Raw genomic sequence first — 72089 nt, forward strand, 5'->3', positions numbered from 1 at the left:
CTGACATGAAAATGATGTTTGGTCTTTGAGTTATGATTAAAATACTACAGGGAGGTCTTTGCAAAATTGTACGGTGACAGCATTCTCTGTTTCATGTTTTTGCGTTTTGTTCATATGTTTCTGTTTTGAATTGATCTTTGTTGTAAACATGAAATTTGTTGATATTTGTGATATCTTTCCAGTAGCTTTTGTTTGACATGAAAATATGTTGTGCATAATTTATTATGTTTTTACAAAGATACATAGTGAATTATTGTTGATGTTTAAATACGATGTTATATGAAGTTGTTTATGATTGATGAATATGATGTTTTAAGATGTTGTTTATTATCATTTGATATTGTTATATTATGATATGACATGAATTATTTATGTGATCCATATGTTGTCAAGATGCTAAGATGTTAAGACGTTAAGATGATAAGAGTTGTTAGGTCGTCGAGTCGTTATGAAGTCATCAAGTTGTTAAGATGTTATATTGTCAAGATGTCAAGATGTTAGGATGTCATAGATGTTCATGAAGTTGTCTAAGTTGTACGAAAGTTATGTCGTTGCATTAAAATTGTGTCGTTGCATAGTCAGAGATGGGGGCTTAATGCCCGACAGGTTCTTTATGACCTTAGCGATGGGGGCTTAATGCCCGACAGGTCCAAATATGACCTTAGCGAAGGGGGCTTAATGCCCTGGTGGTACCACATGCATGTTGAAGTTGTCTAAGTTGTTGTTGAAGTTGTTGTTGCATTGTAGAGTCGTCATAACTTATATTTAATTATGATTTAATGATGATGATGTTTGACGATGATGTTGTTCATGTTTGATGATGATGTTTGATTTTGATGATGATGTTTGACGATGATGTTGTTCATGTTTGACGATGATGTTGTTTAGGATTGATGATGATGTTGATTATGATTTGTTTATGATGGTTGAATATGAAGTTGTTATGATAAGATGCTATGTGATTTATGATATGCTGATATGTGAATATGATAAGATGTTATACATTTACTAATGATGATGTATGATGATTCCTCGTGATTATATTTAAGATGGATTGTTTGTGATTATGTTTATGGTTGATATATAATGTTATGAGATGGTTATGATTAGTACTTGATGTTATATGATGTTGTTTATGTCTATGATTAAGATGCTATGATTAAAATGATATATGATAATGCTTATGACTAATATATGTAGATATGTGATGATATTTATATGATGATATAATATGAAGTATATGACTAATGTAGGAAGAATAATGATACTAGTTAAGGAAGTTTAAGTTGCTAGATATGATTAATGAATTATAGGATGTTTAAGTTGTTGAATGTATTTTACATGATTTATATGCTTTATATTATTGTTTGAGAAATCTCACCCCTCTGCTTGGAAATGTTGCTTTTCGTATGGGTAACTTGCAGGTAACCAGGATTAGTTGCGGTCGTGAGTGGACTCCTCACAAGTGTGTCTTAGGTGCTCTGATACGTAACGGGATGGGATTATGTCTTTACTTTCTATTCCTTACGTATTACTTTATGAATCTTTCAAGAATTGATGTTGAACTAAGTTTTATGAAATTTTATATTGAGGCCCTTGTGCCAAAGATTATTTAAGTTGTCAAACTATTCCGCTGCGAAGATTTAAAGATTATGTTGTTATATTTTTGAAGAATAAATTGTTATTTATTCCGTTTATAAATTTTTAAGAAGTGTAGCATTCCGTTTAAGGTTGAATTACTCTGATTTTTAATTATGAAATTTTTACGTTGGGAAAACGGGGTGTTACAATTGGTATCAGAGCAGGTCGGTCCGTCCGGCCAAGTAGAAGAGTCGTTGTGTAGTGTCGTCATGTTTTCTAGTTAGTAGTTATGTTTTATTATGTGATCATGTTTAACTGACTAACATTGATGTGGTTTTGTGTTTTGTTTGAAGAAACAATAATTAAATTTATTTTCTCTTGTGCTTGAATTTCGAGGACGAAATTCTTTTAAGTTGGGGAGAGTTGTAACGCCCTCCTTTTATTTAATTATTTTAATTAGTTTTAGAATATATTTATATGATTGGTATGATTTACATGATTTATGTGATATTTTGTTATGTTATATGTTGGTATTTACTAGCATAATATAATTGTTATTTGGTGTAGAAATATATTTGTTATTTGTTATAGATATATTAGTTATTTGGTGTAGAAATATATTTGTTATTTGTTAGAGATATATTTGTTATTGGTGTATTATTATTATTAAGTGGGGGAGAGATATATTTAATTTAGAAATAAATAAGATTATGAGGAATAGAGTAGTTTTGAGGTGTAAGAGAAATAAGAAGGGGGTTAGAATAGAAAGAAGAATAAGTTGTTGGGCCAAAATAGATTTAGGAAGAGCGTTTAGTATTATAAATAGAGAAGCTTAGGTTAGAAAGAGTTTACCGAAAACCGCTTTTTTGGAAAAGAGGAGAACAAGAAAGAAGAGAAGAGGAGAAGACCTTAGGAAATAAGAACGCTGCCGCTGATTCAGGAATTAATCTAAGGTGATGGTGAGACTATCTTGCATTAATATTAAGTTGTTAAATCATTAGATTGCATCTAACAAGTTGGGGAAAGTTTGTGGGAATTTGAGAATTAGGGTTTTGAGAGAGATTTGATGATTAGATGATGAAAACTTGTTGAATTGATGTAGAAATTGTATACAGTCCTTAGATAACCCATATGACGATTATTGGATGTAGTTTTGAGGTTAGAACCATGGAATTGGATGAGATGTTGGTGAGTTTAAGAATTAGGGTTTAATAATTGTAATAGGTTGTTAATAGATTTGAGAACCCTTTGAATTTGCATACAGTAAGTTGATGAATAATTAGTGTTCTAATGATAGGGTAATCATAGGGTAATGATTAGGGTCAAGTTTGGAGAGTATTGGATCGAATAAGAAGTGGAAAAGATTTCCCCAAAGCGAAATCGCAGCTGAACTGCGATTTTGCTGTCAATGTGCAAAACGCGTTTTTATTGTCTCAGTTTGACAAGTTTAAGTTCCGAACTGGGTTTAGGTGTAAACTCGAAAGTTGTAGGTATGGATGTTAGCTTTCTAATTTCGTTGGTCTCACGTCAATAGGATTTATAGAACTTGAGTTATGGTCAAATTACTGCACGTAGATCACAGTGAATTTTTATGGACTTTCAGCACAACTTTTCCGAATTTAAAATAAAAACTGGTACTGATCGGTACAGAATTGGTCTTAGGCGTAAACATGAAAGTTTTAGATAATTTTGTTAGCTTTCTAGTGGCTTTGGTCTGACATGAAAATGATGTTTGGTCTTTGAGTTATGATTAAAATACTACAGGGAGGTCTTTGCAAAATTGTACGGTGACAGCATTCTCTGTTTCATGTTTTTGCGTTTTGTTCATATGTTTCTGTTTTGAATTGATCTTTGTTGTAAACATGAAATTTGTTGATATTTGTGATATCTTTCCAGTAGCTTTTGTTTGACATGAAAATATGTTGTGCATAATTTATTATGTTTTTACAAAGATACATAGTGAATTATTGTTGATGTTTAAATACGATGTTATATGAAGTTGTTTATGATTGATGAATATGATGTTTTAAGATGTTGTTTATTATCATTTGATATTGTTATATTATGATATGACATGAATTATTTATGTGATCCATATGTTGTCAAGATGCTAAGATGTTAAGACGTTAAGATGATAAGAGTTGTTAGGTCGTCGAGTCGTTATGAAGTCATCAAGTTGTTAAGATGTTATATTGTCAAGATGTCAAGATGTTAGGATGTCATAGATGTTCATGAAGTTGTCTAAGTTGTACGAAAGTTATGTCGTTGCATTAAAATTGTGTCGTTGCATAGTCAGAGATGGGGGCTTAATGCCCGACAGGTTCTTTATGACCTTAGCGATGGGGGCTTAATGCCCGACAGGTCCAAATATGACCTTAGCGAAGGGGGCTTAATGCCCTGGTGGTACCACATGCATGTTGAAGTTGTCTAAGTTGTTTTTGAAGTTGTCTAAGTTGTTGTTGAAGTTGTTGTTGCATTGTAGAGTCGTCATAACTTATATTTAATTATGATTTAATGATGATGATGTTTGACGATGATGTTGTTCATGTTTGATGATGATGTTTGATTTTGATGATGATGTTTGACGATGATGTTGTTCATGTTTGACGATGATGTTGTTTAGGATTGATGATGATGTTGATTATGATTTGTTTATGATGGTTGAATATGAAGTTGTTATGATAAGATATTATGTGATTTATGATATGCTGATATGTGAATATGATAAGATGTTATACGTTTATTAATGATGATGTATGATGATTCCTCGTGATTATATTTAAGATGGATTGTTTGTGATTATGTTTATGGTTGATATATAATGTTATGAGATGGTTATGATTAGTACTTGATGTTATATGATGTTGTTTATGTCTATGATTAAGATGCTATGATTAAAAGGATATATGATAATGCTTATGACTAATATATGTAGATATGTGATGATATTTATATGATGATATAATATGAAGTATATGACTAATGTAGGAAGAATAATGATACTAGTTAAGGAAGTTTAAGTTGCTAGATATGATTAATGAATTATAGGATGTTTAAGTTGTTGAATGTACTTTACATGATTTATATGCTTTATATTATTGTTTGAGAAATCTCACCCCTCTGCTTGGAAATGTTGCTTTTCGTATGTGTAACTTGCAGGTAACCAGGATTAGTTGCGGTCGTGAGTGGACTCCTCACAAGTGTGTCTTAGGTGCTCTGATACGTAACGGGATGAGATTATGTCTTTACTTTCTGTTCCTTACGTATTACTTTATGAATCTTTCAAGAATTGATGTTGAACTAAGTTTTATGAAATTTTATATTGAGGCCCTTGTGCCAAAGATTATTTAAGTTGTCAAACTATTCCGCTGCGAAGATTTAAAGATTATGTTGTTATATTTTTGAAGAATAAATTGTTATTTATTCCGTTTATAAATTTTTAAGAAGTGTAGCATTCCGTTTAAGGTTGAATTACTCTGATTTTTAATTATGAAATTTTTACGTTGGGAAAACGGGGTGTTACAAAAAACATTTATAATGAACATTGGAAATGAAAGAATATATTCAAGAATAACAATCCATACATATATTCATAAGTAATCACAACACATGCATATTATCATTCCAAGTTCATCTCCACAAGTGTATCATACACGTATCACATATACATAACCCTCCCTCCTAGAACACTAGCATCACATGATCATTATTATCCCCCATCACTTACATTTCAAGCTATCACATTATTACCATATCATAGCATGCATATTCAACCTCTAATCAAGTCATCAACAAAAGCTCATCATTTATCAACATCAATCAATGATCACATCACTTACCTCATTACTCATTTAGCATGCTTATCTCAACAAGTACAATTCATCATTTCAAGTTACAAGCAATCAATCATCATCATCATCAAAGAAATCACCACATCTTATGTATATACATATACAATTCTCACCTCATCGTTATCATCCAATCAATTATCATCAAATAGATTCACCAAGTGTATAAGTACAAACAAATAAGACATGCAATTAGAGCATAAATCAATTATTCACAACCATCCACAAAATCCACCAATGTACATATACACCAATCCACATAATCACAACATTCACCAAAATTCACCAATACACAAATTCACCTAGTCATATATTCAATTATGACACAACTCATCAATTATTCAAATGCATGCAATGTTCTAGACTCTTCTCTAGATGCATGTGGTACCAAAACACCTCAAGGTCGTCACCTTCGATGCAACAAAAACATCGTACTCACCACAATTGGATATAAAATCTGCCACCATCAGTCTTGGATATAAAATCCACCACCATCAGTCTTGGATATAAAATCCACCACCATCAGTCATGAATGCATGAACATATGACTCAACTACAATGCATATGTTCACACAAACAATAATCACCTCATCATCACCAATACATGTATATATGCAACATCAATAATTCACCACCAATTTAACATATATACAATCACCAACAACATTCACAGTACAAACAACATATAGTTGTCACACACATATACATCACCAATCATCTCCACATAAATCAACATATAGTTGCCACATTTCCACATAATTCCTTACAATCCAAATAAAGGAACAAATACAACATATGATCACAAACATCATATTCATCACTCAACAACCATTCATACATCATCTCATAATCATATTAATCTATCCATAAAGGATTAACAAGACAATCAACTCTAAAAATCATTTTCTACCAAGTTCGTCTCCAAAAGTCACAACTTAGAAATACTAGAGGTTATGAACTAAAACCAAGTAAACAAGCTCAATTGCCTATGCCATGTATTCTCACAAGTCACATATATATGCAGTAGAGGTTACATAAGCATTTCATCGGCCAAATGCGACGAATTCAAGAAAACCCAAAGTTCGTCTCACTTTTTCACTTTTCACAAAATTTTCCATTTTCAAAGCAAAACAAGTTCAAACTTGATAGAACCAATCACATCCATTTTTAAAAATCATATAAACAATATACAACTCTAATCCCACTTCAATTTCCGGAGAAAACGAGTTTTTGGAAAAATTGACGTTTGGATCGTTTTCACAAAAGTTAGACGATTTTCATAAATTCAAGTCCAAACCAACTCAAATCTTGTTCCAGTAGGATTAAAGGTGTAAACATGTGTTAATTAAGTTCAAAGAAACATTTTAGAAGTATTAGATTGGTCCCCAAAAGCTCAAACGAACAAAACAGAAAAGCTGTTTTCTGGCAATTTCGCTATTAGCGAAATCTGAGCTATTAGCGAAATTCTTCAGACAATTTCGCTATTAGCGAAATTTTCGCCAACAGCGAAAAATGTCCAGAGAGTTTCGCTATTAGCGAAATTCTGGCGAATTTCTTCAGCTGTTACGGGTTTTCACCCCATTTTCACCCAAAATCCCAATTTTCAAACCCCCAACTCCCAAATCAACTTCCAGAAAGTGTTTATGGGTCAAAACAGGTTCAATACACTTAAACAAACATGATTCAAGCATTAAAAACAACAACATAGCTCATTTCATCAAAATCATGAAATTTTCTCAAAACACCAACATAATCACAAATCTCCTTATGAATCTATAAATAACGATTCCAGTTTCACCAATTCAATTCTAACAGTTCAACATTCATCATCAACAACTAATGAACACAAATTCATGCACAATTCAACATCACAACTTCATTTTTCATCAATTTTGCTCAAGAACACAAAGCACCAACAACTATGCATTTAAACATGTTAATCCACATACTAACATGCAATTATCATACAAATCATGTTCTCAAACATAACAACAACAATCATGCACGAATTTACAACAATTAAATTCAATTCATCAATTTCACAAAATGGGTAAAAAGGAAAAATTATGAATTATGGTTGAATTCTAACCCTCTTACCTCTAACACCAAGAATCTCTAACCAAAGCTTCAATTTAGCTCCTAGATGATGAATCCCCTCTTCAAGCTCTAACCCTTGTTCTTCCCTCTAGCCTCTATCTCTTCTCTTCTCAAATGAAATGAAATAAAAATGTTTGTAAACCTAATTCTCACCAACACTAGAGTTTATATACTAACTCTACTCAATTGGGCTTATTTCTTAAACCTTAATGGGCCTTACCCATTTCTATTCTAACACTCAAAATGTCACTACTCACTTACCGGTAAAATATAACACTAACGGTCACTTAACGGTAAATAAAATAATTACTACACCCTCTAGCAATTAGTAAAATAAAACCCTCACTAAGCACTAAAAATAACTTTCTGCAAAATTACAAAATTGCCACTGCCCTCAAAATGACTAAAATGCCCCTAAGTCCAAAATGACTAAAATACCCTTTTTCACCGAATACTACAATTCCCAACCAAAAATACACACAACATCAAATAATCACATAATAGCACACACAACACACATAAATAATTAATAAAATAAAACTAGCGAAAATCGGACTGTTACAACTCTCCCCCACTAAAAAGAATTTTCGCCCTCGAAAATTACCTGAAGAAAACAACTCTGGATACGCAACCCTCACTCTACTCTCCGATTCCCAAGTGGCACTCTCACCGGTTGGTCCAACCCAAATCACTTTAACCAAAACGACCTCCTTGCCACGCAAACGTTTCACTTCACGATCTTCAATCCTAACCGGCCAAGTCTCAACGGTCAAATTATCCCTTACTTCCAAATCATCCACTTGAATCACATGAGACGCATCATACACATACTTCCTCAACTGAGACACATGAAACACATCATGAAGATTCGACAAAGATGGCGGTAACGCAATCCGATACGCTACAACCCCAACCTTCTCAACAATCTCAAAAGGTCCAACAAAATGAGGAGTCAACTTCCGACACTTCAAAGCACATCCAACACCAGTTACATGATTCACTCTCAAAAACACATGATCACCAACCTGAAACTCGATGTCCTTCCTCCTCTTATCATGATAACTCTTCTGCCTACTCTGAGACGCTCTCATCTTCTCTTGAATCATCTTAACCTTCTTGGTCGTCTCTTGCACAACTTCCGGTCCTAACAAAGCACTCTCTCCTGACTCATACCAACACAAAGGAGTTCTACACCTCCGACCATACAAAGCCTCAAACGGTGCCATTCCGATACTAGAATTAAAACTGTTGTTGTAAGTAAACTCAATCAACGGTAAACATTCAATCCAACTGACACCTTGCTCCAACACACAAGCTCTCAACAGATCTTCCAAACTTTGAATAGTCCTCTCCGTCTGACCATCAGTCTGAGGATGATACGTGTAACAGCCCGGGGCCCACCCGGTCTCACTATTACTCACAAGCTTAATCACTACCCCCCTCTCTAGTAGTGTTTTTGCCTCCCGTGGGAATCGAACCTAGTACCTGGGGATAAGTACTACTTCAATGCATTCCCACTACCAATTGAGCTAACACCCTGCTTTAATTTAGGTTTATTATTATTATTATTATTATGTTAGCTGTAGTGAGTGAGTGGAAAATTGGTTGATAATATTGTTTAATGACGTGTTGTTTATATTGTGAAATTGTGGGAGAAGTGATTAGAGTAATAATGTTGAGTGAGGAGTGGCTTAAGGAGTTAAACGAGGCGAAGGGAGAAACTCCAAACAAAAATAGGTAAAGGGTTGCGAGTGCGTAAAGTAAGATTTAAATAAGTGGGGGAGGGAAAAAGTAAAAGGATAGTAATTAGTGAAGAAGAGTTTAATATGTGTGTTGGCCCGAATATAAATAGAACGTAAGGAAATTAGGTTAGGCAGTTTCCATTTGTTGCTGAACGTGAAAAAGGGAAAAGAGAGAAGTAGAGGAGAAAACAGAACCCTAATTTGCAAACAAGTCAAACCGGAAGTTTCAACCAACGAATTTAAGGTAAGGGGGAGAATCTCTTCATCTCTAGGGTGTAATATTCTATCGTGGGGTTGTAGAGAGGTTACATGTTCATCATAAGCACCGTATGAACAAGGGTAGTAAAGAGTTCTTGTTTTCAATTGTTTTTTTTAGAGATCTTTTAATTAGTTCATAGTCATATTTGCAAGATTAAAACGTGTTTAATCGTATGGCTAAATTGATTCAATTTGTTTTTCTGTATAAGAGAGTTATTTCCAATATTGAATACTAGAGTAGTATTTGACGGTGAATTGTGAATTCAGTAATCATAACCAATCATGTTTGTTTTTGATGAAGTATGTGTTGTGAAAAAGAGTTTTACCTTGTTTATAAATTTGGCTATGTTTTGGCAAGTTGCCTCCTTTTGTTAGAACACGCAGGTACTGATGAGTGTATTTTGTTTGAGTCAAATTACATGTGTGTTGCTTATGTTTGCTTACATTAGTTCAGGTGCTTCACTAATCATTTTCTGAATATGCGGTGCACTATGTAAATGTTTTAGAACAGCCTACTAGTTATGCAATTGTTCCAATTATAGTTAATTTGGTGACTAGAAACTAATTGTATATAATTGTTTCAAATAAGGATTAATTAACAATGACAATCTTCTTGGAGTGATAATAATTTAGGGTCCAAAACTGTTCTTCTCAAACTTTTAGGTAGATTTTCTGCTGCAAATAAATGATGCTAATCTAGTATGAAAATTTTGGGAATAGACATTAATAAAAAGAAGAAAAAAAAAATAGTATATGTTGAGATTTGGACCGTCACAGTATGACCATAAGAACTCTAGAAGCTGAACTTAATAAGTAGAAGATAAGCACATAAGGATAGTGTGATATGATTTATTCATGTGTAAGTACTAAATTAATATATGTAGAAATAAGCTATTGACCTTTTAGTGAACATTAGAATTTAGTTATTAGTATAACGAAGAAAATCTTTTAAGTTAAATTAATAATAGGGCTCTTAGGAATAATAATAAGGCTTTTAGAATTTAGTTATTAGTTTATCTATTGAAGAATAAATTCATTGATGATGTTGATGATTTATTTAATGATGTGTATTGATGTACTATTTAATAATGATGTCTATTATGCTTTGATGATGAGCTTGATGATGTATAATTTATAATGATGATGAGCTTGATGATGCATTTTAGGGGGGGAAGTCTTGCATTAATAAGTGATTTATTTGAATATGTGTATATGTGTATTACTTGCCGAATTTATTTATATGCATTCATATAGAGTCTAAGACTGATGGCGTGCATGACTGATGGAGAAGTCCAGTAACATACCTCTGGCAAATTATGAGAGAAAATCCAGTAACATAACTCTGAAAAATGATGAGATAGGAGTGGTACCACGTTCATATAGGTCTTTAGGGGAGTCCATGTGCATTTATGTGAAGATGTTGTGCTTGGTGTTTCTAAGAGTGGAAAGATGAGATGGTGTGATATGTGAATTGAAGAGAATATATATAGTAACTGTTGAGAGTGAAGTGATGATGGAGATTTTCTTCCTTCGATATTATTTAATGTGTGTGCTTTTCCTTAATACTATGTTATAGCAGGATTTCTCACCCCTTCTTTTGTTGTGTTGTTTTATGTATGGTGGTTGTACTTTGAGTACAGACACTCAGGTTGACGAGGAGTAGCCGTGGGGCGTTTAGAAGGTGGACACGGAAGATGTTTCCTATTAGTCCTTTATTTATTAGCTGAGAATAAAATGTAGTCGCTACGAGCTCTGATTCCTGTAACACTGGGGTTGGGGACGACGATTGAACCTTTATTTCATTCTGAGTTTTACTATGGGAATATTGCTACTTTCTTTTTTATGAATCTTACAAAAACCAACATGGGTTTAATTATTATGACCTTTGAATGTTTTATTTCTCTATGTTACATTACTTAATGATATTGTTTAAGATCTTTGATGAATAAAGTTGAGATATGTAACATCCTTGTTAATTTATATATTATTTTTATTTAAAATTATCGACGGGAAATAGGGTGTTACATAGTTGGTATCAGAGCAGGTCGGTCCATCCAGCCTAGGATTCTTAAGTAATATTTTACCCTGTAGGCGACAAGTGTATATAACACTGTGGATGTCTAAATTTTAATTGTTGCTTATTTTATTTGACGAATGCAGATAAGCAATGGCAGGAAGAAACGATCAAGCGATTGCAAACGCTATGACTGCAGTAGCCCAAGCCTTGAACAATGCTCTACAAGGACAGCAAAACCAGCAGGGGGCAGCTGATGAGCTCCGTCTAGACAGGTTTATGAGGAACCACCCGCCTACCTTTAAGGGAAGGTATGATCCAGATGGTGCACAAAATTGGTTACAAGGGATTGAAAGGATTTTCAGGGCAATGGTAAGTACTAATGAACAAAAAGTCAGACTAGCGACACACATGTTGGCGGAAGAGGCTGAGTTTTGGTGGGGAAATGCCCGTCAAAGGCTCGAAGGGGCAGGTACTGTAGTGACATGGGAAGTGTTTAGAGAAGAATTTTTGGGAAAGTACTTTCCGGCTGATGTGCGTAACAAGAAGGAAATTGAATTCCTTGAGTTGAAGCAAGGGAATATGTCAGTGTCAGAATATGCTGCAAAATTTGAAGAATTGTCCAGGTTTTGTCCCTATATCAATGCAGCGGACGCGGAGGTTTCCAAGTGCTTGAAGTTTGAGAATGGGTTACGTCTCGAGATTAAGCAGTTTATTGGGTATCGGCAGATTCGCCAATTTTCCTCATTGGTAACTGCTTGCAGAATCTATGAGGACGACAGCAATAAAAGGGCTAACCATTACAAGGCGGTTAGTGAGAAGAAAGGAAGAGACCAGAGTCGCGGTAAGCCATATAGTCTTAATACTGATAAAGGAAAGCCGAAGAATGGAAATGGTGTGACAGAATCTAGTGGGGGAGGAGTTCGCCCACCGCCTAGGTGCTATAATTGTGGGGAAGTAGGACATCGTGAAAATGAATGCCAAAGTACCGAGCTAAAGTGTTTCAAGTGTAGAGGGACAGGTCATCGTGCAATAGAATGCAAGAAAGAGGTTGTCTGTTACAAGTGCGGTGAAGCCGGACATATCAGTACATATTGCCAGAATCCAAAACAAGAGCAAGCTAGAGGGAAGGTATTTGCTTTGAGTGGAGAAGATGTTCCAAGCTCTGACAAATTAATACGAGGTACTTGCTTCATTAATAATGTTCCTTTGATTGCCATTATTGATACAGGGGCTACACACTCCTTTATTTCCCTTGAGTGTGCGAAGCGGTTGAGTCTTGAGATGACGACGATGTCAGGTAGGATGATTATAGACACCCCAGCTAGTGGTTCAGTAACCACTGCTTTAGTATGTAGGAATTGCCCTTTAACAATTTTTGGAAAGCATTTTGGGATGGATTTGGTTTGTTTAACCTTAAGTCAGATAGATGTTATTCTGGGAATGAATTGGCTGGAATTTAATCGAGTTTATATTAATTGTTTCACTAAGACCGTACTGTTTCCAGAACCTGAAGAGGAAAGGGATTCTAGATTTGTTACTGCAGTGCAGATGGAAGCAGCTAGGGATGAGGGGGCTCAGGTGTTTATGTTACTTGCTGCATTGAAGTTGGAGAGTGAATCACAAGGTGCTAGTCAACCGGTGGTGTGCGATTTTCCAGAAGTGTTTCCGGACGATATTACTGATCTACCACCAGAAAGGGAAGTTGAATTTGCTATAGAACTAGTACCTGGAACTAGACCGGTGTCGATGGCACCCTATAGAATGTCTGCTTCTGAGTTGGGGGAGTTAAAGAAACAATTAGAGGAATTGCTAGAAAAGAAGTTCATCAGGCCTAGTGTGTCACCATGGGGAGCACCCGTTTTGCTAGTTAAGAAAAAGGATGGCAGCATGAGATTATGTGTGGATTACCGTCAGTTAAACAAAGTCACTATTAAGAATAAGTACCCTTTACCCAGGATTGATGACCTTATGGATCAACTGACTGGTGCTTGTGTGTTCAGCAAAATTGATTTGAGGTCAGGTTACCATCAGATTCGAGTGAAGACAGAAGATATACCCAAGACTGCATTCCGAACCCGTTACGGTCATTATGAATACTCAGTTATGCCTTTTGGAGTATCCAACGCCCCGGGAGTATTCATGGAGTACATGAACAGAATTTTCCAACCTTATTTGGACCATTTTGTAGTAGTGTTTATAGATGATATACTAGTGTACTCGAAGTCGGAAGAAGAACATGCAGAACATTTGAGAGTTATATTGCAGGTTTTGAAGGAAAAGCGACTATATGCTAAAATGTCAAAGTGTGAGTTTTGGCTACGTGAAGTAAGTTTCTTGGGTCACGTAATTTCGAAGGATGGGATATCAGTGGATCCATCCAAAGTAGACGCAGTGTTACAGTGGGAGGCCCCAAAATCTGTTACAGAAATAAGAAGTTTCTTGGGATTAGCCGAGTACTATCGAAGATTTATTGAAGGATTTTCGAGGCTAGCGTTGCCTTTGACACAGTTGACTAGAAAGGGGGCAGCCTTTGTGTGGGATGTTCAGTGTGAGGAGAACTTCCAAGAACTCAAGAAGAGGTTGACGACGGCACCAGTGTTGATTTTGCCAAACCCGAGTAATCCATTTGTATGTTACTGTGACGCTTCTAGTAGAGGGTTAGGGGGTGTACTAATGCAAGGCGGACAGGTTGTGGCTTATGCTTCGAGACAATTGAAAGTTCATGAAAGGAACTATCCAACACATGACTTGGAATTGGCAGCAGTGGTATTTGTACTCAAGGTATGGAGACACTATCTATATGGGTCAAGGTTTGAAGTGTTTAGCGATCATAAGAGCCTGAGATATTTGTTCGACCAAAAAGAATTGAATATGAGGCAACGGAGGTGGTTAGAATTCCTAAAAGATTATGATTTCGAGCTAAATTACCATCCAGGAAGGGCTAATGTAGTAGCAGACGCTTTGAGTAGGAAATCTTTACATATGTCGGCACTCATGGTTAAGGAGATGGATCTAATAGAACAATTCAGAGATATTAGTTTGGTTTGTGAAGTGACACCAAAAAGTGTGAAGTTGGGTATGCTAAAGCTGACGAATCCGGTGTTAGCAGAGATTAAGGAAGGACAAAAGGCAGACTTGAGGCTAGTGGATCAGTTAACTCTAATCAATCAAGGGGAGGAAACAGATTTCAAATTAGATGAGAATGGGGTGTTGAGTTTTAGGGGTAGGATTTGTGTGCCCGATATGCCAGAATTGAAACGGAGCATCCTAGAAGAGGGTCATAAGAGTGGGTTGAGCATTCACCCAGGAGCTACGAAAATGTATCAAGACCTTAAGAAAATATTTTGGTGGCCTGGCATGAAGAGGGATGTAGCCAAGTTTGTGTACGCATGTCTGGTTTGCCAGAAGTCAAAAATTGAGCATCAGAAACCGTCCGGATTGATGCAACCTTTGAGTATTCCAGAATGGAAGTGGGATAGCATATCTATGGACTTTGTGACGAATCTACCAAGGACGGGGAAAGGGAGTGATGCCATTTGGGTGGTAGTGGATCGATTGAGTAAATCAGCTCACTTCATACCAATAAGACTGAATTACCCGTTACAGAAACTTGCTGAGATTTATGTTGAGCAAATAGTGAAACTACATGGTGTGCCCACAAGCATTGTTTCTGACAGAGATCCGCGATTTACCTCAAGATTTTGGGAGAGTCTACAGAAGGCCTTGGGGACTAAGTTGAGGCTAAGTTCAGCATATCACCCGCAGACTGATGGACAAACAGAAAGGACAATCCAGTCTCTAGAAGATTTATTAAGAGCTTGTGTTTTAGACCAAGGAGGAAGTTGGGATACTTGGTTGCCGCTGATTGAGTTCACCTACAATAATAGTTTCCATTCTAGCATTGGAATGGCACCTTTTGAAGCTCTTTATGGGAGGAGGTGTAGAACCCCGTTATGCTGGTATGAATCTGGGGAAAATGCAGTGTTGGGACCAGAAATTGTACATCAGACCACCGAAAAGATTAAAATAATTCAAGAGAGGATGAAGGCATCCCAGAGTAGACAGAAAAGTTACCATGACAAACGGAGGAAACCTTTGGAGTTCCAAGAGGGAGAACATGTATTTTTGAGGGTCACTCCAACGACAGGTGTCGGTCGTGCGTTGAAGTCGAAGAAACTCACGCCTCGATTCATTGGCCCCTATCAGATTACAAAGCGAGTTGGGGAAGTGGCTTATCAAGTGGCCTTACCGCCGTCACTTTCAAACCTTCATAGCGTGTTCCACGTGTCACAACTTCGAAAATATGTTCACGATCCGTCTCACGTGATTCACATGGATGATGTGCAAGTGAGGGAGAACCTAACCGTTGAGGCCTTACCACTAAGGATCGAAGATAGGGAAGTAAAGAACTTGAGGGGCAAGGAGATTTCCCTAGTCAAGGTGACGTGGGGGGGACCTGCTGGAGGTAGTATAACATGGGAGCTGGAGAGTAAGATGAAGGAATCCTATCCAGAGTTATTTCCTTCAGGTAATTTTCGAGGACGAAAATCTTTTAAGTGGGGGAGGGTTGTAACACCCTGCTTTAATTTAGGTTTATTATTATTATTATTATGTTAGCTGTAGTGAGTGAGTGGAAAATTGGTTGATAATATTGTTTAATGACGTGTTGTTTATATTGTGAAATTGTGGGAGAAGTGATTAGAGTAATAATGTTGAGTGAGGAGTGGCTTAAGGAGTTAAACGAGGCGAAGGGAGAAACTCCAAACAAAAATAGGTAAAGGGTTGCGAGTGCGTAAAGTAAGATTTAAATAAGTGGGGGAGGGAAAAAGTAAAAGGATAGTAATTAGTGAAGAAGAGTTTAATATGTGTGTTGGCCCGAATATAAATAGAACGTAAGGAAATTAGGTTAGGCAGTTTTCATTTGTTGCTGAACGTGAAAAAGGGAAAAGAGAGAAGTAGAGGAGAAAACAGAACCCTAATTTGCAAACAAGTCAAACCGGAAGTTTCAACCAACGAATTTAAGGTAAGGGGGAGAATCTCTTCATCTCTAGGGTGTAATATTCTATCGTGGGGTTGTAGAGAGGTTACATGTTCATCATAAGCACCGTATGAACAAGGGTAGTAAAGAGTTCTTGTTTTCAATTGTTTTTTTAGAGATCTTTTAATTAGTTCATAGTCATATTTGCAAGATTAAAACGTGTTTAATCGTATGGCTAAATTGATTCAATTTGTTTTTCTGTATAAGAGAGTTATTTCCAATATTGAATACTAGAGTAGTATTTGACGGTGAATTGTGAATTCAGTAATCATAACCAATCATGTTTGTTTTTGATGAAGTATGTGTTGTGAAAAAGAGTTTTACCTTGTTTATAAATTTGGCTATGTTTTGGCAAGTTGCCTCCTTTTGTTAGAACACGCAGGTACTGATGAGTGTATTTTGTTTGAGTCAAATTACATGTGTGTTGCTTATGTTTGCTTACATTAGTTCAGGTGCTTCACTAATCATTTTCTGAATATGCGGTGCACTATGTAAATGTTTTAGAACAGCCTACTAGTTATGCAATTGTTCCAATTATAGTTAATTTGGTGACTAGAAACTAATTGTATATAATTGTTTCAAATAAGGATTAATTAACAATGACAATCTTCTTGGAGTGATAATAATTTAGGGTCCAAAACTGTTCTTCTCAAACTTTTAGGTAGATTTTCTGCTGCAAATAAATGATGCTAATCTAGTATGAAAATTTTGGGAATAGACATTAATAAAAAGAAGAAAAAAAAATAGTATATGTTGAGATTTGGACCGTCACAGTATGACCATAAGAACTCTAGAAGCTGAACTTAATAAGAAGAAGATAAGCACATAAGGATAGTGTGATATGATTTATTCATGTGTAAGTACTAAATTAATATATGTAGAAATAAGCTATTGACCTTTTAGTGAACATTAGAATTTAGTTATTAGTATAACGAAGAAAATCTTTTAAGTTAAATTAATAATAGGGCTCTTAGGAATAATAATAAGGCTTTTAGAATTTAGTTATTAGTTTATCTATTGAAGAATAAATTCATTGATGATGTTGATGATTTATTTAATGATGTGTATTGATGTACTATTTAATAATGATGTCTATTATGCTTTGATGATGAGCTTGATGATGTATAATTTATAATGATGATGAGCTTGATGATGCATTTTAGGGGGGAAGTCTTGCATTAATAAGTGATTTATTTGAATATGTGTATATGTGTATTACTTGCCGAATTTATTTATATGCATTCATATAGAGTCTAAGACTGATGGAGTGCATGACTGATGGAGAAGTCCAGTAACATACCTCTGGCAAATTATGAGAGAAAATCCAGTAACATAACTCTGGAAAATGATGAGATAGGAGTGGTACCACGTTCATATAGGTCTTTAGGGGAGTCCATGTGCATTTATGTGAAGATGTTGTGCTTGGTGTTTCTAAGAGTGGAAAGATGAGATGGTGTGATATGTGAATTGAAGAGAATATATATAGTAACTGTTGAGAGTGAAGTGATGATGGAGATTTTCTTCCTTCGATATTATTTAATGTGTGTGCTTTTCCTTAATACTATGTTATAGCAGGATTTCTCACCCCTTCTTTTGTTGTGTTGTTTTATGTATGGTGGTTGTACTTTGAGTACAGACACTCAGGTTGACGAGGAGTAGCCGTGGGGCGTTTAGAAGGTGGACACGGAAGATGTTTCCTATTAGTCCTTTATTTATTAGCTGAGAATAAAATGTAGTCGCTACGAGCTCTGATTCCTGTAACACTGGGGTTGGGGACGACGATTGAACCTTTATTTCATTCTGAGTTTTACTATGGGAATATTGCTACTTTCTTTTTTATGAATCTTACAAAAACCAACATGGGTTTAATTATTATGACCTTTGAATGTTTTATTTCTCTATGTTACATTACTTAATGATATTGTTTAAGATCTTTGATGAATAAAGTTGAGATATGTAACATCCTTGTTAATTTATATATTATTTTTATTTAAAATTATCGACGGGAAATAGGGTGTTACAATACGCAGAACTCAACCTCAACTTAGTTCCCAAAGCATCTTGCAAACTCTCCCAAAACTTAGAAGTAAACCTCGGATCCCGATCCGACACAATACTAGAAGGAACACCATGCAATCTAACAACCTGCTCAATGTAGATCTCAGCCAACTTCGCCACAGACATACCGGTCTTAATAGGAACAAAATGTGCCGACTTCGTTAACCGATCAACAATCACCCAAATAGAGTCAAAACCCTTAACAGTCTTTGGCAACGCTCCAACAAAGTCCATCGATATACTATCCCACTTCCATTCTGGCACAAACAACGGCTGCATCAAACCTGACGGTCTCTGATGTTCAATCTTAGACTTCTGACACACCAAACAAGCATACACAAACTCCGCAATATCCTTCTTCATCCCAGACCACCAAAACAACTTCTTCAAATCCTGATACATCTTAGTCGCTCCGGGATGAATACTCAAACTACTTCTGTGACCTTCTTCCAAAATCTGTCTCTTAAGCTCAAGAACACTTGGCACACAAACACGATCATGAAACATCAAAACACCGTTCTCATCCAACCTGAAGTCTCCACCCTTACCTTGATTAACCAACACCACACGATCAACAAGTTCCAAATCTTCCTTCTGACCATTCTTAATCTCCTCTAGAATATTACTTGTCAGCTTCAACATTCCCAACCTCACACCATCTGGCGTCAACTCACTAACCAAACTCAAGTCTCTAAACTGCTCAATCAACTCCAACTCTTTCACCATTAAAGCAGACATATGCAACGACTTTCTACTCAAAGCATCAGCAACAACATTGGCCTTTCCAGGATGATAGCTCAATTGGAAGTCAAAATCCTTAAGATACTCTAACCATCTCCTCTGCCTCATATTCAACTCTTTCTGGTCAAACAAATACTTCAAACTCTTGGAATTTCTTTTCACACTTAGCATCCCAAACATAAGCTTGTCCTTTCCGGGTCAACTGCGTCAATGGCAACGCCAACTTAAAGAATCCCTCAATGAACCTCCGATAATAACCCGCCAATCCAAGGAAGCTTCTAACCTCAAAAACAGACTTAGGTGATTCCCACCGCAACACTGCCTCAACCTTCGACGGATCCACGGCAATACCACCTTTAGAAATCACATGACCAAGGAAACTCACTTCCCGCAACCAAAACTCACACTTCGACAACTTAGCAAACAACTTATTCTCCTTCAAGACTCCCAACACAATCCTCAAATGCTCGGCATGCTCTTCCTCCGACTTGGAATACACCAAAATATCATCTATAAACACCACCACAAAACGATCCAGAAAAGGATGAAATATTCTATTCATATACTCCATGAAGACACCTGGCGCATTAGACACTCCAAATGGCATCACATAATACTCATAGTGTCCATACCTCGTTCTGAATGCAGTTTTGGATATATCTTCCGCCTTTACTCTAATCTGATGATATCCCGATCTCAAATCAATCTTGCTGAACACTTCTGCACCAACCAACTGATCCATCAAATCATCAATCCTCGGAAGCGGATACCGATTCTTGATTGTCACCTTGTTCAACTGCCGATAATCCACAGACAACCTCATGCTTCCATCTTTCTTCTTAACCAACGACACTGGAGCTCCCCACGGCGAAACACTTGGCCTGATAAACTGTTTCTCGAGCAACTCTTCCAACTGTTTCTTCAACTCACCCAATTCTGATGCAGACATCCGATAAGGCGCAATCGAAATAGGACTCGTTCCAGGCACCAAGTCAATTGCAAACTCAACCTCTCTCTCCGGCGGTAACTCGGTAATGTCATCCGGAAAAACTTCTGGACACTCTTGCACTACCGGCAAATCACCAAAACCTTTCTCACTACTTTCCTTCAAGGAAGCAAACATCATGAACACACTAGCTTCGCCATCCAAGGACTTCTTCACTTGCTCCGCGGTCAAGAACTTCCCACCTTCCTCAGCTACCGGCTTAGAAAACGTTACACTCTTGGTCAAACAATTAATGTTAACACCAAAAGTCAACATCCAATCCATACCAAAAATTACGTCCATATGCTTCAACGGAAGACACACAAGATCCAACTCAAAATCAACATGAACCTCAACACAAACCAGAACCAACTGAGCCTCCGCAGCCAAAGATACCTTCCCTTGCCAGACCCAACAAACCTGAAACAACCTGCTACTCCTCCACTACGCTCAAACCCACCTAAAAGAACGGAACAACAAAACAAGTACCGACAGTACTTCCGTACATGTCGCATACAAACAGGAAAATCAACGGGTTTTGGTCTGGACAAGACCGACCACGGCTCTGATACCAACTTGTAACACCCTATTTCTATTAAGCGTTAAAACACGCGAATATGCAACCATATTCTAGAAATAGATGCTACGTCTCCGAATAAACCACAAACCATACATGCATAAAGATCATGTTACACAACATAGCAGCGGAACAACATATAATTCATAAACATATATGGATCTCCAAACTAAATACAACTGTATCCTCCAAATCTCAATAACAGAATATCTCAACAACTCCAAAATACAAAGTCAAAAATAAAAACCAACATGCAAGAACTACCCTAGATCAGAGCCCTAATCTAGACACTTGCATATAAAAGAGGAACTCCACTCCTCGGCATCATCAAGCAAACAACTAAGCATCCTGCACGCCGTCTACCCGTCCATACAGAAAGGTAGGCGGTCCACCACAGACCACTGAGGGTTAGTATTACATCATCATAATCCACGAAAAACATTTATAATGAACATTGGAAATGAAAGAATATATTCAAGAATAACAATCCATACATATATTCATAAGTAATCACAACACATGCATATTATCATTCCAAGTTCATCTCCACAAGTGTATCATACACGTATCACATATACATAACCCTCCCTCCTAGAACACTAGCATCACATGATCATTATTATCCCCCATCACTTACATTTCAAGCTATCACATTATTACCATAGCATAGCATGCATATTCAACCTCTAATCAAGTCATCAACAAAAGCTCATCATTTATCAACATCAATCAATGATCACATCACTTACCTCATTACTCATTTAGCATGCTTATCTCAACAAGTACAATTCATCATTTCAAGTTACAAGCAATCAATCATCATCATCAAAGAAATCACCACATCTTATGTATATACATATACAATTCTCACCTCATCGTTATCATCCAATCAATTATCATCAAATAGATTCACCAAGTGTATAAGTACAAACAAATAAGACATGCAATTAGAGCATAAATCAATTATTCACAACCATCCACAAAATCCACCAATGTACATATACACCAATCCACATAATCACAACATTCACCAAAATTCACCAATACACAAATTCACCTAGTCATATATTCAATTATGACACAACTCATCAATTATTCAAATGCATGCAATGTTCTAGACTCTTCTCTAGATGCATGTGGTACCAAAACACCTCAAGGTCGTCACCTTCGATGCAACAAAAACATCGTACTCACCACAATTGGATATAAAATCCGCCACCATCAGTCTTGGATATAAAATCCACCACCATCAGTCTTGGATATAAAATCCACCACCATCAGTCATGAATGCATGAACATATGACTCAACTACAATGCATATGTTCACACAAACAATAATCACCTCATCATCACCAATACATGTATATATGCAACATCAATAATTCACCACCAATTTAACATATATACAATCACCAACAACATTCACAGTACAAACAACATATAGTTGTCACACACATATACATCACCAATCATCTCCACATAAATCAACATATAGTTGCCACATTTCCACATAATTCCTTACAATCCAAATAAAGGAACAAATACAACATATGATCACAAACATCATATTCATCACTCAACAACCATTCATACATCATCTCATAATCATATTAATCTATCCATAAAGGATTAACAAGACAATCAACTCTAAAAATCATTTTCTACCAAGTTCGTCTCCAAAAGTCACAACTTAGAAATACTAGAGGTTATGAACTAAAACCAAGTAAACAAGCTCAATTGCCTATGCCATGTATTCTCACAAGTCACATATATATGCAGTAGAGGTTACATAAGCATTTCATCGGCCAAATGCGACGAATTCAAGAAAACCCAAAGTTCGTCTCACTTTTTCCTTTTTCACAAAATTTTCCATTTTCAAAGCAAAACAAGTTCAAACCTGATAGAACCAATCACATCCATTTTTAAAAATCATATAAACAATATACAACTCTAATCCCACTTCAATTTCCGGAGAAAACGAGTTTTTGGAAAAATTGACGTTTGGATCGTTTTCACAAAAGTTAGACGATTTTCATAAATTCAAGTCCAAACCAACTCAAATCTTGTTCCAGTAGGATTAAAGGTGTAAACAGGTGCTAATTAAGTTCAAAGAAACATTTTAGAAGTATTAGATTGGTCCCCAAAAGCTCAAACGAACAAAACAGAAAAGCTGTTTTCTGGCAATTTCGCTATTAGCGAAATCTGAGCTATTAGCGAAATTCTTCAGACAATTTCGCTATTAGCGAAATTTTCGCCAACAGCGAAAAAAGTCCAGAGAGTTTCGCTATTAGCGAAATATTGGCGAATTTCTTCAGCTGTTACGGGTTTTCACCCCATTTTCACCCAAAATCCCAATTTTCAAATCCCCAACTCCCAAATCAACTTCCAGAAAGTGTTTATGGGTCAAAACAGGTTCAATACACTTAAACAAACATGATTCAAGCATTAAAAACAACAACATAACTCATTTCATCAAAATCATGAAATTTTCTCAAAACACCAATATAACCACAAATCTCCTTATGAATCTATAAATAACGATTCCAGTTTCACCAATTCGATTCTAACAGTTCAACATTCATCATCAACAACCAATGAACACAAATTCATGCACAATTCAACATCACAACTTCATTTTTCATCAATTTTGCTCAAGAACACAAAGCACCAACAACTATGCATTTAAACATGTTAATCCACATACTAACATGCAATTATCATACAAATCATGTTTTCAAACATAACAACAACAATCATGCACGAATTTACAACAATTAAATTCAATTCATCAATTTCACAAAATGGACAAAAAGGAAAAATTATGAATTATGGTTGAATTCTAACCCTCTTACCTCTAACACCAAGAATCTCTAACCAAAGCTTCAATTTAGCTCCTAGATGATGAATCCCCTCTTCAAGCTCTAACCCTTGTTCTTCCCTCTAGCCTCTATCTCTTCTCTTCTCAAATGAAATGAAATAAAAATGTTTGTAAACCTAATTCTCACCAACACTAGAGTTTATATACTAGCTCTACTCAATTGGGCTTATTTCTTAAACCTTAATGGGCCTAACCCATTTCTATTCTAACACTCAAAATGTCACTACTCACTTACCGGTAAAATATAACACTAACGGTCACTTAACGGTAAATAAAATAATTACTACACCCTCTAGCAATTAGTAAAATAAAACCCTCACTAAGCACTAAAAATAACTTTCTGCAAAATTACAAAATTGTCACTGCCCTCAAAATGACTAAAATGCCCCTAAGTCCAAAATGACTAAAATACCCTTTTTCACCGAATACTACAATTCCCAACCAAAAATACACACAACAGCAAATAATCACATAATAGCACACACAACACACATAAATAATTAATAAAATAAAACTAGCGAAAATCGGACTGTTACAACTCTCCCCCACTAAAAAGAATTTTCGCCCTCGAAAATTACCTGAAGAAAACAACTCTGGATACGCAACCCTCACTCTACTCTCCGATTCCCAAGTGGCACTCTCACCGGTTGGTCCAACCCAAATCACTTTAACCAAAACGACCTCCTTGCCACGCAAACGCTTCACTTCACGATCTTCAATCCTAACCGGCCAAGTCTCAACGGTCAAATTATCCCTTACTTCCAAATCATCCACTTGAATCACATGAGACGCATCATACACGTACTTCCTCAACTGAGACACATGAAACACATCATGAAGATTCAACAAAGATGGCGGTAACGCAATCCGATACGCTACAACCCCAACCTTCTCAACAATCTCAAAAGGTCCAACAAAACGAGGAGTCAACTTCCGACACTTCAAAGCACGTCCAACACCAGTTACAGGATTCACTCTCAAAAACACATGATCACCAACCTGAAACTCGATGTCCTTCCTCCTCTTATCATGATAACTCTTCTGCCTACTCTGAGACGCTCTCATCTTCTCTTGAATCATCTTAACCTTCTTGGTCGTCTCTTGCACAACTTCCGGTCCTAACAAAGCACTCTCTCCTGACTCATACCAACACAAAGGAGTTCTACACCTCCGACCATCTAAAGCCTCAAACGGTGCCATTCCGATACTAGAATGAAAACTGTTGTTGTAAGTAAACTCAATCAACGGTAAACATTCAATCCAACTGACACCTTGCTCCAACACACAAGCTCTCAACAGATCTTCCAAACTCTGAATAGTCCTCTCCGTCTGACCATCAGTCTGAGGATGATACGCAGAACTCAACCTCAACTTAGTTCCCAAAGCATCTTGCAAACTCTCCCAAAACTTAGAAGTAAACCTCGGATCCCGATCCGACACAATACTAGAAGGAACACCATGCAATCTAACAATCTGCTCAATGTAGATCTCAGCTAACTTCGCCACAGACATACCGGTCTTAATAGGAACAAAATGTGCCGACTTCGTTAACCGATCAACAATCACCCAAATAGAGTCAAAACCCTTAACAGTCTTTGGCAACGCTCCAACAAAGTCCATCGATATACTATCCCACTTCCATTCTGGCACAAACAACGGCTGCATCAAACCTGACGGTCTCTGATGTTCAATCTTAGACTTCTGACACACCAAACAAGCATACACAAACTCCGCAATATCCTTCTTCATCCCAAACCACCAAAACAACTTCTTCAAATCCTGATACATCTTAGTCGCTCCGGGATGAATACTCAAACTACTTCTGTGACCTTCTTCCAAAATCTGTCTCTTAAGCTCAAGAACACTTGGCACACAAACACGATCATGAAACATCAAAACACCGTTCTCATCCAACCTGAAGTCTCCACCCTTACCTTGATTAACCAACACCACACGATCAACAAGTTCCAAATCTTCCTTCTGACCATTCTTAATCTCCTCTAGAATATTACTTGTCAGCTTCAACATTCCCAACCTCACACCATCTGGCGTCAACTCACTAACCAAACTCAAGTCTCTAAACTGCTCAATCAACTCCAACTCTTTCACCATTAAAGCAGACATATGCAACGACTTTCTACTCAAAGCATCTGCAACAACATTGGCCTTTCCAGGATGATAGCTCAATTGGAAGTCAAAATCCTTAAGATACTCTAACCATCTCCTCTGCCTCATATTCAACTCTTTCTGGTCAAACAAATACTTCAAACTCTTGGAATTTCTTTTCACACTTAGCATCCCAAACATAAGCTTGTCCTTTCCGGGTCAACTGCGTCAATGGCAACGCCAACTTAGAGAATCCCTCAATGAACCTCCGATAATAACCCGCCAATCCAAGGAAGCTTCTAACCTCAAAAACAGACTTAGGTGATTCCCACCGCAACACTGCCTCAACCTTCGACGGATCCACGGCAATACCACCTTTAGAAATCACATGACCAAGGAAACTCACTTCCCGCAACCAAAACTCACACTTCGACAACTTAGCAAACAACTTATTCTCCTTCAAGACTCCCAACACAATCCTCAAATGCTCGGCATGCTCTTCCTCCGACTTGGAATACACCAAAATATCATCTATAAACACCACCACAAAACGATCCAGAAAAGGATGAAATATTCTATTCATATACTCCATGAAGACACCTGGCGCATTAGACACTCCAAATGGCATCACATAATACTCATAGTGTCCATACCTCGTTCTGAATGCAGTTTTGGATATATCTTCCGCCTTTACTCTAATCTGATGATATCCCGATCTCAAATCAATCTTGCTGAACACTTCTGCACCAACCAACTGATCCATCAAATCATCAATCCTCGGAAGCGGATACCGATTCTTGATTGTCACCTTGTTCAACTGCCGATAATCCACAGACAACCTCATGCTTCCATCTTTCTTCTTAACCAACGACACTGGAGCTCCCCACGGCGAAACACTTGGCCTGATAAACTGTTTCTCGAGCAACTCTTCCAACTGTTTCTTCAACTCACCCAATTCTGATGCAGACATCCGATAAGGCGCAATCGAAATAGGACTCGTTCCAGGCACCAAGTCAATTGCAAACTCAACCTCTCTCTCCGGCGGTAACTCGGTAATGTCATCCGGAAAAACTTCTGGACACTCTTGCACTACCGGCAAATCACCAAAACCTTTCTCACTACTTTCCTTCAAGGAAACAAACATCATGAACACACTAGCTTCGCCATCCAAGGACTTCTTCACTTGCTCCGCGGTCAAGAACTTCCCACCTTCCTCAGCTACCGGCTTAGAAAACGTTACACTCTTGGTCAAACAATTAATGTTAACACCAAAAGTCAACATCCAATCCATACCAAAAATTACATCCATATGCTTCAACGGAAGACACACAAGATCCAACTCAAAATCAACATGAACCTCAACACAAACCAGAACCAACTGAGCCTCCGCAGCCAAAGATACCTTCCCTTGCCAGACCCAACAAACCTGAAACAACCTGCTACTCCTCCACTACGCTCAAACCCACCTAAAAGAACGGAACAACAAAACAAGTACCGACAGTACTTCCGTACATGTCGCATACAAACAGGAAAATCAACGGGTTTTGGTCTGGACAACACCGACCACGGCTCTGATACCAACTTGTAACACCCTATTTCTATTAAGCGTTAAAACACGCGAATATGCAACCATATTCTAGAAATAGATGCTACGTCTCCGAATAAACCACAAACCATACATGCATAAAGATCATGTTACACAACATAGCAGCGGAACAACATATAATTCATAAACATATCTGGATCTCCAAACTAAATACAACTGTATCCTCCAAATCTCAATAACAGAATATCTCAACAACTCCAAAATACAAAGTCAAAAATAAAAACCAACATGCAAGAACTACCCTAGATCAGAGCCCTAATCTAGACACTTGCATATAAAAGAGGAACTCCACTCCTCGGCATCATCAAGCAAACAACTAAGCATCCTGCACGCCGTCTACCCGTCCATACAGAAAGGTAGGCGGTCCACCACAGACCACTGAGGGTTAGCATTACATCATCATAATCCACGAAAAACATTTATAATGAACATTGGAAATGAAAGAATATATTCAAGAATAACAATCCATACATATATTCATAAGTAATCACAACACATGCATATTATCATTCCAAGTTCATCTCCACAAGTGTATCATACACGTATCACATATACATAACCCTCCCTCCTAGAACACTAGCATCACATGATCATTATTATCCCCCATCACTTACATTTCAAGCTATCACATTATTACCATAGCATAGCATGCATATTCAACCTCTAATCAAGTCATCAACAAAAGCTCATCATTTATCAACATCAATCAATGATCACATCACTTACCTCATTACTCATTTAGCATGCTTATCTCAACAAGTACAATTCATCATTTCAAGTTACAAGCAATCAATCATCATCATCAAAGAAATCACCACATCTTATGTATATACATATACAATTCTCACCTCATCGTTATCATCCAATCAATTATCATCAAATAGATTCACCAAGTGTATAAGTACAAACAAATAAGACATGCAATTAGAGCATAAATCAATTATTCACAACCATCCACAAAATCCACCAATGTACATATACACCAATCCACATAATCACAACATTCACCAAAATTCACCAATACACAAATTCACCTAGTCATATATTCAATTATGACACAACTCATCAATTATTCAAATGCTTGCAATGTTCTAGACTCTTCTCTAGATGCATGTGGTACCAAAACACCTCAAGGTCGTCACCTTCGATGCAACAAAAACATCGTACTCACCACAATTGGATATAAAATCCGCCACCATCAGTCTTGGATATAAAATCCACCACCATCAGTCTTGGATATAAAATCCACCACCATCAGTCATGAATGCATGAACATATGACTCAACTACAATGCATATGTTCACACAAACAATAATCACCTCATCATCACCAATACATGTATATATGCAACATCAATAATTCACCACCAATTTAACATATATACAATCACCAACAACATTCACAGTACAAACAACATATAGTTGTCACACACATATACATCACCAATCATCTCCACATAAATCAACATATAGTTGCCACATTTCCACATAATTCCTTACAATCCAAATAAAGGAACAAATACAACATATGATCACAAACATCATATTCATCACTCAACAACCATTCATACATCATCTCATAATCATATTAATCTATCCATAAAGGATTAACAAGACAATCAACTCTAAAAATCATTTTCTACCAAGTTCGTCTCCAAAAGTCACAACTTAGAAATACTAGAGGTTATGAACTAAAACCAAGTAAACAAGCTCAATTGCCTATGCCATGTATTCTCACAAGTCACATATATATATGCAGTAGAGGTTACATAAGCATTTCATCGGCCAAATGCGACGAATTCAAGAAAACCCAAAGTTCGTCTCACTTTTTCACTTTTCACAAAATTTTCCATTTTCAAAGCAAAACAAGTTCAAACTTGATAGAACCAATCACATCCATTTTTAAAAATCATATAAACAATATACAACTCTAATCCCACTTCAATTTCCGGAGAAAACGAGTTTTTGGAAAAATTGACGTTTGGATCGTTTTCACAAAAGTTAGACGATTTTCATAAATTCAAGTCCAAACCAACTCAAATCTTGTTCCATTAGGATTAAAGGTGTAAACAGGTGCTAATTAAGTTCAAAGAAACATTTTAGAAGTATTAGATTGGTCCCCAAAAGCTCAAACGAACAAAACAGAAAAGCTGTTTTCTGGCAATTTCGCTATTAGCGAAATCTGAGCTATTAGCGAAATTCTTCAGACAATTTCGGTATTAGCGAAATTTTCGCCAACAGCGAAAAAAGTCCAGAGAGTTTCGCTATTAGCGAAATTCTGGCGAATTTCTTCAGCTGTTACGGGTTTTCACCCCATTTTCACCCAAAATCCCAATTTTCAAACCCCCAACTCCCAAATCAACTTCCAGAAAGTGTTTATGGGTCAAAACAGGTTCAATACACTTAAACAAACATGATTCAAGCATTAAAAACAACAACATAACTCATTTCATCAAAATCATGAAATTTTCTCAAAACACCAACATAACCACAAATCTCCTTATGAATCTATAAATAACGATTCCAGTTTCACCAATTCGATTCTAACAGTTCAACATTCATCATCAACAACTAATGAACACAAATTCATGCACAATTCAACATCACAACTTCATTTTTCATCAATTTTGCTCAAGAACACAAAGCACCAACAACTATGCATTTAAACATGTTAATCCACTTACTAACATGCAATTATCATACAAATCATGTTCTCAAACATAACAACAACAATCATGCACGAATTTACAACATTTAAATTCAATTCATCAATTTCACAAAATGGGTAAAAAGGAAAAATTATGAATTATGGTTGAATTCTAACCCTCTTACCTCTAACACCAAGAATCTCTAACCAAAGCTTCAATTTAGCTCCTAGATGATGAATCCCCTCTTCAAGCTCTAACCCTTGTTCTTCCCTCTAGCCTCTATCTCTTCTCTTCTCAAATGAAATGAAATAAAAATGTTTGTAAACCTAATTCTCACCAACACTAGAGTTTATATACTAGCTCTACTCAATTCACTACTACAAAAATGGGCTTATATAGCGCTTTTTTTTGGCTTTAGGTAGCGCTTTTGAAGCGCTATTGTAAATGGCGCTGGTAAAGGTAATATAGCGCTTTTTTCTGTATAAAGCGCTAGCTATAGCAGGGTTTATATAGCGCTTTATGTCAAAAAGTGCTAACAAAGGTTCTCCTTAGATAGCGCTTTCAAAAATAAACGTCATCTAAGACAAGTTTAAAAACAGCGTTTTTGTTTTAAAAGCGCTATGTAACAATAGGTTTAGTTAACGCTTTATAAAGGAAAAAAAGCGCCAGGAAAAGCACTTATTTTATTTTATTTTTGTCAAAAAAAAAAATTCCTTTCCAGATAGTGTTTTTTTATTAATTTAAAGTAATATATATATATATATATAAAGTTTGAAATTTAAAGGGAAATGTATATAATTTAGGCACATTATAATTGAGACTATTATTTATCAAATAAAACATAACCATATCATAAAAAATGTATGTATATATATAGCATAAAAGTCAGAAATGTTTAGCCTCTAATATGGTAACATGGATATCTCTAAGAGTTACAACTAATTAGTTGACATAAAGATCAAAATCTTCTATGGTATCATGCAGTCTTCATCTATCTTCTTGGTCTTCTCAACATTTTTATCCAAAACAAGCATGCAAATCATCATTCATTTCCAAATTTCGTTCACTCTCCTCCACCTGAATATATACCAGAAAACGCCATTAAGCAATAACGCTATATTATATTAGAGATAAATTCAAAGTACTACTGATCATGAGTACAAATTAAAGCAAGATTATAAATTAAAATAACTACCACTTCTAGCAAATATATTTAGAAACATTAAACTCACCTTATTATAAAAAAAAAATCATATAACTTTTAGGCTGATCATGAACCGACACCATTCTTCTTAGATTTCTATTAGTTTATCTTTTGAGTATGTCACACACTTGAAACCATCAATGTACTGTATATATTATAACATTAAAAATAACCATGTTACTTAATAAACTTAATTATACATAGATATTATACTTTAATATAAAAAAAACATACCAACTTTGGAATCTCATTCAGTTTTGAAATGAGAATATCTTTCATAAACCTCATCACAAAGTACCCGACATCTATACCATTTTCTTGGCGAGGACACTACAAAAAATAAAATAATAAGTAATTGTATAAGTTAGTTTATTTGGTATGCCATGTAGAAGTCACGATGGATGATTATGGAATTGATTAGTAGGTTATACAAAAGACATATGCATAGTGTATATCATATTATCACATCATTCAATTAGTTTATTAGAAAATAATTCTAGTCACACACAAAAAGTGTTATTGTTTATATATATAAAAAAAAAATATTTGAACCAAAAGAAAAATTATTCATCTTACTGGTTGTGTAGAGTTTAATTAAACCCGAAATCTTTAATAAACAATTGTCAAATTTCAGTAATTATTCATCAAACAAAAATTTTGAATTTTCGATTGTCAAATTCATCCTAATCACTAACAGTGCAGTCTTAAATTTAGTTTGAACCTTGAAAACCTAAAATATCCAGATGAAAATATGAAAAAATTAAAGAATATTTGAGTTAAATTGAGGTAAGGAAAGAATGAAGATGGTACCTGAGATGAAGAATTGAGTATTGAAAAAGATGTAACCGGACGACGGCAGCGACGATATGATGCACCGCAATTAAGAGTGAGATAGAGGTGGTTGTTCTGGAATGAATCGAAAGAGACGGTTATGGTTTTGGAATAGATCGAAGGAATCGAGTGATGGTGATGAATGAATTGATAGATATAGGTGGTTGGTGATGAATGAATCGATAGAGGTGGTGGTTCTGGACTGAATTGCCTGCACACATCTAATGAAAGTTTTGAGTAAAGTAGTTTTGGGTTATGTTATTAATTGCTTTAAAAAATATGTTTAATGAAAATTATGTTATAGTTTTTATTTTATCTTTAGGATGCATTAAAATAGGGATTTCCATTAAAATTGGGATTCTTTGTTACTTTTGAGTATATAACAAAAAGAAGTTACGCTTTGTTGTTAGTGTATAAAGCTTTTTTTTTGTGTAACAAAAAAAAAGCATTTTTTTTTCAAATATAAATAAAAAAACAAAAAACGCAAACTTCATGAAAATTATGTTATAGTTTTTATTTTATCTTTAGGATGCATTAAAATAGGGATTTCCATTAAAATTGGGATTCTTTGTTACTTTTGAGTATATAACAAAAAGAAGTTACGCTTTGTTGTTAGTGTATAAAGCGTTTTTTTTCAAATATAAATAAAAAAACAAAAAACGCAACCTGCAAAGTAGGATTTATGGAAAAGTAGGATTTAGAGGGACCAGGACATTTGATTTGTTTTTTTTAGTTTGGATTTGTTTTTTGGGAAAAAAGTTTAGATTTGTTTTTTTTTTTAAAGTTTAGATTTAGTTTGTTATATATATGATAAAAGAATTAAAAAAGGTTTGTACCAAATTTTTTTAAAAAAAAGGTGTGCTTTGTTACTGCAATCCATTTTTCATTTTTTTTTTGAAAGATGCAGTCCATTTTTCATAAAAATTCAAAAAATATTTGAAATATGCTATGCAGGGGATCGAACAGGGGACCTGTTAGTTAATATACATTAAATCAGTTAAATAAAATGGCGCTTTTTTTAACCTATAAGCGCTATCTTTCTCAAGCATACAATAGCGCTTTTTTTAACCTATAAGCGCTATTTAAGGTTGATTTATATATAGTGCTTTTCATAAAAAGTGCCATATACGATTAATCATGTTTTTTATTTAAATAACTATTATTTTTATTTAACCTATACTGACGCTTTCAATACAAAGCGCTATATATACTTAAAATGATAGATAGCGCTTTTTCAAAAAAGCGCTAGCTAAGACCTCCGTGTTTTAATTTATAGCGCTTTAGTGTTAAAAACGCTATTTATGAGGCGCTATATTTTCCCAATTTTGTAGTAGTGATTGGGCTTATTTCTTAAACCTTAATGGGCCTAACCCATTTCTATTCTAACACTCAAAATGTCACTACTCACTTACCGGTAAAATATAACACTAACGGTCACTTAACGGTAAATAAAATAATTACTACACCCTCTAGCAATTAGTAAAATAAAACCCTCACTAAGCACTAAAAATAACTTTCTGCAAAATTACAAAATTGCCACTGCCCTCAAAATGACTAAAATGCCCCTAAGTCCAAAATGACTAAAATACCCTTTTTCACCGAATACTACAATTCCCAACCAAAAATACACACAACAGCAAATAATCACATAATAGCACACACAACACACATAAATAATTAATAAAATAAAACTAGCGAAAATCGGACTGTTACAACTCTCCCCCACTAAAAAGAATTTTCGCCCTCGAAAATTACCTGAAGAAAACAACTCTGGATACGCAACCCTCACTCTACTCTCCGATTCCCAAGTGGCACTCTCACCGGTTGGTCCAACCCAAATCACTTTAACCAAAACGACCTCCTTGCCACGCAAACGCTTCACTTCACGATCTTCAATCCTAACCGGCCAAGTCTCAACGGTCAAATTATCCCTTACTTCCAAATCATCCACTTGAATCACATGAGACGCATCATACACATACTTCCTCAACTGAGACACATGAAACACATCATGAAGATTCAACAAAGATGGCGGTAACGCAATCCGATACGCTACAACCCCAACCTTCTCAACAATCTCAAAAGGTCCAACAAAACGAGGAGTCAACTTCCGACACTTCAAAGCACGTCCAACACCAGTTACAGGATTCACTCTCAAAAACACATGATCACCAACCTGAAACTCGATGTCCTTCCTCCTCTTATCATGATAACTCTTCTGCCTACTCTGTGACACTCTCATCTTCTCTTGAATCATCTTAACCTTCTTGGTCGTCTCTTGCACAACTTCCGGTCCTAACAAAGCACTCTCTCCTGACTCATACCAACACAAAGGAGTTCTACACCTCCGACCATACAAAGCCTCAAACGGTGCCATTCCGATACTAGAATGAAAACTGTTGTTGTAAGTAAACTCAATCAACGGTAAACATTCAATCCAACTGACACCTTGCTCCAACACACAAGCTCTCAACAGATCTTCCAAACTCTGAATAGTCCTCTCCGTCTGACCATCAATCTGAGGATGATACGCAGAACTCAACCTCAACTTAGTTCCCAAAGCGTCTTGCAAACTCTCCCAAAACTTAGAAGTAAACCTCGGATCCCGATCCGACACAATACTAGAAGGAACACCATGCAATCTAACAATCTGCTCAATGTAGATCTCAGCCAACTTCGCCACAGACATACCGGTCTTAATAGGAACAAAATGTGCCGACTTCGTTAACCGATCAACAATCACCCAAATAGAGTCAAAACCCTTAACAGTCTTTGGCAACGCTCCAACAAAGTCCATCGATATACTATCCCACTTCCATTCTGGCACAAACAACGGCTGCATCAAACCTGACGGTCTCTGATGTTCAATCTTAGACTTCTGACACACCAAACAAGCATACACAAACTCCGCCATATCCTTCTTCATCCCAGACCACCAAAACAACTTCTTCAAATCCTGATACATCTTAGTCGCTCCAGGATGAATACTCAAACTACTTCTGTGACCTTCTTCCAAAATCTGTCTCTTAAGCTCAAGAACACTTGGCACACAAACACGATCATGAAACATCAAAACACCGTTCTCATCCAACCTGAAGTCTCCACCCTTACCTTGATTAACCAACACCACACGATCAACAAGTTCCAAATCTTCCTTCTGACCATTCTTAATCTCCTCTAGAATATTACTTGTCAGCTTCAACATTCCCAACCTCACACCATCTGGCGTCAACTCACTAACCAAACTCAAGTCTCTAAACTGCTCAATCAACTCCAACTCTTTCACCATTCAAGCAGACATATGCAACGACTTTCTACTCAAAGCATCAGCAACAACATTGGCCTTTCCAGGATGATAGCTCAATTGGAAGTCAAAATCCTTAAGATACTCTAACCATCTCCTCTGCCTCATATTCAACTCTTTCTGGTCAAACAAATACTTCAAACTCTTGGAAACTCTTTTCACACTTAGCATCCCAAACATAAGCTTGTCATTTCTGGGTCAACTGCGTCAATGGCAACGCCAACTTAGAGAATCCCTCAATGAACCTCCGATAATAACCCGCCAATCCAAGGAAGCTTCTAACCTCAAAAACAGACTTAGGTGATTCCCACCGCAACACTGCCTCAACCTTCGACGGATCCACGACAATACCACCTTTAGAAATCACATGACCAAGGAAACTCACTTCCCGCAACCAAAACTCACACTTCGACAACTTAGCAAACAACTTATTCTCCTTCAAGACTCCCAACACAATCCTCAAATGCTCGGCATGCTCTTCCTCCGACTTGGAATACACCAAAATATCATCTATAAACACCACCACAAAACGATCCAGAAAAGGATGAAATATTCTATTCATATACTCCATGAAGACACCTGGCACATTAGACACTCCAAATGGCATCACAGAATACTCATAGTGTCCATACCTCGTTCTGAATGCAGTTTTGGATATATCTTCCGCCTTTACTCTAATCTGATGATATCCCGATCTCAAATCAATCTTGCTGAACACTTCTGCACCAACCAACTGATCCATCAAATCATCAATCCTCGGAAGCGGATACCGATTCTTGATTGTCACCTTGTTCAACTGCCGATAATCCACAGACAACCTCATGCTTCCATCTTTCTTCTTAACCAACGACACTGGAGCTCCCCACGGCGAAACACTTGGCCTGATAAACTGTTTCTCGAGCAACTCTTCCAACTGTTTCTTCAACTCACCCAATTCTGATGCAGACATCCGATAAGGCGCAATCGAAATAGGACTCGTTCCAGGCACCAAGTCAATTGCAAACTCAACCTCTCTATCCGGCGGTAACTCGGTAATGTCATCCGGAAAAACTTCTGGACACTCTTGCACTACCGGCAAATCACCAAAACCTTTCTCACTACTTTCCTTCAAGGAAGCAAACATCAAGAACACACTAGCTTCGCCATCCAAGGACTTCTTCACTTGCTCCGCGGTCAAGAACTTCCCACCTTCCTCAGCTACCGGCTTAGAAAACGTTACACTCTTGGTCAAACAATTAATGTTAACACCAAAAGTCAACATCCAATCCATACCAAAAATTACGTCCATATGCTTCAACGGAAGACACACAAGATCCAACTCAAAATCAACATGAACCTCAACACAAACCAGAACCAACTGAGCCTCCGCAGCCAAAGATACATTCCCTTGCCAGACCCAACAAACCTGAAACAACCTGCTACTCCTCCACTACGCTCAAACCCACCTAAAAGAACGGAACAGCAAAACAAGTACCGACAGTACTTCCGTACATGTCGCATACAAACAGGAAAATCAACGGGTTTTGGTCTGGACAAGACCGACCACGGCTCTGATACCAACTTGTAACACCCTATTTCTATTAAGCGTTAAAACACGCGAATATACAACCATATTCTAGAAATAGATGCTACGTCTCCGAATAAACCACAAACCATACATGCATAAAGATCATGTTACACAACATAGCAGCGGAACAACATATAATTCATAAACATATCTGGATCTCCAAACTAAATACAACTGTATATCTCAACAACATAATATCTCAACAACTCCAAAATACAAAGTCAAAAATAAAAACCAACATGCAAGAACTACCCTAGATCAGAGCCCTAATCTAGACACTTGCATATAAAAGAGGAACTCCACTCCTCGGCATCATCAAGCAAACAACTAAGCATCCTGCACGCCGTCTACCCGTCCATACAGAAAGGTAGGCGGTCCACCATAGACCACTGAGGGTTAGCATTACATCATCATAATCCACGAAAAACATTTATAATGAACATTGGAAATGAAAGAATATATTCAAGAATAACAATCCATACATATATTCATAAGTAATCACAACACATGCATATTATCATTCCAAGTTCATCTCCACAAGTGTATCATACACGTATCACATATACATAACCCTCCCTCCTAGAACACTAGCATCACATGATCATTATTATCCCCCATCACTTACATTTCAAGCTATCACATTATTACCATAGCATAGCATGCATATTCAACCTCTAATCAAGTCATCAACAAAAGCTCATCATTTATCAACATCAATCAATGATCACATCACTTACCTCATTACTCATTTAGCATGCTTATCTCAACAAGTACAATTCATCATTTCAAGTTACAAGCAATCAATCATCATCATCAAAGAAATCACCACATCTTATGTATATACATATACAATTCTCACCTCATCGTTATCATCCAATCAATTATCATCAAATAGATTCACCAAGTGTATAAGTACAAACAAATAAGACATGCAATTAGAGCATAAATCAATTATTCACAACCATCCACAAAATCCACCAATGTACATATACACCAATCCACATAATCACAACATTCACCAAAATTCACCAATACACAAATTCACCTAGTCATATATTCAATTATGACACAACTCATCAATTATTCAAATGCATGCAATGTTCTAGACTCTTCTCTAGATGCATGTGGTACCAAAACACCTCAAGGTCGTCACCTTCGATGCAACAAAAACATCGTACTCACCACAATTGGATATAAAATCCGCCACCATCAGTCTTGGATATAAAATCCACCACCATCAGTCTTGGATATAAAATCCACCACCATCAGTCATGAATGCATGAACATATGACTCAACTACAATGCATATGTTCGCACAAACAATAATCACCTCATCATCACCAATACATGTATATATGCAACATCAATAATTCACCACCAATTTAACATATATACAATCACCAACAACATTCACAGTACAAACAACATATAGTTGTCACACACATATACATCACCAATCATCTCCACATAAATCAACATATAGTTGCCACATTTCCACATAATTCCTTACAATCCAAATAAAGGAACAAATACAACATATGATCACAAACATCATATTCATCACTCAACAACCATTCATACATCATCTCATAATCATATTAATCTATCCATAAAGGATTAACAAGACAATCAACTCTAAAAATCATTTTCTACCAAGTTCGTCTCCAAAAGTCACAACTTAGAAATACTAGAGGTTATGAACTAAAACCAAGTAAACAAGCTCAATTGCCTATGCCATGTATTCTCACAAGTCACATATATATGCAGTAGAGGTTACATAAGCATTTCATCGGCCAAATGCGACGAATTCAAGAAAACCCAAAGTTCGTCTCACTTTTTCACTTTTCACAAAATTTTCCATTTTCAAAGCAAAACAAGTTCAAACTTGATAGAACCAATCACATCCATTTTTAAAAATCATATAAACAATATACAACTCTAATCCCACTTCAATTTCCGGAGAAAACGAGTTTTTGGAAAAATTGACGTTTGGATCGTTTTCACAAAAGTTAGACGATTTTCATAAATTCAAGTCCAAACCAACTCAAATCTTGTTCCAGTAGGATTAAAGGTGTAAACAGGTGTTAATTAAGTTCAAAGAAACATTTTAGAAGTATTAGATTGGTCCCCAAAAGCTCAAACGAACAAAACAGAAAAGCTGTTTTCTGGCAATTTCGCTATTAGCGAAATCTGAGCTATTAGCGAAATTCTTCAGACAATTTCGCTATTAGCGAAATTTTCGCCAACAGCGAAAAAAGTCCAGAGAGTTTCGCTATTAGCGAAATTCTGGCGAATTTCTTCAGCTGTTACGGGTTTTCACCCCATTTTCACCCAAAATCCCAATTTTCAAACCCCCAACTCCCAAATCAACTTCCAGAAAGTGTTTATGGGTCAAAACAGGTTCAATACACTTAAACAAACATGATTCAAGCATTAAAAACAACAACATAACTCATTTCATCAAAATCATGAAATTTTCTCAAAACACCAACATAACCACAAATCTCCTTATGAATCTATAAATAACGATTCCAGTTTCACCAATTCGATTCTAACAGTTCAACATTCATCATCAACAACTAATGAACACAAATTCATGCACAATTCAACATCACAACTTCATTTTTCATCAATTTTGCTCAAGAACACAAAGCACCAACAACTATGCATTTAAACATGTTAATCCACTTACTAACATGCAATTATCATACAAATCATGTTCTCAAACATAACAACAACAATCATGCACGAATTTACAACAATTAAATTCAATTCATCAATTTCACAAACGGTCACTTAACGGTAAATAAAATAATTACTACACCCTCTAGCAATTAGTAAAATAAAACCCTCACTAAGCACTAAAAATAACTTTCTGCAAAATTACAAAATTGCCACTGCCCTCAAAATGACTAAAATGCCCCTAAGTCCAAAATGACTAAAATACCCTTTTTCACCGAATACTACAATTCCCAACCAAAAATACACACAACAACAAATAATCACATAATAGCACACACAACACACAAATAATTAATAAAATAAAACTAGCAAAAATCGGACTGTTACAGTTTGTCTCTTGGCAACAAACTAGGGTTTGAGGGTTGATTCACCTTGGGAAAAACTATTAGGATTGAGTTTCTTGGTTACGGGAAGAGGCTGGGATTTGGGTAGAATTAGGCTGAGACTTATTCTTGTAACCCATTGATATCTCTTTTGTAACGTTACTCATCATATAGTGGAACGGAGGGTTGCTCTCTCCCCCAGACTAGGTCAATTTGGACTGAACTGGGTCAACAAATTCTTTTGTGTTCTCTGTTCTTTTCTCTCTCGCTGTTTTCTACTTTTATCTTGTGTTTATAATTGTTCCATACACTTTGATTTTGGTTGCTTAATTATCCCTTGCTCCGCACATCAAGTTGTTTTTGGTGTGTTTTCTCATCGAATTCGCAACAATTGGCGCCCACCGTGGGGCAGGGGTCAAAGGATAATCAAGTACCATGGGTTCGAAGTGGGATATTGAGAAGTTTACCGGAGATAACGATTTTGGGTTATGGAAGGTAAAGATGGAAGCGGTGTTAATAAAGCAAAAGTGTGAGAAAGCTTTGAAGGGTGAAGGTTCGTTACCGGTCACCATGTCACGAGCGGAGAAGACCGAGATGGTGGACAAGGCCAGGAGTGCCATTGTCTTGTGCCTCGGAGATAAATTTTTGAGAGAAGTAGCAAAGGAACCAACCGCGGCATCGATGTGGGCAAAGTTTGAATCTTTGTATATGACAAAGTCTTTGGCTCATCAGCAAGTCCTAAAACAACAATTTTACTCATTTAAGATGGTAAAGTCAAAGGCCGTCATGGAGCCACTTGTGGAGTTCAACAAAATCATTGGTGATTTGGAGAACATTAAGTTGCGTCTTGAGGATGAGGGTGCTCTGATGGTGTGGTGTTGTTTGGAGGATGAAGAAGGTGATGTGTCTCACCTTGGGAGTGATGCCTAGTGGAGCGGTGGTCGTCTGGAGAGATGTTAAACATTCAACATCAGCCTGGAGAGGCGGTGGTAAGAATACTCATGATCAGTCTGGAGTGGCGGAGGCAACAATACTCATGATCTACCTGTTGAGGTGGAGTTTCAAGGTGGAAGACATTCCGAGGGCTGAAGCGGGATATATCCTGTGTTGAAGATGTCATGGTGAATGCTTGTGGAACTACCTAAAACTCCCAGCGTAGTGTTTACGTTGGATTTTCGTAAACAACCGCTGGTTTACACATGCTAACTTGCAAGATCAACCAGTAAATCTTAGGACATATTGTGTTTGTTCTTGTTGTTAGAAATTCTGTGTTTTTTGGTGTCGAAAATATAAGAAATACAATAAAAACAATCGAATTCAATCCACTTGAACTCAATCGAACTTAACAAAGTAAAGTGCAAGAACACTTAAAGAAAAAAGGGTAAATTGCATTGATTAAATAAAAGTTGGTACACAGATTCATACATTGCAACTTGTGACTCGTTTCTCGCTTCCATACGGATACTTTGAGTGTAAGTTTGTATGATGGAATTGTGACCCGTTTTTCCTATGAAAAACTACTATTTATACTAAGTCTAGAAATAACTACACTTCTTTGAAATTCAAACTACAACTGCCACAAGTCGACAGTTTTACTTATTTGAAAACAAACTTAAAATAAAAACTGACTTAAAGAATAACTGTTGATAACCACCTTCGAAAACTGCTTTATCGAAGTCTTCTACCATCTTCGAACCCATATTTGCTTTCAATACAACACTCTGTTCGAATCTTCTTTAAATCTAGGTCAACTATACTTTGACCACATTTATTACAGCTAGTAAAATATATTGGCTAACAAATTGCCCCCCAGAAACGCCATTTTCGATTTCACCGAAGAAGAAAAAGACGTTTTTGAAAAAATAACTAACATTCTCCATCGAAATGAATGATGTCAGTATTTAATTCAAAACTAATTCAAATTTCCTTTAAATACTGACCCCACAATCTTAGTTAGTGGGCCACGTTCTCTAACATTGGAAAAGACAACACTTTAATGGTAAAACTGTCAAAATAAGATCTTGACATGTGTCATGATCAAAGGCCCATATAGAAACAAACTCACCTTTACTCTTCTCACTTTTCACCATTTCATTTTCACTTTCACTGTTCCTCTTCTCCGCCAAAAATTCTCTCGAAGAAAAAACTCTGAATTTTCTGCAACTCCTATCTTTAAACACGAAATCTTCACTATTCATCAAATTCTCACAAAAATACTTAAACAATGACGAACGCAGCAGGAACTTCTCATGTGAATCGCGAAGAACCCATTGATTTTACTAAAGAAATCGCCAGTGCTGCTCCTGCTTTTGTGAACGAACCAGAGATCAATGAAGCTGAAAAAGCTATCTGGAAAACCCAGGTAATCATCCCTTGTACTGATACTCCACATGCATTCCTAGGCCCCATTTCTCTAGAACCTGAAACTCCAGAGATTAACTCTCTTTTCCCATGCATTGAAACTCAACCTCCTTTAATTTTCACAAAAGGTCCTTTTGACCTAAGTTTTGTAAAATCCAAAATTAGGACTGAACCCAAAACTTATCCAGAATACATTGCTTGGTTAGACAAAGTTCAAAAACAAAAGGGACAATTCTGGAAGGAGAAAGGGATTTTTGATCTCATCCAAATATCTCGATATGGTCCAAAATACCATAATGAATTGATATTTGCTGCTTTACATTTTTGGAACCCATCGAACAACAGCCTTCACTTGAAATGTGGAATGCTCACTCCTACCCTTTTAGATGTGGCTGGCCTTACTAGCTTAAAACCAACTGGATACACCTTTAATCCAGATGTTACCACCTCTCAATACTCAGTAAATTTCGATAGCCCTGCCTATGGTTTGTTTATAGCTAACAACCATGATACCGAATGTGCTGAAGTATCTGCAGATGAACATGTAGCTTTCTTGACCTACTTGTTATCTATGCATGTTTTTTGCTCAAGGTCAGTACAAGTCCCTAAGAAATTCATGTGTCTAGCTAGTCAGTTACATGAAGGAACAGATATCTGTTTAAGCAAACTGATTCTAGGTTCTTTGTATGAAACCCTTGACCATACAACTAATAATCTTAGAGATTATCCCCAAACTGGTGGGAATTTAGTTGTATCAGGACCCATATGGTTGTTCCAACTATGGCTTTTAGCCATTTTTGGATCAAAACTTGCTTCGATCCTACCTTCCTCTTACACATCAGCATACTCAGAAAGGACCACTGAGGGTATAGGCTTAGCTATGTTTCACCCTGATGGGAACAAGTCTTCACAACAACTTTTCGAGAATGCTTACGAAACTTTGCTTGATTGTCCCATTTTCACCCCCATAATGGCACCATTTACCACTAGGAAATATGGACCTAACTGGTTCAAAGAGGACTTTCCCACTACTTCGAAAACAGCCAACAAAACAGAAATCAATGCTATATGGGAAGCTTATTTGACCCCTACCTATCTATCTAGCAGACTTACACCTGGTAGCCCTTATGGAGTATATGGTTATCAACCTAACCATGTAGCTAGACAGTTTGGTATGGTTCAATCGAAACCCAGTTCCTTGTTCAAAAGTATAAGTGAATGGAAAATTCCTCTGATCGAACCTGTGTGGAAATCCATAATTCAAGCCAGGAGAACAACTGTGTTCGAGCCTACATATTTCTCAACATCATTTGCATGCTCTGAAGCATTCTTTCGATGGTGGCGAAATTATTACACACGCCAATCCAATCGAGGGAATCCTGATGAATTGCTGCCTCAACTGACCAGTACTTTTCACACTTTGCAGAACAAAGACAAGAAGACTAGAGGTACGCACATTAAAGAAATTCAGCAATTTCAAAGATATTATCAAACAACATATGACCCTTTACATCCAAAGAGGACAGTATATTATGCTGCTCAAACTTTGAGAGATAAAGTTCGAGAAAAAATTCCAGAAACAATTTTTCCCCCTGGAACACCCAATAAATATCTTTATGTTTTAGAAAAGAAAATGAGACTAGCAAGACTTCCATCTTGTAATCTTGCTTTGGCCTTTAGGCCACCATACCCAAAATGGTTACTTTATAATTTCAAATTCCCACAGAATAATTTAGTAACCTATGCTAAATGCAATTTATACCAATATAATGGTGAACTTGGCTATGAATTATCCCAAGTTCGAATCGAAACTCCCAGTATCATGGGTATGATTTTTTCTTTTACTAAAATATATTAATACTATTTTTAGAAGAAATAGTACTTATCTGTATAATCACATATTTCAGCTTTGCCTTTAACTCCAGGAGAAGCAAAACTCGATGATGCCAGCACCCAGAACACTTCGAAAAGCAAGTCTGACAAGAAGAAAAAGAAAGCTTCCCAAACTAAAGAAGTTGAATCGAAGAAATCTGAGGCTGCATCGAAGGAACCTCCTAAATCAAAGGAACCCAAAGTGAAAACAACTTCATCAAAAGGACCTTCTAGATCGAAGAACAAGAAAGAACAAACAACTGTCGATCTCTCTGATGATGATAGCGAGGTGGAGATAACTAAAGAACATATCGAAGCTTCCAAAGTAACACTTCCCAAAGTCCATACTGAAGGAAGAAGGAAAAGAAAACAAGAACAAATATCACTTGTCCAAGAAAAGGAAGTCGAAGTGGAAGCTTCTGAAGGTTCTCCTCCCATCTCACCATCTAAACCATTCAAACGTCTTCGAAAGACTTCTCATTCTAGTGCTCATTCACATGTTGGTGATAATGGTTCGAAGGTATTTTATCAAAACCATATTTTATACGAAATGTTTCTAAGTATCTTGTTTTAAGCATCTATCTTATTCTTTTTAGGGTATCGAACAAGAACAAGCTAATCCATCACAACATGGGCAAGTTCTTCCTTCTTCGAAGACCACTTCACCAATTGCTGAAGACAAAGAAGATGAGCATGATGATGCTAGCAGTCCAGAAGGTCTTAAAGTGGATCCTCCTCAACAACAACAAACAGAAACACCCACTGATGACTTGGTAAATGATGAATCACTCAACAATGATCAATCTTATTCTGCACCCACCCTTGGAGATAATGTGTCAAACTTTGCTACTGAAGATACAAAAATAACTACTCGACAAGATGCTCCTGGTGATGCAGAGATGATTGCTCAACAAGATACCCCTATGATCGATCTGGAAGAAATCGATCGATTGGCCAAAGATGATCCTTTCAATGCCTTTGCCTTGATAGCTAAGAGTAATACTCTTTTCTCAACTAGCACTGGCCAAACTTCTGATTCATCCAAGGGAGATCCCTCTGAGACTTCAAAGAACAACCTGCTAGCAGAATTTCAAAAGAAGATCATCGAAGCCAACTTGCTAGAGTTGATTGAAAAGGATGCTGGAGCTCTTGCTGAAATCAGGAGTTTATTTGAAAAACTTGGTGCTCTCCCAACTGGTTGGAAATTTCGAAACCTGTTTAATTATCTTGAACCAATGTTGGAGAGTGCTAATCAAAACTTCCAGAAGAGGAAAACTGATCAAGCTCAAATGGCAGAGAAGAAAGCGCATCATGATCAAATTGTGATCGAACTGTCATCCTTCCAAGAGAAATTTAAAACTCTTCAGCAAGAAAGAAACAATGCGAAGCAGCAAGTGGTTGACATCGATGCCAAGATTAAAGAACTGGAAGCTCAGAAAGCTGAAATTTTGGCTAAGGATGAAGCCAGAAATCGAGAAGCCAATGAAGCTGTTAACAAATTCAAGCTCTCCAAGGAACTAGAGTCTACCATTGCTCAACTTGCAAGTGACAACCATGCTCTCGATACTCAACTGGCTGAATACAAAAGCCAAATCGAGAAACTCATCTCATCATTTGAGATTTAGTTCTGTTTCTATTTTATTCTCTAAGACTTTTATTTTATTTCAGCCTTATCGAATATCTTGGTCTGTAATGTCTTTATAACAATCTGTGGACCATTTTCTATTTCGAACGACAATTTCTTTTCAATCATCGAAATTCCTTTCTTATTCTCTTATATCGAATTTAAATTTTATTTAAATCCAAATAAGATTGGAACAATTTCCAAGACATTTTAATGATGAGGAAACAAAAAAGTAACTTTTTGTTTAACCCAACAAGTTAAACTTGTCTAGGAAGTTGAAAAGAAATAAAACCAATAAATGACCTTTTAACACAGATAAATCCTTTTTAAAAGAAAACCTTTAAAACTTCCCTCAGGTTACAAAGTTAAGTAACCATTGGCCATTGGAATAACTGTTCCCACGTGTCATCATCTTCAAAGCAAGAAGAACCGTCTGATTGAGCCACTTCTTTCAACTTCCCTCCACTATAAATATGATTTTCCTTTTATAAAAATCACTCTTTTCTTTGTTTCGTCTTCGTCTGAAAAATCCTTCTTACTCAAAGCTTTTTCTTTCTTAAATCATCATGACCACCATTGATAATCTGAGTGATGATCTTTTAGTCAAGATTGCTGCAAAGATTGCTGCTCAAAGCAGGAAAGATCTTTTCGCCTTTCGCCATACCAATAGCAGGCATTGGCGTGTCAGTGAGGATTCTGAAGTTTCTAAGGCTTTTGGAAATGATGTCCTCTACTTCCTCTACGACCCCAATGAATGGTACAACAATGCTATGGTGGCTCATTCTAAGTTTGCTTTTAAACTTAGACTCTGGAATCATGGCAACGCCATGTTCTGTATTCTTCGAAGCACTCAACACATGTTGGATGCTAATCCAAACATTGAAGAAATGAAACGCCTCCTTACTACTGCTATCAACGCCACTGGTTCTCTGAGTGCAAGGTACTACCGTCTTCTCATCAATGCGCTCTCCATGCCTATGCCAGAAAACATCCTCGAAGACTTCGAAGATCTTGCATGGACACATCGACTGGCAGAATTTCGAAGCGACATTTTGGGAGGGACTTCAACTTATCGATTTCGCTGTCCTTGGTGGAATAGGCCCATGCCTATTTGGCTTACTAGGCGTCGTTTTTGCAACAACTACCACAACTGTGCAGGAGATGGGAGAATTGGAGGCTGGTATGCACTTCTACCTGGGCCAGATCATGAATACTACTTGGCCAATGCTTGCTTCAGGTGTCGTCTCGATACAGAAATTCGCTGGTTTCTCGATCGTTTTGGGATTGTAACTGAATGGTGAAAACCATCTTTAAATGCTTTTAGTCTTTAAGTACTTTGTGTTTTCTTTTGTAATGGTTTTTCCATTTTAAGCATTTCGATGTAACCTGCCCATCAGTTGGCATTTTTAAATTAATGCCAAGTTTTTATTTCGAATCAAATTACTCTTGTGTAATTTTAATTTCTTGTAACATCGGTTTATATTTTTTCAAATATTTACTGTTTATGCGTATAATTCTCTGATCTTCTTGTAGTTCTTCGATCTCATACGCATTATTCGAAAAAACTCTTAGAATTTTCCATGGTCCTTCCCAACTAGGAGACCATTTTCCTAAACATCGATCCTTTTTATCCATTGGCAAGATAACTTTCCAAACTAAGTCCCCTTGCAAGAATAATTTCGATTTAACTCGTTTGTTATAGGCTTTTGCTATTCTTTCTTTTTGCTTTGTAAGCACTTCTAAAGCCATTAATCTTTCTTCATCAATATCTACTAATTCATCCAACATCATATCCAAATATTGATTTGTTGGAATTTCGATTTGTCTTTGAATTCGAGTAGACTGAAGTAAGATTTCTGTTGGCAATACAGCATCATGGCCAAATGTTAATCGAAAAGGAGTAGTATTTATAGATTCTTTAGGAGAAGTTCGAACTGCCCATAAAGCTTCATAAAGAAACTCATGCCATTCTTTGGGTTTTTTCTTTTGGCTAGCTTTTCTTTTGATTATAGTAATCAAATTCTTATTTGCTGCTTCTACCTGACCATTTGCCTGAGCGTAATATGGTGTTGAAGTCAACAATTTATAACCTATTTCTTCAGCAAATTTTACCATCTTTCGACCAGTAAATACAGATCCTTGATCTGTAGTAATGGTTTCTGGTATGCCAAATCTATAAATAATAAATTTTTGAATGAAGTTTATAACTTCATCTTGAGTAACATCTTTTAGTGGAACAGCTTCTATCCATTTAGTGAAATAATCTATTCCAACCAAAATATATTTGTAGCCTTTGGATGACTTAGGTTTGATTTCCCCAATTACATCTAAAGCCCATCCTCTGAATGGCCAAGGTTTCACTATTGAATGTAATTCACTAGCTGGTACTTTTTGAATTCCAGCATGTTCTTGACATTCTTTACAACCTTTAGCAAAATTTATGCAATCTTTTAACATGGTTGGCCAATAAACACCTTGTCGAAACAAAAGCCATTTTATTTTATGGCCTGCTTGATGTGTACCACAAGCACCACTATGAGTATTCGATACAGCCAAATATGCTTCTGCTTCACTAAGGCATTTAAGTAAAACTCCTTCTGGAGTCTTTTCAAATAATTCATTGCCTATTATTACATAACTCAAGGCTCTATACTTGACTTTTCTACAAGTTGTGCCATCTGGATCTTCCAAAAAATTGACTATGGGTTTTCGCCAATCATCATCATCCAAATTGTTAATGACCAAAATTTCAGAAAATTTTGCACTCTGAAGGTATCCTTGAGATGCTTCCATGCCCCCAAGTTTTGGTCTTAACAATTTGTTAGGCACAATGCCTATCAAATTACGCTTTGTTTTAATTTCAATAACCTCTTGCTCTTGTTCCTTCGAAAGTTTGTACCCAGAAGCCAATTGAGCTAAATCATTAGCTTCTTGATTTTCTGCTCTAGGAACATGTTGAACTTCAATTTGAACAAAATGTTTAAGTAATGCATTAACTATAGTGTAATACATTATCAAAGTTTCTTTGAGGCATTTATATTCTTTTGTTATTTGCTTTATTACTAATTCAGAATCACCTCTAATAATTAAACATTTTGCCCCCAGTTCGAGCAAAATCTCTAAACCATTTATTAAGGCTTCATATTCTGCCTCATTATTCGAACAATATTGGCTAATTCGAAATTTATATTTGGTTACTTCATTTGTTGGTGAAACAATAACTATACCTATTCCAGAACCATTTTTATGACTAGACCCGTCGAAATATAATGTCCATGGAAATGTTTCGATGCCCCCAGTCACAGGTTCCTCAATGGAATGATCAGCAATAAAATCAGCCACTATTTGGCCTTTCACAGTTTTCAAAGACTGATAAGTTAAAGAATATTCTGTGAGTGCCAAAGCCCATTTACCAACTCTACTATGCAGAATAGGTTTAGATAACATGTGCTTAATAATGTCGAAATGGGAATAAACATAAACATCAAAAGGCTTTATATAATGCTTAAGTTTCATACATGAGAAATATAAACAAAGACATAATTTTTCACTAGGATGATATCTTGTTTCAACATCACTTAAAACTCTACTAAGATAATAAATGGCTCTTTCTACACCATTTTCATCCTCTTGTGCTAACATACTCCCTATAGTTCTTTCAGATGATGCTATATATAACTTCATCTTTTTGTCTTTCAACAAAGGTGAAAGAATGGGAGGATTAGATAAATATGACTTTATGTCTTCAAATGCCTTTTGGTGTTCAGGCTCCCATCTAAAAATTTCCTCTTTCTTTAATCGAAGTAATGGCGAGAATGCTTGTGCTCTGCCACTTAGATTAGAGATAAATCTTCTAAGGAAATTTATTTTGCCTAATAAAGACTGCAACTCTTTTTTGGTAGAGGGTGCTTTAGCTTCCATTATAGCTTTAGTCTTATTTTGATTGATTTCGATGCCCTTTTTATGGACAACAAATCCTAAAAAATCACCTGCACAAACACCAAACGCACATTTTAATGGATTCATTTTTAATCCATATTGTCTCATCCTTTCGAATGATAAACGTAAATGTTCTAAGTGTTTGTTTTCAGAAGATGATTTCACAACAATATCATCAATGTAAATTTGCATAAAATCTTCAATAAAATCATGAAACATTGAATTCATTGCTCTTTGATATGTAGCACCAGCATTTTTAAGACCAAATGGCATTACTATCCACTCATAACATCCTAATGCCCCTGGGCATCGAAATGCTGTTTTAGAAATATCTTCTTCAGCAATAAATATTTGATTATAACCTGAATAACCATCAAGCATACTCAAATATTCGAAACCTGCTGCAGAATCTACCAACATTTCTGCTACTGGCATAGGATATTCATCTTTGGGAGTGGCGAGATTTAAATCTCTAAAATCAATACAAACTCTTATACTACCATTTTTCTTTTTAACAGGAACTACATTAGCTAACCATTCAACATACCTTGCAGGTCTGATGAAGCCACATTTGAGGAGTCTTTCGATCTCTTCTTTTATTTTTGGTAGAATCTCTGGTGCAAACCTTCTTGGAATTTGCTTCACTGGTTTCTTGTCTGTCCTGATTGGCAATTGCAACTCTACTACCTTTCTACTCAAACCAGGCATTTCATGATAATCCCAAGCAAAGCAATCCTTGTAATTTTTCAAAAGCGCCACAATTCGATCTTTGAAGCTCTTAGGAATCTTTGAACTTATGTATGTTGGTCTTTTTACAGAACCATCTCCTATATCTACTTCTTCAAGAGGATCTTGGGCCTTCATTTTTATTGTAGATCCCATTGGATCTTCTTCAAAACCCAAAGGTTTATCATCATAAATACAATCTAATTTTTTATCATCAATGAGGTCATCGGAATTATTTTCTACTGAAGCATCGAAGACCTCTTCTTCTTTGGCTGTTTCAGCCAAATCGAAGTTTTTCTCGGCTACATAAGCCGTAATCTTTTCCCATATGCTGGGCTCGACCATTGATCAATTATTGATATCCCACCCAGTTGGTGAGATTCTATTTGCTGAATATACTTGGTCATCAGTAACCCTCTTGTACGAAGTACTTCTTGTCTTCAGCAAATCTGTTTCCTTTACAGGCATCTTCTCATGGCAATCTTCATTGTTCACCATTACGAAGTCATTGTCAAATGCAGTTTTCCAACGAAAACCCCATTCTGGTGCAAGTTTTACAAAGAATTTCTCTTCTTTAGTCATAGAACTTGATGCATCATTTTTCATGAATGGTGCAATAAATTGAAGCTGCTTGTCAAAGTTCTTTTTGTTGATATCTTGATTATCAACTTCAGCTTTGAAATAATAACTCTGATCAGCCTCAATATTCTCTACCAAACCATCTTTCCTCCAAATCACAATCCTTTGATGCATTGTAGAAGGAACTGCACCTACAGCATGGATCCATTCCCTTCCTAATAATGCATTGAAATTGGCTTTAGAAGGAACTACCAAAAACACAGTTGCTCTGGTTATGCTTCCTACTACCAATTCTAGTTCGATAGCACCAAGAGATTGTCCAGTAGATCCCTCATAATTAGTGAGCACTACATTATGTGGTTTCAAATCACATTCAGCAATACCAAGTTTTCTTAGAAAAGATTGTGGTAGGAGATTAACAGTTGCACCACCATCTACTAACACTTTGTTAATTCCAACACCATTTAATTTAGCTTGAATAAACAAAGGCTTTAAATGAAGCTTCATGCTATCATCAGGTTTCTCGAACACTGCATGTTGATCTTCGATGCAGCCATTATTCATAACATAATAACACAGAGGCCTATGACGAGCCATTTCCTCAGTGAAATCATATTCATCATCATGATTGGCCTTCGAAGATACATCATATGCATATTCAATTGGTAGTACAGAAACCACACATATAATATCAAGACTTGGTTCAGAATCTGAAAAAGTAGAAGTTAGAATATCATCATCCCCTTTAGGGATGTTTAAAGCAGAAGATAATGGAGGGAAAATTCTTTCAGTAGCTGGTTTTTTAACCATTTCGAAAACTATTGGTTGTTTTCCCTTACTTTTGTCACCATTAGTGACATCTTTCAAAACTCCTTCCTTTTTCTGGCGTTGAAAACGACGCCATTGAGTTCTAGTCATAGGATTCTTACCTTTATAGTTATTTTTGTAAGCATACTTGTTAGGATTAGAACTCTCTGGTTGGTCTGGAACTTTGACAGCTCTTTTTACCCATTTTGTTGGTGTTGCTGGAGGCGCAGAATGACCAGTTTTCTTGCCCCCAGAGAAAACCCAAGTATCAATAGGAGACTTCGATGAAGGAATGAATGTCTTCTTATGGTTCTGCACTTGATACTTCTCTGAAGTTTTCATCTTGTAAGGAACACCTCTTTTGTTAAAGCCAAATTTAGAACGGTTCTCGAACCACCCTCCTTTACGTTTTGTTTGAGGTTGATATCCTTCAACGGATTTCGCAGCTTCTTTATCGAACACTGCACTGCATCGAGGACAAAGCATAGCATTGGTGTTAGATATTTTACATCGGTTTAAGAAATCAACCAAATCCTCTTCAGCCTTTGGATATGCTTTCTCCATTTCCTTGGCCAATTGATCTTCAGTAACCACTGGCTCTTCAATTTGATGGTCCTCAGTAACCATTTCTGCATCAATATTATCTGAAATTTCCACCATATTGATAGAAATACCAGCAAACATGGATTCTGCCACATTGGCAGACACATCAGCAAACATGGACTCTGCCTTTTTCATAGGATCTCCATCCACTTGCTGTTTTGGTTTCTCTCCAAATTTTAGCCTCCCTTCATCAAGAGCTTTTTGTACAGAATCCCTGAAACGAGTACATCGAGATAGGTTATGACCTAAAAAACCATGGAATTTACAAAATCCTCTTTTCTTCCTTTGTTCCAAAGGAGGCAACTTCATATTAGGTGGCACTAATATTATGCCATCATTAACTAAAAGATCAAAAATTTCTTCACTTTTAGTAATATCAAAAGTATAAGTTTTAGAAGGATATTTCTCACTCTTGGGATCTTCAGGATTTTTTCCATTGGATGGCCTCAACATTTTACAAGCATATGGAGGTCCATCTTTTAATTCTGCTAAGTTTATATCATTGTCTTCAACGATATCTAAACCCCAATCGAATTCAGGTTCACTATCTCCTGTTTCTATATAGGCAATTTTTTCCTTTTTAGGAAATTTGTTATGAGTTCTAGCTTTTTCAGCTTTAAGTCTTTCAACTTGTCGAACTCTGTCTGCCAATTGGGCCATGTCTCTTAAGTACTGGGTATCTAATTTCTTTCGAACAGAATAATCGAGGCCACCAGCAGCCATTTCGACCAATTCATATTCTGGAACAGAAGTAAAACATCTAGCCTTAAGGAGACGAAACCTATTGAGATAATCATCGATTGACTCATGACTTTTACGTCGAACACTGGCCAATTCTTTCAAACTAATCTTAGATTGACCCATGTAAAATTGTTCATGAAAGGCTTTTTCTAATTGGTTCCAACTATAAATTGAATGAGGAGGTAAAGTTGTAAACCAAGTAAAAGCATTTTTTGTCAAAGAACTTGGGAAATATTTCATTCTCAAATTTTCATTTTCTGCAATATTTCCTGCTTCCATGAGAAACCTAGCAATGTGTTCGACAGTAGATTCATTAGTTTCTCCAGCAAATTTGGTAAACTTTGGAATTTTCCAATTTCTAGGTAATTCAGCGTCTAAAACATACTCAGACAAAGGAGACACAAAATTTGGTCTGTGTAAACCCATATTAAAACCATTTTGGGCTAACAAAGCCTCGACAATACCCGCTATATTATTCTGACCATCGAAATTGTTCCGACGGGCTTGTAAAACCACTTGATCGGCATCTTGGTTTCTATTAACCAAAATGGGTTGTCTTTCAGGTTCTGCCTGAACTTGTGGTTGTACTACTTGTGGTTGGACAATATTTTCATGATTTTGAACCACTGGTTCATCAGCAATTATTTCAATTGCCCTCAAATTTCGATTTTGAGGCAATGGGTTATTTTGGATTGGTGGAGCGCCAAAGAAATTGGCAATTCTTTCCATTTGATCAGACAACCGTTGATAACTAGTGTTGGTGTCTCGAATTAAAGGATTTATGACAGTACCAATTTGTTGGGTCATCATATTAACCATATCATGATTAGTTTCTTCCATAGTTTGCCTAATGGCAGCCATAGAAGCGTTGGTTAAATTTTGTTGGGGACTTCTATATGTTGTAGATACCCCAGGACCAAAAAGTTGTGGTAATGAAACATTTAAATTCTCTGAAAACATATTACCACTAGTTTGTAAACCTTGCATCAATGATGATGGCATACCATATGGCATTGATCTATGATCCCAAACTCCTTGAATAGAAGTATTATTTGGATAATCATGGGAAGTTTGGGTAGCCATCGAAGGCATGGCTTGAGAAATTACTGTGGCCATCGAAGGCATGGCCTGAGACGATGTTTGAGTGACTGTATTACTAGTTGGAACAGCCTGTGATGTTCTAACATTCCCTGGGGATGGAACATCATCTTCAACCGTCACTTGATCCACATCTTCATTTGAAGATGTTGGATTTGTTTTCTTTTGGTTGTTAGCGCGTGTCATATTAAGAAGCAATTTCTTGTTTCTTAATTGCATACACAACAAAACAAACCAGAATTAAAAGAAATTCTAACAAAAACTATAAACAAAAAGCACAAACGGTCCCACTGGGCGTGCCAATTTGTTTACGTTGGATTTTCGTAAACAACCGCTGGTTTACACATGGTAACTTGCAAGATCAACCAGTAAATCTTAGGACATATTGTGTTTGTTCTTGTTGTTAGAAATTCTGTGTTTTTTGGTGTCGAAAATATAAGAAATACAATAAAAACAATCGAATTCAATCCACTTGAACTCAATCGAACTTAACAAAGTAAAGTGCAAGAACACTTAAAGAAAAAAGGGTAAATTGCATTGATTAAATAAAAGTTGGTACACAGATTCATACATTGCAACTTGTGACTCGTTTCTCGCTTCCATACGGATACTTTGAGTGTAAGTTTGTATGATGGAATTGTGACCCGTTTTTCCTATGAAAAACTACTATTTATACTAAGTCTAGAAATAACTACACTTCTTTGAAATTCAAACTACAACTGCCACAAGTCGACAGTTTTACTTATTTGAAAACAAACTTAAAATAAAAACTGACTTAAAGAATAACTGTTGATAACCACCTTCGAAAACTGCTTTATCGAAGTCTTCTACCATCTTCGAACCCATATTTGCTTTCAATACAACACTCTGTTCGAATCTTCTTTAAATCTAGGTCAACTATACTTTGACCACATTTATTACAGCTAGTAAAATATATTGGCTAACACGTAGTTGGACTGCAAGAACCCTTCGAGAAGGCGGAAGACATTCCGAGGGCTGAAGGGGTTGAGGTGTATACTTGTGGATTACTCTAAAAGCCAAGGGTGATTGGGAACAAGTAGATCTTCAAGGAAGCGGGAGATGTCTCGTATTGAAGAGGTTATGGTATAGTCTTGTAGAACTACCTGAAATTCCTAGCGTAGTTGGACTACAAGGATCTTCGAGAAGGCAGAAGACATTCCGATGGCTGAAGAGGTTAGGGTGTAAACTTGTGGAGCTACTTGGTGTAGTGGGAAGCAAGGGAAAGAGCAGCAAGGTGGTTGATGGTTTGGCATCATCACTAATTTAGAGTCAAGGTGGAGATTGTTGTGAAAGTGCCTCAAAATTGAAGAAATTGGAATTCTGGTAGCAGAAAATCAGTGGCCGATTTTCAGAGCACGGTGGCCGATTTTGGACTCTGTTTTTTTTTGTATGTTGGTTCTGTAAAAATCGGTGGCCGATTTGTTGAGCACGGCGGCCGATTTTGACAGCAGAAAATAAAAGAAACGTATTTTCGGGCCTAGATTTGTTCCAGTTTTATTGAGGATTCTTTTACTATAAATATAGACATTGCATCAGTGTAAACCTTGAGAGATAGAGGGGGCTGAAACAAGGGTTTAGAAATCAAACTAGGGTTTGTATAGAGTTTGTCTCTTGGCAACAAACTAGGGTTTGAGGGTTGATTCACCTTGGGAAAAACTATTAGGATTGAGTCTCTTGGTTATGGGAAGAGGCTGGGATTTTGGTAGAATTAGGCGGAGACTTATTCTTGTAACCCATTGATATCTCTTTCGTAACGTTACTCATCATATAGTGGAACGGATGGCTGCTCTCTCCCCCAGACCAGGTCAATTTGGACTGAACTGGGTCAACAAATTCTTTTGTGTTCTCTCTTCTTTTATCTCTCGCTGTTTTCTACTTTTGGCTTGTGTTTATAATTGTTCCATACACTTTGATTTTGGTTGCTTAATTATCTCTTGCTCCACACATCAAGTTGTTATTGGTGTGTTTTCTCATCGAATTCACAACAATTGGTGCCCACAGTGGGGCAAGGGTCAAAGGATAATCAAGTACCATGGGTTCGAAGTGTGATATTGAGAAGTTTACCGGAGATAACGATTTTGGGTTATGGAAGGTAAAGATGGAAGCGGTGTTAATACAACAAAAGTGTGAGAAAGCTTTGAAGGGTGAAGGTTCGTTACCGGTCACCATGTCACGAGCGGAGAAGACCGAGATGGTGGACAAGGCCAGGAGTGCCATTGTCTTGTGCCTCGGAGATAAATTTTTGAGAGAAGTAGCAAAGGAACCAACCGCGGCATCGATGTGGGCAAAGTTCGAATCTTTGTATATGACAAAGTCTTTGGCTCATCAGCAAGTCCTAAAACAACAATTTTACTCATTCAAGATGGTAAACTCAAAGGCCGTCATGGAGCTACTTGTGGAGTTCAACAAAATCATTGGTGATTTGGAGAACATTAAGTTGCGTCTTGAGGATGCGGGTGCTCTGATGGTGTGGTGTTGTTTGGAGGATGAAGAAGGTGATGTGTCTCACCTTGGGAGTGATGCCTAGTGGAGCGGTGGTCGTCTGGAGAGACGTTAAACATTCAACATCAGCCTGGAGAGGCGGTGGTAAGAATACTCATGATCAGTCTGGAGAGGCGGAGGCAACAATACTCATGATCTACCTGTTGAGGTGGAGTTTCAAGGTGGAAGATATAGTGGGATGTACTCATTTGCTAGTTGAGAGGTTGGAAGCTCAGCTTTAGGTGGAGTTGAACACACCGGGAGTGGTACGACTATGGAGGACCTTGGGTGCTATGCTCTAGTGGTGAGCAAGGGATTTCTTCATGAAGACGGAAGGCATTTCGGAGGTTGAAGAATGTATAACACGACTTGTGGAATTACCCTAAAAGTCCAAGGGTGATTGGATGCAAGGTGATCTTCAAGGAAGCGGGAGATGTCCTGTGTTGAAGATGTCATGGTGAATGCTTGTGGAACTACCTAAAACTCCTAGCATAGTTGGACTGCAAGGACCCTTCGAGAAGGCGGAAGACATTCTGAGGGCTGAAGGGGTTGAGGTGTATACTTGTGGATTACTCAAAAAGCCAAGGTTGATTGGGAACAAGTAGATCTTCAAGGAAGCGGGAGATGTCTCGTATTAAAGAGGTTATGGTATAGTCTTGTAGAACTACCTGAAATTCCTAGCGTAGTTGGACTACAAGGATCTTCGAGAAGGCGGAAGACATTCCGATGGCTGAAGAGGTTAGGGTGTAAACTTGTGGAGCTACTTGGTGTAGTGGGAGGCAAGGGAAAGAGCAGCAAGGTGGTTGATGGTTTGGCATCATCACTAATTTAGAGTCAAGGTGGAGATTGCAGTGCCTCAAAATTGAAGAAATTGGAATTCTGGTAGCAGAAAATCGGTGGCCGATTTTCAGAGCACGGTGGCCGATTTTGGACTCTATTTTTCTTGTCTGTTGGTTATGTAAAAATCGGTGGCCGATTTGTTGAGCACGACGGCGGATTTTGACAGCAGAAAATAAAACAGAAACATATTTTCGGGCCTAGATTTGTTCAAGTTTTATTGAGGATTCTTTTACTATAAATATAGACATTGTATCAGTGTAAACCTTGAGAGATAGAGGGGGCTGAAACAAGGGTTTAGAAATCAAACTAGGGTTTGTATAGAGTTTGTCTCTTGGCAACAAACTAGGGTTTGAGGGTTGATTCACCTTGGGAAAAACTATTAGGATTGAGTCTCTTGGTTACGGGAAGAGGCTGGGATTTTGGTAGAATTAGGCTGAGACTTATTCTTGTAACCCATTGATATCTCTTTTGTAACGTTACTCATCATATAGTGGAACGGAGGGCTGCTTTCTCCCCCAGACTAGGTCAATTTGGACTGAACTGGGTCAACAAATTCTTTTGTGTTCTCTCTTCTTTTCTCTCTCGCTGTTTTCTACTTTTGGCTTGTGTTTATAATTGTTCCATACACTTTGATTTTGGTTGCTTAATTATCCCTTGCTCCACACATCAAGTTGTTATTGGTGTGTTTTCTCATCGAATTCGCAACACATAATATATACATTCTTCACATATCTCTAGCTATAACGAAGAAATCATACAAATCAGCAAGACAAAATATTTTAAGACCTGTGAAAAAAATGCATAATATATTCTTTACATACAATAAAAATAGCATAATATATACATTCTTCACATATCTCTAGCTATAAAAGTTTGAGAATGACATTGAAAAATAATGTGAAGGTATCATACATCACTAAACATCACTTCCATGGTATTGAAGCATCTCAACTACTTTACTCATGGTAGGCCTTGAATCTCTTTCATCCACAACACAATCCAAAGCAACTTTAGCCAAAATCTCCATTTTACTTTTATCACAATTTAATCCAATTTGAGGGTCAACAATTTCCTCCAACCAAGAAATGTTACTGCCTCTTTTTTCTCTCACCCATGTAACCAACCTCCCATCACTTTCCTCTTCTCCATTTACAATTTTGAAACTTGTAGTTGGACTTTTTCCTGTTATCATTTCCAACACAACTATTCCATAACTATAAACATCCACCTTAGATGTTATTGGCAAATTGAAAATCCATTCAGGGGCCATATACCCTCTTGTTCCTCTAATCATTGAGATGCATGAATTATTAAGGTTGTTCCTGTTTTGCAGCTTAGACAATCCAAAATCAGCTAACTTGGGCTGGAAGTTAGAATCAAGAAGTATATTTTGTGGTTTTATATCACAATGTAAAATCCACTCCAAACATTCTTCATGTAGATATGCTAAAACTCTTGCTATCGATAAAGCAATTTTGTACCTTTTACTCCAATCAAGTTTATTAGCTGACAAGTTTTCGGCTAAAGAGCCATTTTCCATGTACTCATAAACCAATAGTCTATATTTTCCCTCGGCACAATATCCCCACATTTCAATCAAATTCATGTGATTAAGCCTTCCAATTATTCCTACTTCAGCTAGAAATTCACCTTTTCCTTGTTGAGCATTGTAAAGTTTTTTTATTGCAGCATGTCTTTGATCAGATAATAGTCCTTTGTACACGATACCTCCTCCACCTCTTCCAATCTCTTGACTGAACCCTTTCGTTGCTTTCTTTAACTCTAAGTAACTAAATTTTCTAAACCCTATTGCTGCGAGCTGGTGGTATCCGTGTTGGTCTGCATTTGTCTTTCGGTTCCTGAATAAGGAACACCAAACGATGAAAATGCAGACCGCTTCAAAAGCTCCGATCGCAGCGGCAAACCATAGAAAAAAATTCACATAATGGTTCTCACTTGGTCTAACAAAATCTCTTTGAAGTTTCACAAGACAAACATGATCACTTGGAGTGGAAGATTCTTCTTTAGAGAAGTTATTACCTTTAGGCAATCTCAAGTAGGTTGTTCCTACAAAGAATGGTGAATGCCTTCCATTTCGCAATTGTGTTTTTGTATAACACTTATAAAAGCCTTTTACTACCCCAAAACCGTACTGAAATCCTTTACAATTACAATCTTCTAAGCACAATTTCTCACAAGAACTATAGTTACTCATAGGAACATAATGAATGTCATAGCCATAAAACTCAACATTTACCATCTCAAAAAAGGTAGACTCACTTCTATTGCAAGTAAAATCAAACATAGGCTCGCAACCATAAGACCAATCGCTATGGTTCTTCACTTTATATCCCGGAATACAAGAACATTTTCTTCCATGCTTAGGATTATAACTACATGTGCTATTATCACCGCAAATCCCATGAGCTATGCAAGCACCATAAATGGCTTGCCATGAAACATACCAATTTTGTGACACATTAATTCTACTATACACCCTTAAATTACCATCAGAATCCATTTTCATTCTTCTTTGTAGAACTGTTCCATAATCAGAAGTTATAAAAGTCAAATTATCTGATGAAAGGAAACTACCAAAAGAGTCCAACAATGCAATTCTGCTACCATTGAAATTAGCCCTACCAATTTCCGAAATTAGCTTCCAAGGTTTTGGCCAATAAGAGCTAGAAATATCAGGGCCATCATAATGAAGACCAAGAACATTTGCATCATCAAAGTAGAACTTGTAGAAGCCAGTAGAATGATTGCTCTCACTTCTTGAAGCTACAAGCTTTGTATATCTTGTAAGAGGTTGACCTGGAAGGAGAGTATCTGTTGGAGAGTCAAAACTTTGCCACAAAATTGTGATTCCTTGAAGCTCACGCAACACAAGATTTCCATCATTTTTGAGATGCAACTCTAATGGTTTCAATGATGCAGTGTTTGAAGACCAAACATTGTTTAAAGAAACATCAAACAATACAATATTTCCAGTGTTTAAAAGGGTAAGTTTGGATCGTTTTCCATTCACGAGTTGGTCGCGATTTCCCATCCAAATAATGGTGTTGTTGAAGTTGAGGGAATTTGGTTCTGTGAACCATATGGCAAAGGAATATGCATTGTCACCAATAGCAGTGAAGCCAGCAGAGAACATGCCATTTTGTGAGATGATGTTGTCTTCTGGATTTTCCACTGAGAGGGAGGAACCCTTTCTCAATGATGAAGAAGAAGAAGATGAACATTGAAATAAAAAGGCCAATACTAGAATAAAGAGTGTGAATGACAAACCCATATTATTCATGGATGCAATTTTTATAACACCCACCAAATTTATGTGGAATGATTTAAATGTCAACAAACAAGAGAAACTATATTAAAAATGTTTGTTAGAAATGTACTGTCAACAATACTCTTGTTTTTATAGTACTCCAGTTTAATCAAGGAAATTATAGTCCTCCCTCCGTTTCAAAATGAGTGTCGCTTTAGGCAAAAAAAAATTGTTTCAAAATGAGTGTCGCTTTCAGTTTCCAATGCAATAATAACTTTTTCTTTTCAATTGTACCCTCCAATTAATACTCTGCACACTACTTCCAAAGTTTTACTTTTAAAACTAACCAATAGTTAATAAGGATAATTTGGTAAAATAACAATTCTCTTTCTCTTAATCATTGCATTTCTTAATATGTGTGTAAACACCTAAAACGACACTCATTTTGAAACGGAGGGAGTATATAATATTTCCTTGGTTCCACAAAAATTCTCATAGTTGGTCATTTCATATAAATTAACTAAGAAAGAAGTTATTAATGAGAAAAAGAGAGTTACAATATTTCAAAATAACCATGTTAACTATAATTATAAGTTGCCAAGAAAAAATATTACTCCATCCGTCTCATATAATAAGTTGGGAAATTTTTTTGTCCCAAATCATAAGTCGCTTTACAATATCAACTAGTAAAAAAACCCGTGCTAACGCACGGGTACAGTGAAAATATTAATCATATAATTTTTTATGAATATATTAATTAGGATATATGGAATATGTAATTTATATATACATCGTTCACAAATATTGGTTCAATATTTTTTTATATTTATCATTCATAGATATTGATCCTGTATTCTTATATTTTCCATTCACAAATCTTAGTCCCGTGTTTTTAATATTTATCATTCACAAATATTGGTCCCATGTTTTTTATATTTATCATTTACAAATCTTGCACCCGTGTTTTTTTAATTTATAAGTCAAAAATTTTGGTCTCATGCTTTTTGTAAATTTATCATTCGAAAATTTTGGTTCCGTTTTTTTTTTTATATTTATCATTCACAAAGTTTGGTTTTGTATTTTTTATATTTATCATTCACAAATCTTAGTCCCGTGTTTTTTTATATTTACCATTCACAAATCTTGATCCCTTGTTTTTTTTTTTTATGTTTATCATTCACAAATCTTGGTCCCGTGTTTTTTTTTAATTTATAAGTCACAAATTTTGGTCTCATGCTTTTTGTAAATTTATCATTCGGAAATTTTGGTTCCGTTTTTTTTTTTTTTTTTATATTTATCATTCATAAATTTTGTATTTTTTATATTTATCATTCACAAAGTTTGGTTTTGTATTTTTTATATTTGTCATTCACAAATCTTTGTCCCGTGTTTTTTATATTTACCATTCACAAATTTAGATCCGGTGTGTTTTTCCAATTATACTCTTAACTACTCCCTCCGGTCCTATATATAAGAAAAGATTCTTTTTTTAGATACATTCAATAATTAATGTATCTCGTTTACAATGAAGACTAGATACATTGATTATTAAATGTATCTAAAAAAAGAATTTTTTCTTATATATAGGACCGGAGGGAGTATTTATTACTCACTCTTCTTTTAGTTCTTTAATTTATCTATCCATACATACAATTTATTAACGACATTTTTTGTAAAACAACTCATAATATCTCTTTTCATATAAAATTAATTAATTTTTTTAATACATATGAAATGACCAAAACAACATATAATTTATCACTCACGAGTACTAATAGTTAATACTACTACACTAAAAAATAAAAATGACATTTTTGAGAGGTACCAAAATTCCCTCACAACCATTCTTCTACAGCTGACATAGCATTTACTAGCCTACTTAATTCTTGCCCCTACCTGCATCGTGAGAACAGTTGAGAGAAGAGTAGCCAACGGACAGTTGAGATAATTAAATATGCTACTTGCATCTATTTATTATGAATTAAATATGCTACTTGTACGTTGTAATTTATCGGATCACATTTATAAGTAAAATGATACTCCTTCCGTCTTACAATATTAGTCGTTGTGCACGATTATTAAGGAAGTGACTAATTGTGTTGATTTCATTGGTTAAATTAGTAGCATTTACGAAAATATCCTCATTAATTGTAGTTAGACCATCTACAGAGCACTCCATTTTGGGTGCTTAAGTGGGTCATGTATGTACACATTATCTATTTTTTTTTTAATTTTCAATGATATTACTTAATAAGCACCCAATTTCTCCAACTCAGCACTTCAGAAAAAAAGTTAATAAATACTCCATCCGTTTCAAAATGAGTGTCGCTTTAGCCAATTGCACACAAATTAAGGAATGTAATAATGTTGTCTAAAGATACGATACTTTTACTAAAATAGCCTCGTTAGCTATTGGTGCATTTGTCATCATCATAAATTAAAGTACAAAATGATACTTTGGAAGTTGTGTGGATAATAATAATTAAGAGTACTATTGAAAAAAAGTAATTAATAGTACATTGAAAAGTGAGAATGACATTCATTTTGAAACAAATTATTTTTGCTAAAGTAACACTTATTTTAAAACGGAGGGAGTAGATCATATTAATAACTCAATATTATTGTACTTCAACAAAGTTTATTGATTTGTGTACAATTTATTACATATGACCCACGAAAATTAAAGAGAGAGAGGGTGCTTATATAGCCACCCTTCTCTATAAGCATCAAACATTTTCCCTCCACAATGAGGGTGCTTATTAATTCCGGTGCTAAATAGGTGAAGCACCCGCCATTGTGGATAGTGGAGTAGTTGAGTTGGATGAAATTCAATAAATAAGGGTATAATAATGGAAGAAAATAATAAATGTTGCATTGATATTGTAAAGTGACAATTATTTTGAGAAAAATAAAAAAATGCTAAAAAGACAATAATTGTGAGACAGATGGAATATTTTTTAAGTTCATTGAATACATAATGTATTTGGTCTATATATAGATCAAATACATTAAATATCAAATGAATCTAAAAAGTAATTTTTTTCTTATAAATGTGATCGGAGAGAGTATCCCTTAAAAAAAAATATGCTCCTTGTGTACATACCTCCCTTCCGATTTATTTTATAAATATATCCTTCATTAATAATATATACTCCCTCCGTCCCAGAATACCTGACCCATTTTCTAAAAAAAAGTGTCCCAAAATAACTGAGTCATTTCAATTTTCAATACAACTTTCATCATTCCCAATACAATATAACTCTAATTAATACTACTTTCATCATTCCCAATACAATATATTTCACTTTCCCCTTTATTTATACATTTTTCTTAATCTGTGTGAAAAACCAAACTAGCTCAGATAAAACGGGACGGAGGGATAAAAAATATGCTACCTAGTATTGTCATAATATCAGCCAATTTCATTCATTTAACTAATTGAGAAAGAATTTGCAAATTGATAAAACCAGGTGGACAAATTTTCCATCCCCAAGGAAAACCATTCTGATCTCCTATTAGAAAAATTCCTAATTCCCCTTTGGGGGCATCAACTCTCACATAAAGTTCTTGTTTGGGCAATTCAAAAGTCGGAGACGATTTTTTACCAATGAATCGATATTCAAAATCATTTCATTCTGGCTCCTTTTCTCTATCAAAGGAGAGAATTTCTAAATTTTCATATGGCCCACCTGAAATTCCTTCCAAAGCCTGTTGAATAATTTTAATAGATTCCATCATTTCACCAATTCGAACTAAATAACGAGCTAAGTATGAAAAACATAAATGTGATGAATTTTTGTTGTTCGAGAGGGAGATATATGAGAGTCCGAGTCGAAATTGCGGTGGAGACACCGCTACAACAGGAGCTGGTCATCGAGAGGGAGGAAGGCGAAAACATAAGACTTGTTTTCAAATATGAAAAGTTAGGAAAGTTTTGCTTTGTTTGTGGTACAATAGGCCATTCAGAGAATTTTTGTAGCGATAAATTCGAAGCTGGATCAGCAAGCAGTGAGAAGAAATAGGGTGCTTATCTGCGAGCTGAAAACAATTCAGTGGGTGGCGGCAACAAAGAAGCCAGCAAGTGGATCGTTGGTGGCCGGAACAAAAACTCCGGCGGTCGGAAGGAAGATGGTGCTGCAATTCATGACATTCATAGTCATTCAATGGCAGTAAATGGTAAGAGTATTTTGAACCACAGAGTCTACGGACATATTAAGGTAGGCATTAATGCAGAGACAAGGGCTTTAACATTCTTTAAGTATATGGAATGTCAAAGGTCCGACGGAACTGGCTTGGTGAGATGGTGGACGGAGATCGACCCTACTGAAATCACCGGTGGAGTCACTCAAGAAGAGGTCAGGCCAAGCACAAAGGTATTTGCTCCAAACATCACTAAATCAGATCAAGTTAACAAAGTCTTAGCGGAAGGTATGAATGAGAAAGACGAATTCCCGTATGCAAACGGAGGGGGTGCAGAAGCACTATGGAAATTGATAGAACTGGAGGCCCAAAACAAAGGCAGCCCACATTCTTCTAAGGTGGGGGGCCACAAGTCTGGAGCGCGTGGAAGTAAGGAGGTGGTCAATAGGAAGGAGACCGACAGCAGGGTCCCACCAGGGGACAAACAGCAGGCGAAGCACGTGAAGCAAGGACAGATGGTCCTTTTCGATGCAGCTCAAAGTTCAGCGGTCCCACAAGTCAAACAATCATTGGGGCCATTATTTCAGCAATCATCAGCAGTCAAGATGTCAGCGCACGCATACCGAAAACTGTTCACTCAAGAGACAACACCGATCAATGTCTCTTTCAATGCTAATAATGCTGTTTTTCAGGTTCAGAAGGTGGACAACTTTCAGCATTTACTGCCCAAAAATAATAATGATCAATCATCAGTCCTGTCTCCCATATTCAATGCTAATGAATACCGTGCTGAGTTTACTGCTACAAAGGACAGCTCAAGTCAACCAAGTCGAGCCAGAGCTATTAGGAAGGAAAAAGGAGTGGCAGCCGTTCAGCCTTATGGGAAGACGCGCAAGCGAAGTATAGCGCGGAATCCAATACAGCCAGGATCTTTTATGGCAAGTGCCCGTGGGGCCAGTAGGGCTGGAGGACCTCATGAGGAAGCTGGGCCTAAAAAAAGGTCCAGAACTGAAATTGCTGAAGAAAGTGTCTATGATAAGGAGGGGCAGAAAGCGATGTCTATAGTTAATAACCCAATTTTTGAAAAAGGTGAAACGGCGGGACCTGGTAACCAGGCCCGCCGAGGGCAATGAGTATTATAGCTTGGAATTGCCGAGGTATAGGAAGCCTGCGTGCAATTCCAAAAATTAAATTCCTTGTTCGGTATTATAAACCGGATATCCTTTTTCTGTCTGAAACTCTTGTTGAAGTTAATAAAATCGAGGAATTTCGTTATTTGTTGGGTTTTGATTCTTGCTTTGCTCCAGTTAGGAATAATAGAGGTGGTGGAATTGCTTTATTTTGGCGTAATTTAGTTAACTGTAGTATAGTTAATTATTCAGGTAACCACATTAGCGCTAAAATTAAAGAAGTTAGTCAAAGGGCTTGGATTTTTACAGGTTTTTATGGCTATCAAGAGATTGGTAGAAGGAGAGACTCGTGGAATTTTATCCGTGGTCTTGCTAGGCAAATCAGTTTACCTTGGTGATTAATGTGGGAATTTAATGATATTCTCCATGTTGACGAAAAGAAAGGAAGGGCCACCCGACCCAACTGGCTCATAAGGGGATTTAGACAAGCTGTTCAAGATGCTGGGCTTGTTGATGTTCATATGGAGGGATATCCTTTCACTTGGTTTAAGAGTTTGGGTACTACTCGCGCTGTATAAGAGAAGCTGGATAGAGCTCTAGTCACTAATTCTTGGATGCAATTGTTCCCTAATGCGAAGTTAGAAAATCTTGTTGCTCCGTCATCAGATCACTTTCCTATCTTGTTGGACAAAAATCCGGTGGCTCGCAATCACAGAGTTTCAAGGTCCTTCAAATTTGAAAATGCTTGGAGAATTGAAGATGGAGTAAATGAGGTTGTTCGGGACAGCTGGTCTGGGAGTGTAGGAAACAGTGTCATTAACAAATTGTCAAATTGTGCAGAAGACCTGACACGTTGGAGCAAAACTCATTGCAACAAACTTCGAGTGGATATTGAAAATTGTCGAAAACAACTCAACATAAGTTGTAGTACCACAGGAATCTGGGACGAGATTCAATTTGATAGTTTGAGGCAAAAACTCAATAACTTACTTGTTCAAGAAGACATGTATTGGAGAAAAAGAGCCAAAGCTCATTGGCACCGCGATGGAGACCTAAACACGAAGTTCTTTCATGCTGCAGCAACTTCCAGAAAGAAAGTGAACAAAATTCTTTCCCTTGAATCTAATGAAGGAGTCCGAGTGACTGATGATTATGGGATACGATCTATTGCGAAGAATTATTTTGATGATTTGTTTGAAGGACATGAAATTGTCTGTTCTCCAGTAGTCACCTTGATAGATCAGGTGATTGATCATGATGACAATGTTCAGTTAACATCACCCTTTTGTATAGAAGAATTCAAAGAAGCAATGTTTTCCATGCAGCCGGACAAGTGCCTGGGCCCTGATGGTTTTAACCCTGGGTTCTACCAACATTTTTGGTCCGTTTGCAGTGAGGACATTTTCAAGGAGTGTTGCAGTGGATGAATGAAGGACAATTCCCTCCAACGTTGAATTCTACAAATATCGCCCTAATTCCAAAAGGTACTGAGCAAAAATCCATGAAAGATTGGAGACCCATAGCATTGTGTAATGTTCTCTATAAGCTTTTGTCTAAGGTGCTGGCTAATCGTCTCAAGAAAATTTTACATAAATGTATTGCCGACTCACAATCAACATTCGTACCTGGTAGATCCATTCTAGATAATGCTTTGATGGCTATTGAATTGGTTCACTATATGAAGACGAAGACAAAGGGTAAAGAGAAAAGCGTGGCTTTGAAGTTGGATATAAGCAAGGCTTATGATCGAATTGATTGGGCTTACCTTAAAGATGTTATGAACAAGATGGGTTTTTCAGGAAAGTGGATCCAATGGATGGCCCTATCAATTCAATAGCCATCATGAACAAAGAAATGGTTGGCCCTATCATCCCAGGTCGCGGTTTATGGCAAGGCGATCCTTTATCACCTTATCTCTTTATTCTATGCGCTGAAGGCCTATCAGCGTTAATTAGAAATGCAGAAATCAGAGGGGATCTTCAAGGTGTTCGAGTTTGTCGCATTGCTCCGAGGGTGACGCACCTAATGTTTGCTGATGATTGTTTTCTATTTTTTCAAGCGGACGAGCATCAGGCGAATACGATGAAGCAGATCTTGACTCAATATGAGGAAGCATCAGGTCAAGCTATCAGTTTACCCAAATCTGAAATTTTTTATAGTAGAAATGTGACAGCACCACTACATCATTCTATCACAAATATCTTAGGAGTCCGTGCGGTGCTAGGAACTGGCAAGTATCTTGGTTTACCATCTATGGTAGGACGAAGCAAAAAAGCAACCTTCAGTTTCATTAAGGACAGAGTGTGGCAGAAGATTAGTAGTTGGAGCAGCAAATGTTTGTCTAAAGCAGGAAGGGAGGTCATGATTAAGTCTGTACTTCAAGCTATCCCGTCGTATGTTATGAGCATCTTTAGATTACCAAACTCCCTGCTAGATGAAATAGAAAAAATGATGAATGCTTTCTGGTGGGGTCATGGAGGTACAAGCAACAAAGGATTGCATTGGCTCTCTTGGGAAAAGCTATCTGTTCACAAAAACCATGGAGGCATGGGTTTCAAGGATTTGGAAGCTTTTAATGTAGCAATGCTTGGTAAACAAGGGTGGCAACTACAAACCAACCCGGAATGTCTTGTGTCAAGAATCTTTAAAGCTAGGTATTACCCGAATAGTAGTTATCTAGATGCTAAATTGGGCCATAATCCAAGTTTTGTTTGGCGTAGTATTCATAGCGCTAAAGTTGTAATTCGATAAGGAGCTCGCTGGAAAATTGGTCATGGATTCAATATTCCTATTATTGGTGAACGTTGGATTGAATTAGGATCTAGCATTCCTCCTGTTGGTGAAGCCATGCTAGCTCTTCAACCTTATTCAGTGGGTCATCTAATTGATCAAGGGTCCAAAGTCTGGAATGAACAGCTAATTCGTCAGTTATTTGCAGTTCATACAGCGCAACAAATCTTAAACACCCCTCTACACCAGCAGGTCGAGAGGGACATGTTGATTTGGAAAGCAGAGAAGAATGGGTGTTACTCTGTCAGAAGTGCTTATCGCATTTGTATCAATGATGTTATTAATAATGAACATCTGCGAAAACCCGGGTATTGGAGTGGTATCTGGAGATTGAAAGTACCTCCCAAAGTAAAGAATCTGGTATGGAGAGTTTGTAGAGAATGCTTTCCAACACGGGTGAAGCTTAGAAGCAGGGGTGTCAATTGTCCTTCAGAGTGTGTTAAGTGTGAAGACTCCCATGAAGATAGCTATCATATCTTTTTTCACTGTCAGTCAGCAGTTGATGTATGGCGTTCCGCCAATGTTTGGCACCTGATCTCCCCATCTCTGAATCAGTTTGATAATGCTCCTGATATTATTTTCAATTTGTTACAAAGTTTGTCTGCAGCTCAGGTTGAAACTATTGTAACCATAATGTGGAGTATTTGGAAAGCCAGGAATCTTAAGCTGTGGCAGCAAGTGACAGATTCGATTGTTACAGTAACAGAGAGGGCTAAACACCTTTTAGAAGGATGGAGGAATGCTAACCGCACACATGTCCAAACTATACCGGAGAATATACTTTCCATTCCTAATATGTCCCACCACAACGAGATTAACAAGCTCAAATGGAGGAAACCGAGAAGGGCTAGATATAAATGCAACGTGGATGCCTCATTTTCAAGTACTAATAATAAGGTAGGATTGGGTATGTGTATCAGAGACTCTGATGGGAATCATGTCCAGTCAAAAACCATGTGGTTAACTCCGATTTGTTCCATTGATGTTGGGGAGGCACTGGGACTTTATCATGCGATTCGGTGGATACATGAACTTTAACTCTCAAATGTTGATTTCGAGGTTGACTCTAAAGGAGTAGCTGATTATTTCAACAAAGGTCGTGGAGATGTTACCGAATTCGGTTCTATTATGGATAGTAATATCCAATTTTGTAAGTCTTTTTTAGCAAACTCTCATGTCGAGTTTATTAGGAGGCAAGCAAATGAGGTTGCGCATACTTTAGCTAAGGCAGCCACATCTAGTACTAGCTTCCAGGTCTATGATGATATTCCAGCATGTATTTCCGATCTTATTTTTAATGAAATGATATAAGTTATTTTCTCTCAATTTTTTTTAAGATAATGATAAAAATAAATTACATTTATAAAAATAATTTTTTTTAAATGTTACCCATGGATATTGATGAACAATTTAGGTAAGTGTACCGAATCGTTACCAAGTAATATGTGATAAATAGAGTATTGTATCTGCAGTGATTGTCGTTTCAACTAGGCAATCCACGTTACTTATTTAAAACAAAAAATAAATAAGTAAAACATTAAAATAAAATAATGGGGGAAGTTTGTGCAATATGATCTGTTTGCTTAGAGCGAGAGTTTAGGAGTAACCTATTTTTGATTGCAGAATGTTAGCGGTGGATATGATTCTTTGAATCATCTCTTTCTATTTCCTGGAATTAAGTAGCAATCAAGTTATTCGGGAATTGGTTAAATGGTACCCATTTAAGTGATGAGTTCGTGGGGTTTTATCCTCTCAGATGTTGAGTTGCACCAAATTCAACAAAGGTTATACACGCGTCAAAGTCGGTGGTCAATTGTAGAGGCACTTTAGGTGGGATCTTATTATCTCAGAGGTAATTGAAGCATCAACTTAAATTAGAGTTCTTAAATTTATCCTAAAGAGTCCCTCATCTATGAGTCTTAGAAGTACACCAACATACTCTTTTCTCTTGGTAGTTCTACAAACGGACAACCCTATCTTATCCACCTTGCCAAGGACGAAGGAGTAAAATTACTATGCAACATTTGGATTAGGATTTCAGCTTAATTCTAAGTTTATTCACCGTTGTTATAACAATTTCGCCAATTCGGGCGGTTATCCACTATTATTTTAGATAGTTTCTAATTCGAGTAAATATTTAATGTTATCTTAAGTATGCCACCTCTCTAATTTAAATGATTACTTACCGTTGTCTCATGCATGTCCTAATTCGGATGAAAAGCATTAAGTCCTTTGAGTAATAAAATTAAAAAAGACACATAAAATAACTGAATAAAAATATTTAAATTAAATATATCTAACAAACAAAATAGAGGTTCATCTTAAAACATATTTAAATAAGGTTTAATAAAAACAAATTAAAAAAGAAATAAAACATACACATTCAAATATAATTAAATAATATAATGGTCAAACATATACCACATCAAACATCGTAAGTGCTCTACAAAAATCAAACATTACAAGTGGTGTAATGTCAACTTTTTGATGTTTTTTTTTTTTTTGAACAAACTAAAATGGTATATATTATAAACAAGGTTACGGTACCGTGCACAAGATATGCAAAAGGTACCCAACCAACTCACAGTCTACAAAATGGTGTCGCTTTCAAAGAAAACACCACAAAAAATAACAGACAATTACAAAGTAGCACCCATACAAGGGAGTGGATTTTTGATGTTAGATTATACTACTCTATTTCTTAATTTCACTTAACCCTCGTTTTCACATTTATGCAAATCCCAATCTTCGTTTAGGTCACGTCTCTATTTCATTTAAAAATTCCACGCCACTCTTGTTGAAGAAGAAAATTGTTTGGGATAAAATTTGCTGACATGACAATGAAGAAACGTTGTTTAATACTAAAAGATTCTGGGGACATATTTTATCGTTGTTTTCCTAAACCAAGTTAGTCTTCGA

The 72089-nt window shown here is 36.5% G+C and overlaps 1 protein-coding gene and 4 long non-coding RNA genes across 6 annotated transcripts; 2 read left to right on the forward strand and 3 right to left on the reverse strand.

Annotated features, from left to right (window-relative positions):
• The first annotated feature begins 9408 nt into the window (after positions 1 to 9408).
• LOC146907255 (uncharacterized) lies at positions 9409 to 11490 on the forward strand. Its single transcript, XR_015019807.1, has 2 exons — positions 9409 to 9512; positions 11167 to 11490. It is a non-coding gene; the product is annotated as an uncharacterized LOC146907255 (long non-coding RNA).
• Positions 11491 to 16377: 4887 nt separating this feature from the next.
• LOC146907256 (uncharacterized) lies at positions 16378 to 18541 on the forward strand. The gene is made up of 2 exons (XR_015019434.1): positions 16378 to 16566; positions 18218 to 18541. It is a non-coding gene; the product is annotated as an uncharacterized LOC146907256 (long non-coding RNA).
• A 9019-nt stretch (positions 18542 to 27560) lies between these two features.
• Positions 27561 to 30526, reverse strand: LOC146907257 (uncharacterized). The gene is made up of 2 exons (XR_015019802.1): positions 30364 to 30526; positions 27561 to 27868 (listed from the first exon to the last, which is right to left on the reverse strand). It is a non-coding gene; the product is annotated as an uncharacterized LOC146907257 (long non-coding RNA).
• Positions 30527 to 31029: 503 nt separating this feature from the next.
• LOC146907258 (uncharacterized) lies at positions 31030 to 32446 on the reverse strand. Of its 2 annotated transcripts, XR_015018235.1 has the most exons (4): positions 32194 to 32446; positions 31618 to 31713; positions 31412 to 31528; positions 31030 to 31256 (listed from the first exon to the last, which is right to left on the reverse strand). It is a non-coding gene; the product is annotated as an uncharacterized LOC146907258 (long non-coding RNA). The 2 variants fall into 2 exon arrangements; XR_015018236.1 differs by lacking the exon at positions 31412 to 31528 and having other exon boundaries at positions 32194 to 32445.
• Positions 32447 to 58631: 26185 nt separating this feature from the next.
• LOC146907259 (putative receptor protein kinase ZmPK1) lies at positions 58632 to 61247 on the reverse strand. The gene has a single exon (XM_085726953.1). It carries the CDS (start codon positions 61141 to 61143, stop codon positions 58759 to 58761), a length of 2385 nt encoding a protein of 794 aa, XP_085583079.1. The 5' UTR covers positions 61144 to 61247; the 3' UTR covers positions 58632 to 58758.
• Between the last annotated feature and the right edge of the window lie 10842 nt (positions 61248 to 72089).

Source organism: Medicago sativa, chromosome 7, assembly GCF_051527215.1.
Source record: "Medicago sativa cultivar Bolivia chromosome 7, Bolivia_mono, whole genome shotgun sequence".
NCBI lineage: Eukaryota > Viridiplantae > Streptophyta > Magnoliopsida > Fabales > Fabaceae > Medicago > Medicago sativa.

Bases quoted from the DNA above. Each gene is read 5' to 3' on its own strand.
- LOC146907259 (XM_085726953.1), bottom strand. From the start codon at position 61,143: ATGAATAATATGGGTTTGTCATTCACACTCTTTATTCTAGTATTGGCC.